This window comes from Entelurus aequoreus, linkage group LG16, assembly GCF_033978785.1.
Source record: "Entelurus aequoreus isolate RoL-2023_Sb linkage group LG16, RoL_Eaeq_v1.1, whole genome shotgun sequence".
In the NCBI taxonomy this organism is placed as follows: Eukaryota; Metazoa; Chordata; class Actinopteri; order Syngnathiformes; family Syngnathidae; genus Entelurus; species Entelurus aequoreus.
Genome location: NC_084746.1, coordinates 2,364,537 through 2,436,625, shown reverse-complemented (window position 1 = coordinate 2,436,625; position 72,089 = coordinate 2,364,537).

Sequence of the window (72,089 nt, the reverse complement as noted above, 5' to 3'; positions counted from 1 at the left end):
TATCAAACATTACAGGGAGACAGAACAGGATCAAACATTACAGGGAGACAGAACAGGATCAAACATTGCAGGGAGACAGAACAGGATCAAACATTACAGGGAGACAGAACAGTATCAAACATTACAGGGAGACAGAACAGGATCAAACATTACAGGGAGACAGAACAGGATGAAACATTACAGGGAGACAGAACAGGATCAAACATTGCAGGTAGACAGAACAGGATCAAACATTACAGGGAGACAGAACAGTATCACACATAACAGGGAGACAGAACAGGATCAAACATTACAGGGAGACAGAACAGTATCAAACATTACAGGGAGACAGAACAGGATCAAACATTACATGGAGACAGAACAGTATCAAACATTACAGGGAGACAGAACAGTATCAAACATTACAGAGAGACAAAACAGTATCAAACATTACAGGGAGACAGAACAGGATCAAACATTACAGGGAGACAGAACAGGATCAACAATTACAGGGAGACAGAATAGTATCAAACATTACAGGGAGACAGAACAGGATGAAACATTACAGGGAGACAGAACAGGATCAAACATTGCAGGTAGACAGAACAGGATCAAACATTACAGGGAGACAGAACAGTATCACACATTACAGGGAGACAGAACAGGATCAAACATTACAGGGAGACAGAACAGTATCAAACATTACAGGGAGACAGAACAGGATCAAACATTACATGGAGACAGAACAGTATCAAACATTACAGGGAGACAGAACACTATCAAACATTACAGAGAGACAAAACAGTATCAAACATTACAGGGAGACAGAACAGGATCAAACATTACAGGGAGACAGAACAGGATCAACAATTACAGGGAGACAGAATAGTATCAAACATTACAGGGAGACAGAACAGTATCAAACATTACAGGGAGACAGAACAGGATCAAACATTACAGGGAGACAGAACAGTATCAAACATTACAGGGAGACAGAACAGGATAAACAATTACAGGGAGAAAGAACAGTATCAAACATTACATGGAGACAGAACAGGATTAAACATTACAGGGAGACAGAACAGGATCAAACATTACAGGGAGACAGAACAGTATCAAACATTACAGGGAGAGAGAACAGTATCAACTATTACAGGGAGACAGAACAGGATCAAACATTACATGGAGACAGAACAGGATCAACAATTACAGGGAGACAGAACAGTATCAAACATTACAGGGAGACAGAACAGGATCAAACATTACAGGGAGACAGAACACGATCAAACATTACAGGGAGACAGAACAGGATCAAACATTACAGAGAGACAGAACAGGATCATACATTACAGGGAGACAGAACAGTATCAAACATTACAGAGAGACAAAACAGTATCAAACATTACATGGAGACAGAACAGGATCAAACATTACAGGGAGACAGAACAGGATCAAACATTACAGGGAGACAGAACACGATCAAACATTACAGGGAGACAGAACAGTATCAAACATTACAGGGAGACAGAACAGTATCAAACATTACAGAGAGACAAAACAGTATCAAACATTACATGGAGACAGAACAGGATCAAACATTACAGGGAGACAGAACAGGATCAAACATTACAGGGAGACAGACCAGTATCAAAGATTACAGGGAGACAGAATAGGATAAACAATTACAGGGAGACAGAACAGGATCAAACATTACATGGAGACAGAACAGGATCAAACATTACAGGGAGACATAACAGTATCAAACATTACAGGGAGACAGAACAGTATCAAACATTACAGAGAGACAAAACAGTATCAAACATTACATGGAGACAGAACAGGATCAAACATTACAGGGAGACAGAACAGGATCAATCATTACAGGAAGACAGAACAGTATCAAACATTACAGGGAGACAGAACAGGATCAAACATTACAGGGAGACATAACAGTATCAAACATTACATGGAGACAGAACAGGATCAACAATTACAGGGAGACAGAACAGTATCGAACATTACATGGAGACAGAACAGGATCAAACATTACAGGGAGACAGAACAGGATCGCTGACACGTCTGCCAACTTGATGGGTATGTGAGAAAAAAAAAAATCAGTCTATGCCTGGGCCCCTGGAGAGGGGGTCCAGACAGAGGCCAAGGGAAAAAAGCCTCATAGCCATAGCACACATAAATAGAATAGAATACAATAGCATGGACTTTATTGTCATTATATTTGCATATAATGACATTAAGGACTCCAATTTAAGGTGCGGTAGTGGAAACAAATATGGGGTAAAAATAAATTACACAAGAAGTAATAAAGATAAAAAATAACAATTGAAATAAACAGACTACTATCCAATAAAAATAATAAGCAATCCTGTACAATATACAAAATACTGGATATTGTATAGGGGTGAATTATTTATTATGTGTGTATAAGAGGGAAACATCAAAGAACACAAAGGACATTAAATACATCAAAAGAAGAGTACACTGTGGTGGCCTCTGCGGTGTTCCACGCCATCGTCTGCCGGGGTGGGCGGAGCACGGCCAGAGACAGGAGCAGACCCAACAAAGCAACCGAGAGAGCCGACTACCAGCAACCCTCGGCCAGTCTGCATGGATGAGCGAGGACGCGTCAGAGGAGACCGAGGTGTCCGATACCCGCTTATTCAGCCAAGACACCGTGAAGCTTGTCCGTCCCAGCTCCGCAGTCCTGTCTCTTCATCCGCATCTCCTCCGGTCTCTCCAGAAGTTACGTTTCAGAAGTCGCGAAAGTGCCACCCCTCGGCGCACAATCCCAAAGGGTCCCCAACCAAAACGCGGAAAAAACCACATGAAAACAAGAGAGAAACTTGAGGAAGACAAAAGGATGACACAAGCCAGCACCACCCGTATCATTTTCAATCTTCATATTCAATTTAGCCTCTAGTGGCCACATGCGTGGACAGCACCTTTTAGCTCTTATTTCCAAAATTGTGTACACTACTGAATTGGGGTCTTATGGCCACTTATGTGGACACTTATACTGCCATCTGGTGGTGTCAGAAGAGTATAACATACAATGGAATTTGGAAAAAAAAAAAGTGTTAAAATAAGAATTAGCATGTCACTAAACATGAAGTACACGTTTGTGTACTTATGGACTAAGTACATCATATCAAAAGATGATTATTAGTTGTCAGTCTAATTAGGGTCCAATAAGCCCAAATAGTAAAGAGAAATAAAAAAAAGCATGTAAACAAACAGCTTGGGCCTTAAGGTTAACATATTTGGCACTACTAATGCATCATATGTAAATATTATGTTGTTGCAGTGAATAATTACAAACTAAATGTGGGATATAAATAATAATAAAAGTGTTTGTAAATAGTATATAATTGGTACAAAGGTTTAACAAGGATATTTCACATGTCTTTACTGTGTATATAATTGAACAGTGTTTATGTTGTGTACAAAGTGTATTTATGATATGTTGTGCAAAGGAAATGTCATATTTTTAGGGAGCTCATCTTGTATTTGACATTGTTTATAGCAGTCTTTTTCAACCACTGTGCCGCGGCACACCAGTGTGCCGTGGGAGATGATCTAATTTCACCTATGTGGGTTAAAAATATTTTTTGCAAAGCAGTAATTATAGTCTGCAAATGATGTGTTGTTGTTGAGTGTCGGTGCTGTCTCGAGCTCGGCAGAGTAACCGTGTAATACTCTTCCATATCAGTAGGCGGCGTAATGTTGTGACAAATAATGTTTCTATTAAATAGGCTTTACTTTGCATTTTAATTAACGTGGGATTATTTTTTGTATTTAGACATAATAGTACCAACTTTTTTTTTTTTTTTTTTTTCTTCTTCAACATTTGTGGAACTGGCGTGGCGCCCCCTGATGGACGGCGCCCTTAGCATTTGCCTATACGGCCTATGCCACGGGCCGGCCCTGTACAAGATACACTTACAATTAGTGCACCAAGCCAAAAAACCTCCCTCCCCCCATTTCTTTCTGTTATTAATATTCTGCTTCCTACATTATATATCAATATATATCAATACAGTCTGCAAGGGATACAGTCCGTAAGCACACATGATTGTGCGTGCTGCTGCTCCACTAATAGTACTAACCTTTAACACTTCATTTGACTCATTTTCATTCATTACTAGTTCCTATCTAACTGTTTTTATATTGTTTTACTTTCTTTTTTATTCAAGAAAATGTTTTTAATTTATTTATCTTATTTCATTAATTTAACAAAAAAAAGGACCTTATCTTCACCATACCTGGTTGTCCAAATTAGGCATAATAATGTGTTAATTCCACGACTGTATATATTGGTATCGGTTGATATCGGTATCTGTAATTAAAGAGTTGGACAATATCGGCATATCAGATATCGGCAAAAAGCCATTATCGGACATCCCTACTTGTGATCATATGTGATATTAACTTATGCTGCTTTAAATGGAATTTAGATATTGACTTTTACAAAAGAATAAATCCACAAATCATATGGAATATTAACTTGTGATTAGAGATGTCCGATAATATCGGTCTGCCGATATTATCGGCCGATAAATGCGTTAAAATGTAATATCGGAAATTATCGGTATCGTTTTTTTTATTATCAGTATGGTTTTTTTTATTTTTATTTTTATTTTTATTTTTTTTTTATTCTTATTTTTTTATTAAATCCACATAAAAAACACAAGATACACTTACAATTAGTGCACCAACCCAAAAAAACCTCCCTCCCCCATTTACACTCATTCACACAAAAGGGTTGTTTCTTTCTGTTATTAATATTCTGCTTCCTACATTATATATCAATATATATCAATACAGTCTGCAAGGGATACAGTCCGTAAGCACACATGATTGTGCGTGCTGCTGCTCCACTAATAGTACTAACCTTTAACACTTCATTTTACTCATTTTCATTCATTACTAGTTTCTATGTAACTGTTTTTATATTGTTTTACTTTCCTTTTTATTCAAGAAAATGTTTTTAAATTTAGTTATCTTATTTTATTTAAAAAGTACCTTATCTTCACCATACATGGTTGTCCAAATTAGGCATAATAATGTGTTAATTCCACGACTGTATATATCGGTTGATATCGGTATCGGTAATTAAAGAGTTGGACAACATCGGCATATCGGATATCGGCAAAAAGCTATTATCGGACATCCCTACTTGTGATCATATGTGATATTAACTTGTGATCATATGTGATATTACTGACAAGAAGATCCGAGTTGACATAACTCTTATCTCAACTTGTAAATCTTAGTTAAGTCAACAATAGTAGTCAAAAGTTGAAAAAAGGCAAACATCTTGTTGTTGCATCATGTTGCCTTGAAAATTTGCGTTTTCTCAACTTTTTTTTTTTTTACAGTGTGGTGAGGATGACTACTTGTTTTACACCCTGCTAGTTTTAAAAAAAAAATCCCTTTAAAAAGAGACGCTTATGTCTGAAAAAAAAAAATCTGTCTTGCTTAAAATGTCAGGTGTTACATGAACAACAAGGTCTTTATGACTTTCCAGGACAAAAAAAAGACATCTTGGAACATTTTCCCTTCTGCTGCCGTATATTTCCTCCATGAATGAGTGGGCAAACACTGAATAATGCATTGTTGGTGCAGGCAGTGAGAGAGGAGGCATGGACTGGGACTATGACATTTTTAGGCCTCACGATCCGCATTCTTCACTTTGCAAGGCACAAACACATTTTCTCGTCAGCATGAGTGTTGATGAAGAATGAAAATAGGAAAAGAGATCATTTGAATACTCGGAATAATAAGATTACGGATAGCAACCATCACCCATTCACTGCTGCTTCTCAGCATGTCAATAGGCTTAATAGTAATTAGAAGAAGAAGAAAAATAATGGGAATAATATAGAGATGTCCGATAATATCGGCCGATAAATGCTTTAAAATGTAATATCGGAAATTATCGGTATCGTTTTTTTAATTATCGGTATCGTTTTTTTTTTTTTTTTTTTTTTTTTTTTACTAAATCCACATAAAAAACACAAGATACACTTACAATTAGTGCACCAACCCAAAAAACCTCCCTCCTCATTCACACAAAAGGGTTGTTTCTTTCTGTTATTAATATTCTGCTTCCTACATTATATATCAATATATATCAATACAGTCTGCAAGGGATACAGTCCGTAAGCACACATGATTGTGCGTGCTGCTGCTCCACTAATAGTACTAACCTTTAACAGTTAATTTTACTCATTTTCATTCATTACTAGTTTCTATGTAACTGATTTAATATTGTTTTACATTCTTTTTATTCAAGAAAATGTTTTTAATTTAGTTATCTTATTTTATTTTATTAATTAAAAAAAAAAAGGACCTTATCTTCACCATACCTGGTTGTCCAAATTAGGCATAATAATGTGTTAATTCCACGACTGTATATATCGGTTGATATCGGTATCGGTTGATATCGGTATCAGTAATTAAAGAGTTGGACAATATCGGAATATCAGATATCGGCAAAAAGCCATTATCGGACATCCCTAGAATAATAATACGAATATTAATAATAAGAATATTAGTTATAGTAATAGTAATAATAATAACTAGGGATGTTCAATAATGGCTTTTTGCCAATATCCGATATTGTCCAACTCTTTAATTACCGATACCGATATCAACCGATACCGATATATACAGTCGTGGAATTAACACATTATTATGCCTAATTTGGACAACCATTTATGGTGGAGATAAGGTCCTTTTTTTAAAAAATGAAATAAAATAAAATAAGATAAATAAATTTAAAACATTTTCTTGAATAAAAAAGAAGGTACAACAATATAAAAACAGTTACATAGAAACTAGTAATTAATGAAAATTTGTAAAATGAAGTGTTAAAGGTTAGTACTATTAGTGGAGCAGCAGCACGCACAATCATGTGTGCTTACGGACTGTATCCCTTGCAGACTGTATTGATATATATTGATATATAATGTAGGAAGCAGAATATTAATAACAGAAAGAAACAACCCTTTTGTGTGAATGAGTGTAAATGGGGGAGGGAGGTTTTTTGGCTTGGTGCACTAATTGTAAGTGTATCTTGTGTTTTTTATGTGGATTTAATTAAAAAACAAACAAAAAAAACTAAACAAAAAAACCCCGATACCGATAATAAAAAAAGCGATACCGATAATTTCCGATATTACATTTTAAAGCATTTATCGTCCGATATTATCAGACATCTCTAATAATAACAATAATAATAATAGGAATATAAATAATAATAATTACAAGGAAAACAGGAATAATAATAAGAAGAAAAAGAAGAAGAGCAAGAATAAGAAGAATATGAAGAAGAAGGAGAAGAATAAATAAAAAGAAAAAGAAAAAGGAGAAGACTAATAAGGATAAGACTAATTAGAATAATAATAAGAAGAAGACTAATAAGAATAAGAAGACTAAAAGGAATAATAAGATTTAGCACGGTGGAAGAGGGGTTAGTGCGTCTGCCTCACAATACGAAGGTCCCGAGTAGTCCTGGGTTCAATCCCGGGCTCGGGATCTTTCTGTGTGGAGTTTGCATGTTCTCCCCCGTGACTGCGTGGGTTCTACTCCGGCTTCCTCCCACCTCCAAAGACATGCACCTGGGGATAGGCCCCTCCCACCTCCAAAGACATGCACCTGGGAATAGGCCCCTCCCACCTCCAAAGACATGCACCTGGGGATAGGCCCCTCCCACCTCCAAAGACATGCACCTGGGGATAGGCCCCTCCCACCTCCAAAGACATGCACCTGGGGATAGGCCCCTCCCACCTCCAAAGACATGCACCTGGGGATAGGTTGATTGGCAACACTAAATGGTCCCTAGTGTGTGAATGTTGTCTGTCTATCTGTGTTGGCCCTGTGATGAGGTGGCGACTTGTCCAGGGTGTACCCCGCCTTCCGCCCGATTGTAGCTGAGATAGGCTCCAGCACCCCCCCGCCACCCCGAAGGGAATAAGCGGTAGAAAATGGATGGATGGATGGATGGAAGAATAATATCAATAATAAAAAGAAGACTAATAGGAATACTAAGAAGAAGAAAACAAAGAAAAAGAAAAAACATAATAAGAAGACTAATTGGATGACAAAAAGAAGAAAAAAAGAACACTAATAATAAAGACATTTAATGGTATTTATAATAAACAAATACAAAGATAATAAATAAATGCATTAAAAATTATAAATACTAATACAAAAAATACATACAAACAAATTAAAGTTAAAGTAGCAATGATTGTCACACACACACTAGGTGTGGTGAAATTATCCTCTGCATTTGACCCATCACCCTTGATCACCCCCCTGGGAGGTGAGGGGAGCAGTGAGCAGCAGCGGTGGCCGGGCCCGGGAATAATTTTTGGTGATTTAACCCCCAATTCCAACCCTTGATGCTGAGTGCCAAGCAGGGAGGTAATGGCTCACATTTTTATAGTCTTTGGTATGACTCGGCCGGGGTTTGAACTCACGACCTCCCCATCTCAGGGCGGACACTCTAACCACTAGGCCGCTGAGTAGGTGTGCTAAATACGTACAAATAAACAATACAATCCAAGTAAATTGATTAAGCCTGCTGTCCTGTTTACTTGATCAATTATATGTTTACACTCATTCATGACTTTTATGATATATCACTTTTCACCTTCCCTCCCCCACCCCACGCCTTCACCACCGCTTGTTTCCCCTCGGGGTGATGGTCGGATGGCAGCGCTTCATAGCAGCAGTCGACCTCCAGGGTCCCAACTCCCCGCCCCTCTGTTGCGAGTTTGTCGTGATTAAATGTAACGTGTTTATGTGTGCATTGCATGGAGGTTTTTCCCCAGTCCAGACTAGGCCCCCTTAGGAGCCCAGTCTAGATTGTATTTTTTTACTCATCTTTTTCCCTGGCGGTCCGCTCCCTGTATGATCAGTGCCAGAGTTTGGTCCGCATTGCCGGCAGTAAGTCGGACACGTTTCCAGTGAGAGTTGGACTCCGCCAAGGCTGCCCTTTGTCACCCATTCTGTTCATAACTTTTATGGACAGAATTTCTAGGCGCAGTCAAGGCGTTGAGGGGATCTGGTTTGGTGGCTGCAGGATTAGGTCTCTGCTTTTTGCAGATGATGTGGTCCTGATGGCTTCATCTGGCCAGGATCTTCAGCTCTCGCTGGATCGGTTCGCAGCTGAGTGTGAAGCGACTGGGATGAGAATCAGCACCTCCAAGTCCGAATCCATGGTTCTCGCCCGGAAAAGGGTGGAGTGCCATCTCCGGGTTGCGGAGGAGACCCTGCCCCAAGTGGAGGAGTTCAAGTACCTCGGAGTCTTGTTCACGAGTGAGGGAAGAGTGGATCGTGAGATCGACAGACGGATCGGTGCGGCGTCTTCAGTAATGCGGACGCTGTATCGATCCGTTGTGGTGAAGAAGGAGCTGAGCCGGAAGGCAAAGCTCTCAATTTACCGGTCGATCTACGTTCCCATCCTCACCTATGGTCATGAGCTTTGGGTTATGACCGAAAGGACAAGATCACGGGTACGAGCGGCCGAAATGAGTTTCCTCCGCCGGGTGGCGGGTCTCTCCCTTAGAGATAGGGTGAGAAGCTCTGCCATAAGGGGGGAGCTCAAAGTAAAGCCGCTGCTCCTCCACATGGAGAGGAGCCAGATGAGGTGGTTCGGGCATCTGGTCAGGATGCCACCCGAGGTGTTTAGGGCACGTCCGACCGGTAGGAGGCCACGGGGAAGACCCAGGACACGTTGGGAAGACTATGTCTCCCGGCTGGCCTGGGAATGCCTCGGGATCCCCCGGGAGGAGCTGGACGAAGTGGCTGGGGAGAGGGAAGTCTGGGCTTCCCTGCTTAAGCTGCTGCCCCGCGACCCGACCTCGGATAAGCGGAAGAAGATGGATGGATCTTTTTCCCCATCTTTTACGGGGCGCCTTATGGCGACCCATCAGCGTTCCTGTTCTGTAACCCTGTACACTGTTTGTTTGTCTCATCTTGAAGGGGTTTGTGCTGAAAACAAAGTTTCGTTGTACTTGTTGCAATGACAATAAAGACCTATCTGATATGATCTATCTGATCTTATAGTTTTACAGAAAACCCAGTATTTTTGCACTGATCAGCTTTCCGCAGCAGTTCCGAAACTGCTCTTTTTTCCCCATCATTTCGAGCCGGGTATCTTTCCAGCGAATGCTGTGTTTGTTCTGGAGATGTCTTTCGACATTTGATTTGTTTTGTTGTTGTTTGCCATTGTCTCCCCACACATGAAGACCACACCTTGTCAACAGTGACAGCAAATGAGTCTCTCCATGGAGCATTCAATGTTCTATTGGCATCAGAAAAAAAGGAATGCTCACAACTCAGCATGCATGCCCACAGCGTCAGTTTTGCAATTCATTATTTTTTCTTCACCCGCAAATCCGCCCTGCCACGAAGGGTCTATTATTCCCTGATCAGAGTCTGCGCACCAAGTGGAGAGGCAGCTGTCACTCAAACCTGTCGGGGAGCTTTTTAGCCCAGCCGTGGACGCACAATATTCAGTCAGTCTGTGTGTGTGTGTGTGTGTGTGTGTGTGTGTGTGTGTGTGTGTCAGAGGCATCCGGTGGTGAGTGGCAGCAGCTTTCCAGACATGTTTGCCGCCATATGGAGAAAGATTTGACTGACGCATGCTGGTAAGCCGGCCAAGAATTAAGTGTGTTTAACTGTGAGAGCTGCACAATGTCTACCTTTTGACGACTTCATTCATACGCCCGCAACAGTTGCTGTGTAGTCACGTCCTACTTTAAAGAACATTATTCACATTTCACCACGGTACAAGGAGAGAGTACTATAGATATTGATTAGAAACTTTAGAGTGGCCAGTGTTCAGCTTGTAGTATACAATGAAAATGAGTCAACACACAGACATCCATCCATCCATCCATCCATCCATCCATCCATCCATCCATCCATCTTCTTCCGCTTATCCGTGGTCAGGTCGCGGGGGCAGCAGCCTAAGCAGGGAAGCCCAGACTTCCCTCTCCCCAGCCACTTCGTCCAGCTCCTCCCGGGGGATCCCGAGGCGTTCCCAGGCCAGCCAGGAGACATAGTCTTCCCAACGTGTCCTGGGTCTTCCCCGTGGACGTGCCCTAAACACCGTTCGGGTGGCATCCTGACCAGATGCCCGAACCACCTCATCTGGCTCCTCTCCATGTGGAGGATCAGCGGTTTTACTTTGAGCTCCTCCCAGATGACAGAGCTTCTCACCCTATCTCTAAGGGAGAGACCCGCCACCCGGCGGAGGAAACACATTTGGGCCGCTTGTACCCGTGATCTTGTCCTTTCGGTCATAACCCAAAGCTCATGACCATAGGTGAGGATGGGAACATAGATTGACCGGTAAATTGAGAGCTTTGCCTTCCGGCTCAGCTCCTTCTTCCCCGCAACGGATCGATACAGCGTCCGCATTACTGAAGACGCCGCACCGATCCGCCTGTCGATCTCACCATCCACTCTTCCCTCACTCGTTAACAAGACTCTGAGGTACTTGAACTCCTCCACTTAGGGCAGGATCTCCTCCACAACCCGGGGATGGCACTCCACCCTTTTCTGGGCGAGAACCTTGGAGGTGCTGATTCTCATCCCAGTCGCTTCACACTCGGCTGCAAACCGATCCAGTGAGAGCTGAAGATCCTGGCCAGGTGAAGCCATCAGGACCACATCATCTGCAAAAAGCAGAGACCTAATCTTGCAGCCACCAAACCGGATCCCCTCAACGCCCTGACTGCGCCTAGAAATTCTGTCCATAAAAGTTATGAACAGAATGGGTGACAAAGGGCAGCCTTGGCGGAGTCCAACCCTCACTGGAAACGTGTCCGACTTACTGCCGGCAATGCGGACCAAGCTCTGACACTGATCGTACAGACATTATTGTGTATAAGTGTCCTGGGTATGACTCAAAACTGCATCCGGTGATGAGGCTTCAGTTCGGGAGTTTTGGAGTTTTGGGGAAGGTGGAGTTACCCCTCAGTCATCATTGCTCCCAGGTCCACTCTGACCCGGGGTGGTAGGACTTGTCAGGGTCCCAGCTATGGGTTGAATAGCATTTCAAAGACCTCAACGGTGGAAGTGGCGGAGGATGACACTGCATGTCACAACGGCACTGAAGGCGGATGAAGGCTGCAACAGAGGGTGGTCTCCAGTCGTCATGGATCCATGCCACTGGATCAAGGCCCCTCTCTGCCAAGGACCGTGTGGTGGCTGCGTCCTCCCGAATGGGAATCCATCCATTCTGAGGACAGTCATACTCGACTACGAGTGACTGCCGATGATGATGATTATGTATAAACAGCCGGTAGTACAAGTGTGCTGCAAGATAATTGACCAACTATCAAGCATGGTGGTTTTAGCAGGGCTACACAAGCGCTATCAGCATTGGTAAGCTGAGGTTTCACTGAGGGGCAACATTAATTCCAACACAAGTGTGCATCAAGATAATTGTGTCTTGTCTACAGTCACTTATAGTGGTGGTGGTGGCATTACGGTCCGGGGCCGCCTGAGTGCTTGCAGCAGTAGGACCCTGCCGCTCATTGAAGGGTGTCACTGGGACATTGTGAAGCAGATTGTTTGGCCTGGCCCGTGCTCTTCTTCATTTATTTAGTTTAGAAGACCGTTTAGAGCAGGCGTCCCCAACCTTTTTTTGCACCGCGGACCAGTTTAATGTCGGCATTATTTTCAGGGAGCTGCTTTCCACTCGTCGCAGATAAGTACAGCAAAAATAAGTGCATGGAAAATACAACTCACGATAACGCTGAGTTAGTGGGAGCTTGTTTCTGTCACGACGAGGGGGTCGCAGCTTACTGCGGGTTTTGTTCTCCCGGGATGCAGACGGGCCACTCCGGACAAGGCGTGCAGGTAGGAACAGGATTTAATCATCAAAAAATAACGTGTTGTACCAAAAACAGAAAACAAGCAAAAGGGAAGCTAAGGGAACGGGAAGCTAAGGAAAAAACTTAGAGCAGGAATCATGAGCTAGGAAACACGAAGACCAAACGTAACAGGTTGCATATAGCAAACAATGACGTCAGCCCGAATGACCGGCAAAGGCAGGATTAAATAGTAAATAAACTTTGATTGGTTGATTGATTGATTGATTGAGAGCAAAAAACAAACAAAACAAGCAAACAATCATTTTATTTATTTATAATTATTAGTACCAAAGACGTAAATTGTTTTGGCTTTTTAGAGAGCCGTCTTCCAGCGGGCACTGTCAAATGTCTCTGTTACACCAATCCTACATAAGTAGCAGACGAGTGTACCAGACGAGTGCACCAGATGAGTGCACCAGACGAGTGTACCAGACGAGTGTACCAGACGAGTGCACCAGACGAGTGTACCAGACGAGTGCACCAGACGAGTGTACCAGACGAGTGCACCAGACGAGTGTATCAGACGAGTGTATCAGACGAGTGTACCAGACGAGTGCACCAGACGAGTGCACCAGACGAGTGCACCAGACGAGTGCACCAGACGAGTGTATCAGACGAGTGCACCAGACGAGTGCACCAGACGAGTGCATCAGACGAGTGTACCAGATGAGTGTACCAGACGAGTGCACCAGACGAGTGTATCAGACGAGTGCACCAGACGAGTGTATCAGACGAGTGCACCAGACGAGTGCACCAGACGAGTGTACCGGACGAGTGCACCAGGCGAGTTTACCAGATGAGTGCACCAGACGAGTGCACCAGATGAGTGCACCAGACGAGTGCACCAGACGAGTGCACCAGACGAGTGCACCAGACGAGTGTACCAGACGAGTGTACCAGACGAGTGTACCAGACGATTGCACCAGACGACTGCACCAGATGAGTGCACCAGACGAGTTTACTAGACGAGTGCACCAGACGAGTGTACCAGACGAGTGTACCAGACAAGTGCACCAGACGAGTGCACCAGACGAGTGTACCAGACGAGTGTACCGGACGAGTGCACCAGACGAGTGCACCAGACGAGTTTACCAGACGAGTGTACCAGACGATTGCACCAGACGACTGCACCAGATGAGTGCACCAGACGAGTTTACTAGACGAGTGTACCAGACGAGTGCACCAGACGAGTGTACCAGACGAGCGTACCAGACAAGTGCACCAGACGAGTGCACCAGACGAGTGCACCAGACGAGTTTACCAGACGAGTGTACCAGACGAGTGTACCAGGCGATTGCACCAGACGACTGCACCAGATGAGTGCACCAGACGAGTTTACTAGACGAGTGCACCAGACGAGTGCACCAGACGAGTGTACCAGATAAGTGTACCAGACAAGTGCACCAGACGAGTGCACCAGACGAGTGTACCGGACGAGTGCACCAGACGAGTGCACCAGATGAGTGCACCAGACGAGTGCACCAGACGAGTGTACCAGATGAGTGCACCAGACGAGTGCACCAGACGAGTGCACCAGACGGGTTTACCAGACGAGTGTACCAGACGAGTGTACCAGACGATTGCACCAGACGACTGCACCAGATGAGTGTACCAGACGAGTGCACCAGACGAGTGTACCAGACGATTGCACCAGACGACTGCACCAGATGAGTGTACCAGATGAGTGCACCAGACGAGTGCACCAGATGAGTGCACCAGACGAGTATACCAGACGAGTGCACCAGACAAGTGCACCAGACGAGTGTACCAGATGAGTGCACCAGACGAGTGCATCAGACGAGTGCACCAGACGAGTGTACCAGACGAGTGTACCAGACGATTGCACCAGACGACTGCACCAGATGAGTGTACCAGACGAGTGTACCAGACGAGTGCACCAGACGAGTGCACCAGACGATTGCACCAGACGACTGCACCAGATGAGTGTACCAGACGAGTGCACCAGACGAGTGTACCAGACGATTGCACCAGACGACTGCACCAGATGAGTGTACCAGATGAGTGCACCAGACGAGTGCACCAGATGAGTGCACCAGATGAGTGCACCAGACGAGTGCACCAGACGAGTGCACCAGACGAGTATACCAGACGAGTGCACCAGACGAGTGCACAGGACTGCAAACGTTGGAGGTTGAGTGGGAGGGAATCGATCCTCCGCCAGCAACATCTTCTTCCTCCGTCAGCACAGTTCTATTTCTGCAATGGTCTCAGGAAGCCAAGCAGACCTGATTTGTGCTGAGTGACATTACATGAGCTTCTTCTTTTCCTGGTGCTCCTCCTCTATTTCTAGCTCTCCTTCCCTCTCTCAAAATTCAAGTTGAATTGAGGGGAGGCAAAGCAGCCGAGAAGAGGACTTTGTGGCTCTGAGACGGCTCTTCATCGGTCTCGTTAATTGGCCTCACTCCTGGAGTGAGACTCGATTTTTACCTAGAAGACGTAAAGGGAAGTTGGGTTTCCCTGACGTCAGTGAACACACCGTGGAGATGGACGTGGCGGAGATATGCGTCAGAACGCAGACGGCCTTCTCTTGGCGTTACTTTGATCTTATCTACGATTGTTAGTGTCTTAAATTTGTGATAACCAGAATGTACGGTAGAAGACACTCGAGGACGGTGTTTTTCAACCACTGTAAACATTGATTGATTGATTGATTGATTGATTGATTGATTGAGATATTAACATGTCTTGTTGGTGAAAAAAAACAACTACCACAATATGCATTTTCTTGCTTCCGGACCATACCCCGCCCGGGCAGGCTCGCAGTTAGTGCCAGCATCTTCCGTAAGCACACCTTCGGCACGCTAAAAAAGTGGGTGGTTTTGTACAAACCCTGTTTCCATATGAGTTGGGAAATGGTGTTAGATGTAAATATAAACAGAATACAATGATTTGCATATCATTTTCAAGCCATATTCAGTTGAATATGCTACAAAGACAACATATTTGATGTTCAAACCCATAAACATTTTTTTTTTTGCAAATAATCATTAACTTTAGAATTTGATGGCAGCAACACGTGACAAAGAAGTTGGGAAAGGTGGCAATAAATACTGATAAAGTTGAGGAATGCTCATCAAACACTTATTTGGAACATCCCACAGGTGAGCAGGCTAATTGGGAACAGGTGGGTGCCATGATTGGGTATAAAAGTAGATTCCATGAAATGCTCAGTCATTCACAAACAAGGATGGGGCGAGGGTCACCACTTTGTCAACAAATGCCTGAGCAAATTGTTGAACGGTTTAAGAACAACCTTTCTCAAGCAGCTATTGCAAGGAATTTAGGGATTTCACCATCTACACTCTGTAATATCATCAAAGGGTTCAGAGAATCTGGAGAAATCACTGCACGTAAGCAGCTAAGCCCGTGACCTTCCATCCCTCAGGCTGTACTGCATCAACAAGCCACATCAGTGTGTAAAGGATATCACCACATGGGCTCAGGAACACTTCAGAAACCCACTGTCAGTAACTACAGTTGGTCGCTACATCTGTACGTGCAAGTTAAAACTCTCCTATGCAAACCGTTTATCAACAACACCCAGAAACGCTGTCGGCTTCGCTGGGCCTGAGCTCATCTAAGACGGACTGATACAAAGTGGGAAAGTGTTCTGTGGTCTGACGAGTCCACATTTCAAACTGTTTTTGGAAACTGTGGACGTCGTGTCCTCCGGACCAAAGAGGAAAAGAACCATCCGGATTGTTCTAGGCGCAAAGTGTAAAAGGCAGCATGTGTGATGGTATGGGGGTGTATTAGTGCCCAAGACATGGGTAACTTACACATCTGTGAAGGCGCCATTAATGCTGAAAGGTACATACAGCTTTTGGAGCAACATATGTTGCCATCCAAGCAACGTTACCATGGACGCCCCTGCTTATTTCAGCAAGACAATGCCAAGCCACGTGTTACATCAACGTGGCTTCATAGTAAAAGAGTGCGGGTAAAATAGCACAAGGGAGACCCCCGGACTGTTGAACAACTTAAGCTGTACATCAAGCAAGAATGGGAAAGAATTCCGCCTGAGAAGCTTCAAAAATGTGTCTCCTCAGTTCCCAAACCTTTACTGAGTGTTGTTAAAAGGAAAGGCCATGTAACACAGTGGTGAACATGCCCTTTCCCAACTACTTTGGCACGTGTTGCAGCCATGAAATTCTAAGTTAATTATTATTTGCATAAAAAAAAGAAAAAGTTTATGAGTTTGAACATCAAATATGTTGTCTTTTTAGTGCATTCAATTGAATATGGCTTGAAAAGGATTTGCAAATCATTGTATTCCGTTTATATTTACATCTAACACAATTTCCCAACTCATATGGAAACGGGGTTTGTAGAAGTCCTGCAGGACTGCTCCTAAAACTGTTAAGGAAAAAAAACACCGCAGGTCGGAGCATGATAACATGAATGTGCAGTAAATGAGTGTCTCCATGGTGGAAGCCACATAGTACACAGTCCTAGTCGCTCACACCCAACACTCCCACTCATAGCACACGCTATTTTACAGTTTGCACCCGCTGTTGAACAAGGTGTTTAGTTCATTAGCGCATGTTCGGCGGAGCTTGCTCGTCTCAGAAGCGTCGCTCAATTGATGCAGTCCGATAAAACAGCGTGAAAAACAAGGCGGCCCCCGGACAGTCCGCCACACCCATCAGTCAAGATTGGCAAAAGCTCGGGGTCGAGCGTGTAATAAATAAAGATGTCACACACCTTCAAACAGTCACACCCGAGCGGACGATTCATGTCGTGGGCGGACAACTAGTGGCCCCCACGCCCGCACCTGACACCCTCCAATTAGACGTGACAGATGCTCGGCGCGTGCACATGCACGTTAATGAAATCCCCCCCAACACTTCCATCTACCTTTTGTTCTGCGGGCGACCAGATGCGCCCCGCACGACAAATTTAATAACGATGCAAAGACGTCACTTTTTTTTGGTGTGTTTGCCGTGCGTGCACAAACTGCAAGAGTGTGTCCACGCTGTGCTAAAGTTACAAGAACTAAGACGTGGATGGAGATCTTCCAGCGTCTTCCTAGTGGGCTCCATGTGTCATTAGTCCGTCCCTGGCTCTCCAAGAGACCCTCCCCACCCCTACTCCCCTCATCAGCACCTCCACAGATGGGTCACTTTATTTCCCCATAGAATACAATTAATGCCCATTGAGGGACTCCGAAGGGGGGACCACACCCCCCCCCCCTTTGGCAGCCGCTCAATGGTGTAATGGTATAAGCAAGAGGCGGGCGGGGGGGATAAAAAGGGGGGAGGAGTAGCACAGCTAATGCAAACAACCACTTTCTCAGCGGATGCTTATATGCTATTGGCATCATGTGCCTGACATGTTATTAAATATTCATTACGGTGCATTTAAATTCAATTAATGTACAAAACCCAAAAGCAGTGAAGTTGGCACATTGTGTAAATGGTAAATAAAACGAGAATACAACAAATCCTTTTCCACTTATATTCAATTGAGTATCAATCAATCAATCAATCAATCAATGTTTATTTATATAGCCCTAAATCACAAGTGTCTCAACGGGCTGTACAAGCCACAACGACATCCTCGGTACAGAGCCCACATACGGGCAAGGAAAAACTCACCCCAGTGGGACGTCGGTGAATGACTATGAGAAACCTTGGAGAGGACCGCATATGTGGGTAACCCCCCCCCCTCTAGGGGAGACCGAAAGCAACGGATGTCGAGTGGGTCTGACATAACATTGTGAAAGTCCAGTCCACAGTGGATCCAACACATCAGCGGGAGTCCAGTCCACAGCGGGGCCAACAGGAAACCATCCCGAGCGGAGACGGGTCAGCAGCGCAGAGATGTCCCCAACCGATGCACAGGCTAGTGGTCCACCCGGGGTCCCGACTCTGGACAGCCAGCACTTCATCCATGGCCACCGGACCTATGCAACTCCCCCTCGCAAGGGACAGGGGAGAAGAGGAGAGAAGAAAAGAAACGGCAGATCAACTGGTCTAAAAAAAAGGGGGGTCTATTTAAAGGCTAGAGTATACAAATGAGTTTTAAGATGAGACTTAAATGCTTCTACTGAGGTAGCATCTCTAACTGTTACCGGGAGGGCATTCCAGAGTACTGGAGCCCGAATAGAAAACGCTCTATAGCCCGCAGACTTTTTTTTGGCTCTGGGAATCACTAATAAGCCGGAGTTCTTTGAACGCAGATTTCTTGCCGGGACATATGGTACAATACAATCGGCGAGATAGGCTGGAGCTAAACCGTGTAGTATTTTATACGTAAGTAGTAAAACCTTAAAGTCGCATCTTAAGTGCACAGGAAGCCAGTGCAGGTGAGCCAGTATAGGTATATATATATATATATATATATATATATGTATATATGTATATAAAGGTATATACAGTATAGGCGTAATATGATCAAACTTTCTTGTTTTTGTCAAAAGCCTTGCAGCCGCATTTTGTACCAACTGTAATCTTTTAATGCTAGACATAGGGAGGCCCGAAAATAATACGTTACAGTAATCGAGACGAGACGTAACGAACGCATGAATAATGATCTCAGCGTCGCTAGTGGACAAGATGGAACGAATTTTAGCGATATTACGGAGATGAAAGAAGGCCGTTTTAGTAACACTCTTAATGTGTGACTCAAACGAGAGAGTTGGGTGGAAGATAATACCCAGATTCTTTACTGAGTCTCCTTGTTTAATTGTTTGGTTGTCAAATGTTAAGGTGGTATTATTAAATAGATGTTGGTGTCTAGCAGGACCGATAATCAGCATTTCCGTTTTCTTAGCGTTGAGTTGCAAAAAGTTAGCGGACATCCATTGTTTAATTTCATTAAGACACGCCTCCAGCTGACTACAGTCCGGCGTGTTGGTCAGCTTTAGGGGCATGTAGAGTTGAGTGTCATCAGCATAACAGTGAAAGCTAACACCGTATTTGCGTATGATGTCACCCAGCGGCAGCATGTAAATACTAAAGAGTGCAGGGCCAAGAACCGAACCCTGGGGAACTCCGCACGTTACCTTGACATAGTCCGAGGTCACATTGTTATGGGAGACGCACTGCATCCTGTCAGTAAGATAAGAGTTAAACCAAGACAAGGCTAAGTCTGAGTAGACTGCAAAGACAAGATATTTCATGTTCACACTGAGAAACGTCACTTTCTTTTGCAAATAATCATGAACTCATAATTTAATGGCAGCAACACGTTGCAAAAAAGTTGTCACAGGGGCATTTTTACCACTGTGTTACATGGCCTTTCCTTTTAACAACACTCAGTAAAGGTTTGGGAACTGAGGAGACACATTTTTGAAGCTTCCCAGGTGGAATCATTCTTGCTTGATGTACAGCTTTAAAGGCCTACTGAAAGCCACTACTAGCGACCACGCAGTCTGATAGTTTATATATCAATGATGAAATCTTAACATTGCAACACATGCCAATACGGCCGGGTTAACTTATAAAGTGACATTTTAAATTTCCCGCCACACTTCCGGTTGAAAAAGCCTTCGAAGGATGACGTATGCGCGTGACGTAGCCCGGGGAACAGAGGTATGCCTTCTCCATTGAATACAATACAAAAAAGCTCTGTTTTCATTTCATAATTCCACAGTATTCTGGACATCTGTGTTGGTGAATCTTTTGCAATTTGTTTAATGAACAATGGAGGCTGCAAAGAAGAACGTTGTAGGTGGCTGTAGCAACACAAGGACCACTTACTCGGATAGCAGACGCCTAGCCGATGCTAGCAGACGCCTAGCCGATGCTAGCAGATGCCTAGCCGATGCTAGCAGACGCCTAGCCGATGCTAGCAGACTCACCGCACGGATGATCTGGTGAAGTCCTTCGTCGCTGGAACGCAGGTGAGCACGGGTGTTGCTGAGCAAAGCAGATGAGGGCTGGCTGGCGTAGGTGGAGCGCTAATGTTTTGATCATAGCTCTGTGAGCTCCGGTTGCTAAGTTAGCCTTAGCGTCGTTAGCAACAGCATTGTTAAGCTTTGCCAGGCTGAGATGTATTAACCGTGTAGTTACATGTACATGGTTTAATAGTATTGTTGATCTTCTGTCTATCCTTCCAGTCAGGGATTCATTTATTTTGTTTCTATCTGCATTTGAGACAGATGCTATCACGTTAGCTCATGCTAAAGATGCTAAAGATGCTAAAGAGCTTCGTCGATGTATTGTCGTGGAGATAAAAGTCATTGTAATGTCCATTTCGCGTTCTCGACTCTCATTTTCAAGAGGATATAGTATCTGAGGTGGTTTAAAATACAAATCCGTGATACACAATAGAAAAAGGAGAAAGTGTGGAATCCAATGAGTCAGCTTGTACCTAAGTTACGGTCAGAGCGAAAAAAAATATGTATTTCACGGCATTCTAGTCCGTCACTCTAACGTTCCTCATCCACGAATCTTTCATCCTTGCTCAAATTAATGGGGTAATCGTCACTTTCACGGTCCGAATAGCTCTAGCTGCGTTGAAAACAATAGGAAAATATGAGGGAGTGAATAACTGACCACGTCACGCTACTTCCGGTAGGGGCAAGGTCTTTTTTTATCAGAGACCAAAAGTTGCGAACTTTATCGACGTTGTTCTATACTAAATCCTTTCAGCAAAAATATGGCAATATCGCAAAATGATCAAGTATGACACATAGAATGGATCTGCTATCCCCGTTTAAATAAAAAAAAATCATTTCAGTAGGCCTTCAAGTTGTTCAACAGTCCGGGGCACCACACATTTGAAATGGGAGACAGGTCTGGACTAAAATGAATACAGTCATGTGAAAGTCGCATATAGGAAGTCAAGACAAAAGAATTGATGATGTTTGTCACTCCTCTGGGAGGACAGTCTACAAGGTTAAAGAACTCCCATCTAATCTTGAAGTGAATTATATAGCGATTTTCTCTAGTGACTCAAAGCGCTTTTACATAGTGAAACCCAATATCTGAGTTACATTTAAAGCAGTGTGGGTGGCACTGGGAAGTGTCTTGCCCAAGGACACAACGGCAGTGACTAGGATGGCTGGAGCGGGGATCGAACCTGGAACCCTCAAGTCGCTGGCACGGCCACTCTACCAACCGAGCTATACCGCCGAGCGGTAAGTGGTGTGTTGTCAGGGCCGGCAATCAATCAATCAATCAATCATTCAAAGTTTACTCATATAGCCCTTAACCACGAATGTCTCAAAGGGCTGCACAAGCCACAACGACATCCTGGGCTCAGATCTCAGATCCCACATCAGGGCAAGGAAAAACTCACAACCCAGTTGTGGAAATGAAAGCAGCTCGAAGATGGTCTGTGACTGTAAAATATAATATATGCAAAATATTGACCAAAGAACCATCATTAAAAGAAATATAGGAAAACCTTAAAGGTGTGGAGGTCAGGGTTCTGGCTTTATAGACGATGCTTTGCAAAAAGGGGAAAAAAAAATAAAAAAATAACCTTCCTCAAACAGTTCCCACAAGGGGGCAACTAAGGCGCCAAAGTCCGAACCCCGGATTGTTATACTTTCTAAGAGGTGTGTGTGTTTGATCCACGTGGTGTTGCTCATTAATTAGTGCCATCAAAGGACTAACTCAGCCGAGGGTTAAAAATAACACGGCTGCTAATAATAGCAAAACCAACGAGAAAATGAACGCCGGGTTTGACAAATAGCAGCTTGCCTTTAAACGACAACCAGAAACACCACCTTATAACAACAAATATAATGGCTACACAAATACACAACATTGATACACTCACTCACACGTGCAAAGTACAGAATGTGTCATATTGTGATGACATGTGAGCGTTCCTCTCGCTGGTTATTAGTCATAACCACGTCCTTACATGACAATAAATACAATGACGCTTAATAGTTGAAGTACTTCCAATCAATCAATCAATCAATGTTTATTTATATAGCCCTAAATCACGAGTGTTTCAAAGGGCTGCACAAGCCACAACGACATCCTCGGGCTCAGATCCCACATCAGGGCAAGGAAAAACTCACAACCCAGTGGGATGTCAATATGTATGACTATGAGAAACCTTGGAGAGGACCGCAGATGTGGGTGACCCCCCCTCCTCTAGGGGAGACCGGATGCAATGGACGTTGAGTGGGTCTAGCATAATATTGTGAGAGTCCAGTCCATAGTGGATCTAACATAATATTGTGAGAGTCCAGTCCATAGTGGATCTAACATAATAGTGTGAGAGTCCAGTCCATAGTGGATCTAACATAATAGTGAGAGTCCAGTCCATAGTGGATCTAACATAATAGTGTGAGAGTCCAGTCCATAGTGGATCTAACATAATAGTGAGAGTCCAGTCCATAGTGGATCTAGCATAATATTGTGAGAGTCCAGTCCATAGTGGATCTAGCATAATATTGTGAGAGTCCAGTCCATAGTGGATCTAACATAATAGTGTGAGAGTCCAGTCCATAGTGGATCTAACATAATAGTGAGAGTCCAGTCCATAGTGGATCTAACATAATAGTGTGAGAGTCCAGTCCATAGTGGATCTAACATAATAGTGTGAGAGTCCAGTCCATAGTGGATCTAACATAATAGTGTGAGAGTCCAGTCCATAGTGGATCTAACATAATAGTGTGAGTCCAGTCCATAGTGGATCTAACATAATAGTGTGAGAGTCCAGTCCATAGTGGATCTAACATAATAGTGTGAGAGTCCAGTCCATAGTGGATATAACATAATAGTGAGAGTCCAGTCCATAGTGGATCTAACATAATAGTGTGAGAGTCCAGTCCATAGTGGATCTAACATAATAGTGTGAGTCCAGTCCATAGTGGATCTAACATAATAGTGTGAGAGTCCAGTCCATAGTGGATCTAACATAATAGTGTGAGTTCAGTCCATAGTGGATCTAACATAATAGTGTGAGAGTCCAGTCCATAGTGGATCTAACATAATAGTGTGAGAGTCCAGTCCATAGTGGATCTAACATAATAGTGTGAGAGTCCAGTCCATAGTGGGGGCCAGCAGGAGACCATCCCGAGCTGAGACAGGTCAACAGCACAGAGATGTCCCCAACCGACGCACAGGCGAGTGGTCCACCCGGGGTCCCGACTCTGGAAAGCCAGCACTTCATCCATGGCCACCGAACCTGTGCCCAGTCTATTCAATTGAATTGAATTTCTATCTTCCTTCCGCAAAATAGAAATAGGGATACCTCAGGGTAGTGTCTTGGGACCTATACTATTCAGTCTATACATCAATGACCTACCAGATGTATGCACAGATATAGATTTACAGATGTATGCGGATGACACAGTGGTATATACATCAGGTAAGACCTGTACTCTAGTTGCTGAGAAGTTAAATGCTCAATTAGACAAAATAGCATCTTGGCTGGAGTCATCCTGTTTAACCCTAAACACTAAAAAGACTAACTCTGTCTGCTTCTCCATAAAAAAGCTACCTCAAACAAACCTGAATATAAAAATTAATGAGGAGGTCATTGAACAAGTACCTGAAGTCAAATATTTGGGCATAATCATAGACTATCAGCTGAATTTTAAAAGTCACATTAAGAAAATGTGTAAAACCCTGAAGGCAAACCTAGGCTGTTTTAAGATTATAAGACACTGCTTAACTCTTAGCTGTGCTTTTACTTTTATGAATGCAATGATTCTGTCACACATATCTTATGGCTTAACCACATGGTCCCAGGCACACCAGTCATCAATCAAGACCATTGAGTGTCTTTATAACCGCACCTTGAAAGTTCTAGACAAGAAGAGTATACCATATCATCATTGCCAAATTTTAACCAAATACAATATTTTAAGTTTTACCAATTTTATTTTGTTACACACAGTCAAACTGGTTTTTAAATGCTTGCATAACTCTGCTCCCCAATTGCTCTGCAAGGCAATTCCAAGACTGCAAAGTGGTAGCAGATCTACCACCCGAGCAGTGTCAAAAGGCAACTGTTGTGTTCCATTCCGTAGAACATCTTTTGCCCAGACTGCCTTTTCAATAAAAGGACCACAACTATGGAACTCTTTACCGGACACTTTGAAAAGTATACCTGCACTTGTCACTTTCAAAAAACAAACAAAATTATGGCTAGTTGAGCAACAATCGTGTTCCCATGTTTAGTTTTTACTCATTTTTACTAATTGGTTTTTATCTAGTCTGCACTTTGTCTGTGTTATTATTATTATTATTGGCTTTTATCTAGTTTGCACTTTGTCTGTGTTATTACTATTATCATTATTATCAACTCACTCTATTTTTTATTTCCTATTTTAATGATGTTGGATCTGTGTTGTTGTTGTTGTTGTTGTTGTTGGGGACAAGTGTTGTAAATTAGCTTTGGCTACAAACACTATGATGCATGCATCGGATAACTGTTTCAGATGTCTATGTTTTTGTATCTGTCCCTATTTCAAATAAACCTCTATATTAATAATAATAATAGACCGCAAAGACAAAATATTTTATGTTCCCACTGGTAAACTTTGTTATTATTTTTGCAAATATCAGTTCATTTGGAATTTGATGCCTGCAACATGTTTTAAAAAAAAGCTGGCACAAGTGGCAAAAAAAGAGTGAGAAAGTTGAGGAATGCTCATCAAAGACTTATTTGGAACATCCCACAGGTGAACAGGCTAATTGGGAACAGGTGGGTGCCATGATTGGGTATAAAAGCAGCTTCCATGAAATGCTCAGTCGTTCACAAACAAGGACGGGGCGAGGGTCACCACTTTGTCAACAAATGCGTGAGCAAATGGTTTAAGAACAACATTTCTCAACCAGCCGTCGCAAGGAATTTAGGGATTTCACCATCTACGCTCCGTAATATCATCAAAGAGAATGTGGAGAAATCACTGCACGTAAGCGGCGATGCCCGGGACCTACGATACCTCAGGCTGTACTGCATCAAAAAGTGACATCAGTGTATAAAGGATATCACCACATGGGCCCCTTAGGAGCCCAGTCTAGATTGTATTTTTTTTTACTCATCCTTCCCCAGCGTTTACCTTTTTCCCATCTTTTACGGGGCGCCTTGTGGCGACCCATCAGCGTTCCTGTTCTGTAACCCTGTACACTGTTTGTTTGTCTCATCTTGAACGGGTTTGTGCTGAAAACAAAGTTTTGTTGTACTTGTGCAATGACAATAAAGACCTATCCTGTCCTATCCTATCCTCGTACCTGGGCAGGTGTAGTATGCTGGGCTCTCAGGGAGGAAAACCCGGTGACGAGGCGACGGAAGAGCCGGAGCTTCCAGCTGCAGGTTGGCTTGCCTCGGATAATGCGTTCGGGGGAGAGACAGGCATGTGTTTGTGCATTTCCTGCACAAGCGTCAAGTTCAACAATATCTGTTCAGGATGGCTTAATTGCTGGCTACGAGCCCTAAAAGCCGGCTGAAGAGGGTTGCCATCTGCGGATTCCATGGATGACTCGGCGATTGTGTCACAGTGCTGTGCAAAACCGTTGAGAGGAATCCAAGGATGCAGACAGATGGTGAGTAAAGCAGTTCTTTACTTAACAAGTGCACTCACCAACGCACTCCTCACGGGAGGTAACAAAAGGGGACGGTGCAAAAAAGGAGATATCAAATGGGCACCGTGGAAAAACAAACGCTGCTCGATACAAAATAAACTAAACTCAGGTAGAAGTTGTGGTGTACCCCAGAGATCAATACTGGGACCAAGATTGTTTAATCTTTATACAAACGGCATTCGTAAAGTTACAAATGACTTAAAGTTAGTTTTATTTGCAGACGACACAACTGCTTTCTGTTCAGGAGAGAACACACAAAAGATAATACAAATAGTAACAGAAGAAATGAACAAATTAAAAAGATGGTTTGACCAAAACCGACTATCTTTGAATCTCAGTAAAACTAAAATAATGCTATTTGGCAACAGTAGAAAAGAGCATCATACACGAATACAAATAGACGGAGTAGACATTGAAAGGGTAAAAGAAACCAGATTCCTGGGAGTATTAATAGATGATAAAATGAACTGGAAATCTCACATACAAAATATACAACATAAGGTGGCAAGAAACGTGTGTAAACGACTCGTGCCGTCGTCCGGGTTGTCAGGACCACCAAGGAAGGACATTGTCGAGCAGGTTTGACTTTCTTTTATTTTTGCAAATAAAACCTCAGTCTCTCGGCGGGTCGCTTTTCAGCTCCTCCTCCACTGCTCGCTCTCCGGTAGCTTTTCAGGACGCCCACGTCGTCTGCGTCTTGCTCTCTGTCGCTTCCGCTCTTCATGTGCTGCTGCTTCTCCCACTCTTTCCTCCCCGTCGTTCTCGGCTTACACACTGAGAGGGGACTACTTAATTTTGCCCAGCTGCGCAATCCACGCACCTGCAGTCCATTTCCTCGCCGCCATCTTGGAGCGGGCTCCGGTGTGCCCTGCCTCGCTGACGGACTGCCGGCCCCACCTCCTCGCCGCCATCTCGGAGTCGGCCCCGGCGGGGCACGCCTCGCTGTCGGTCTGCCGGCCCCGCCTCTCCACAACGTGCTTTTTTTTTTTAAAACAAAATCCTTGACTATTAGTCACTGTAGACTGAATTAGAGCCAACTAACCTTGTAACACAGCACTTACTGTACAATGTCTGCTGTCCTTAGAATGCAGATTGATGTAATGTCATTGTCCCGTTTAGATGAAGAATGACACATATTCCTCGCAAAGAAAAAAAGGGTCCAACCAAGCGCCTTTTTGTGTCGGCCTCGCCATTCCATTCTTAATTGGCCATCGAAGTGGGACAACTAGTCGGAATACGTCTTTGCCGACCTGTTTTCTGGAGTGCAGTGGTGTTGCTTTTCCAGGTCATGTTGCTTGAGATGTTCACGCCCAGGAACTTGCACTCTGAGACCCTTCCCACCTCCTCTCCCATGATGTAGATGGGCTGGATGAGCTCAGTGTTTTTTTTTTTCCTGAAATCAACAATCAGCTCCTTGGTCTTTGTGGGATTGAGAATGATGTTGTTTTTGGCATAGTGGTCTGACAGTGCCTTCACCTCTTCTCTATAGGCAGTCTCGTCCCCTTCTGTGACATACTGTATATCTGTGTATCAGGCATTCTATCACACATATCTTTACATTCTTACATTCTGGTTTTTTGGTCTTGGTTTTTATCACGCCATTTGTATTTAATTGTGTTTTACAATGCGCCTGCACTTTGGTTGTAGCAGCACAAACAGAAGAACAAGTCCCAACGGTCATAAAGTGAAGTTGTACAGCGGTAACACGTGTTTGTTATGCATTCACTACATACCTCATGAATACATTTTCTATTCACTCGTGTACGTGAGCGTCTTTGCAGCACAATTGGCTAGAAGGTCAAGGTTGATGCTGTTATACGCTTTTGTTTGCATGCTTTTCCTCCAAGGCTCTGCGGGTCCTATTGCTTTTATTTGCAACAGCTCTTAACAGAACATCTATTTTCCACTGGCAAAACAGGACATGCACTATTAATAAGTGTATCAGTGTCCATGTGCAGGTGTAGCCACCGTACCGGCGAGCACTGATACTCGGACCGAGTCTCCCGTACCGATGGTCTCTCTGAGGGCCCACTGGAACAGAGTTGGACATTTGTCAGTGTGAATATTACATTTCTTCCTTCAGTTCAAATAGTGAATTATTCAAACCACAAAGCACTCTGGAAAACAGTTTTTAGCCGTTCGCTCGGTGGACACACATTCCATAGATCTTTTGCCTCCTGGTGAATAGAAAGAAAGACATCTTAAAAAGCATGGTGAAATTCTTCCCTGCTGGCGACGGCGCTGGCGGTTCGCCTGTCTGCCGAAGCAACAGATGGCGGTGGTCTTCAGTTGCTAGGAAACTAGGTAATCAAACACTTCCATTCAGATTGATTTGGGAATCCGAGGTTTATTAAAAGCGCCGTATTTTTTTAATTATCTCCATGGCAAGATGTCCGATTTGTTGCGTTTGATCGGTGTTGATAAATATTAGATTGTCCTCGGGAATTGTGTGTGAAACTTGGCGTTGACTTGGCGGCTTGGCTGTGAACGCGAAAAGAATCTCCAGGAATTATTAACTGAACGCAGACTTTTTCTTGTCTTGTAACACCGCTTTGGACCACAAGAAGCAGCAATCAATCGCTTCAAATCGTAGGTCAGCTGGAATGAGACACGCACACGGCGTACTTCTACGCAAGTAGCTGTCGATCCAAGAGTAGACTGTCGGCTATGAAGCATTCCAAGGCACAGCAACAAGGTAAGCTTACGTTAGCTTGTGTGTTTATGTCTGTTATTCACCAATTTCGGTCCCTCAGGTACAAAATGTAACTAATAAGTTCAAATTACTGATGACTATATGTTTTATACTGTATATATCATGAGTTGCGCTACATTTACTCTGTTACATTACGTAAGTAACCTTTTGGATAAATTGTACTTTTGGACAACTCAAGGTACATACTTTTTACTTTTACATTTTTGTTAGGAAGAAACTACTTTAATAAACCTATCATTACTGCCTGCAAAGACGGAAGTAAGTAAGTAAGTAAGTAAGTAAGTACATTTGATTTATGAAGCTCTTTTCACAGATAAAATCACAAAGCGCTGTACAAAACATAGGTGAAGTAAAACAACAATTTGTTATGCTTGGAGGAGGGAGTAGTGACGGCACAGAGCCACAAGGGGGAAAAATCACTCTATGTATGTCATGTCTGTGAGATCATGTTTTGTTTTGGTTATGTTCGGTTTGGTTTTTGGACTCTTTGTGCACTCTTGTTTGTTTTGTTTCCATGACAACCCATTAGTTTTCACCTGTCCTCATGTCACGCACCTGTCTCACGTTTTGCACTCGCACACCTGTCACTAATCATGTCGGTATTATTTAAGCTTTCAGTTGCCAGGCAGTCTGTCTGGCGACATTAACTCTGTTTGACTTCTGCTACCCGTGTTACCCATGCTACCATAGTTCCATGCCACGTGAGTTTTGTGTATTCTTGTCACAGTAAGTGTTTATTTGTTTCATGTTCATAGTTTTTTGCCCAAGTGCTAGTTTTTGTTTCATTAGTCAAGTTTGTGCGGGCCTTTTGTTTGCACCTTTTTTTGTAGTTTACAGTGTTAAAATAAATATGTACTTACCTTCACGCCATGTCCAGTCCAACTTTACTTGCATCTCGGGAAAACAAACACCCCATAGTCCACGTCTTGACATTGTATTTGTTATATATATATATATATATATATATATATATATATATATATATATATATATATATATATATATATATATATATATATATTTATATATATATATATATATATATATATATATATATATATATATATATATATATATATATATATATATATATATATATATATATATACTGTATATATAAACAATATAATATAATAAATAATGAAAAATATAATTAATTAAACAACAAAGGAATGGCGTGTGACAAAACCCAAAGGGTGTATGTTGTAAGACTATGTGTAGGAATCAATTGCAGAGTGTTTACCAGAAGTGATGAGTGAGAGGCGGAAGATCAGGGGCCGTACTTATCAAGCTTCTTAGAATTACTCCTAAGAAGTCTGTTAAGAGTTGACTTAAGAGTAAATAAATTCTTGGCTGAAAGCTGCACTTAAAAGTTAGTTATCAAGCGTCTTACTCACACTTTCAGCGAAGTGTAGGACTGAATCTTAAGTGTCACACTCAGAGCTGAATTACGACATTACTATGTGCCGTAAACGGAATTTTAGGTGACGTCATTTCTGTGTCCATAGAAATGACCAATCACGGAAGGGAATCCGTTGTCTAAGAATAAAGAAATATCTTGGAAATATTTAAGTGGACAATGGGAGTGTATATTTTGACAATAAACTACAAAATAATACAAAACAAACTAGTCCCCGCCCGCACTCCCTCTCTTCTCTCGCCCACACACTCACTGACGTCACTCACCTCACGGCCACACACATACGCTACTGTCATAACATTTTCTTTCCAATTCATTAATTAGGCAACTAATTTGAAACTGGTGTGGGTGGCTCTATATATACTAGCCCACTGCAGACACATGCAGAAATCAACAAGGAATCGAAAAGTATTAAATCTGTGACAAAAATAATATCCGCTCTGTCTAAACGATACCGTTTGATCAGCTGCTCGTCATCAAAAAAAAAAAAACATTGTTCCGTTCCCTGAACGTTCGCGCACGTCTCTCTCGCCTCAGTGCCATCCCCTGCTGGCAACTCCTAACCACTTAAGACACCTCTGAAGGTCTCTTAAATATCGTGGAGAGTAGGAGTGATTCTTAGACTTAAGAACGTTGATAAAAAGCTTTTATTCTTAAGTTTGAGAGTAGGACTAAATTTCGCAAATTCTCAGGACTTAAGTGTAAAATGGCACTCTAAGAAGCTTGATAAGTACGGCCCCAGGAGGACAAGGCAGAGCTCGGAGGCTGTGAGATGAGCAAGAAGTCGGGGTTTAAGCGGGGCGTAGAAGGTCCAAGTCCAAGCAGGAGGTCGAGAATCCAAAAGGGGCAGTCCGGGAAGCAACTGAACAAGAAAATGACGAGACGCACAGCTCGCCAACACAGGAACAAGGGCAGACGCTGGATGGACCGGCGAGGGATGGCAGGTTGTGCAGGCTTTTGAAGGCAGGTCTGATCATCAGCTCCAGGTGTGCGGATTGCCGGCGATTGATTGCAGCTGTTCGCTGCCGCTGGTCTCGGAGCTGCACTCGGTGCAGCGCACAGTTGAATGTGCACTGACACGCACCTGGACCGTGACACAATACGATTAAAACAACAGGGGCAACATCGTAAAAAGAATACAAAGTGGATTAAAAATGATAGTTAAAAGGTGCATTAACTAAAAGCTTTACTAAAACGAGAAGTTTTCAACTGTTTCTTAAAAGTGTCAACACAGTCAAGATCACGGAGGGACTGGTGCAAGTTGTTCCACAGTCCATCGTCTAAAAATGCAATGCGGATGCGGCCCGCCAGCGTCCAAAATCCGGCCTGCGAGAAATCCCAAGTTAAATGTATATGTTTTTTAATTTAATTTAATTTTTATTTTTTTTATTTTTTTTAAAATCTGCCCTTTCTAATCCATTTTTCACCGTGTGTTACTCTCGGTGTCTCCTAGCCGCTCAGGCAAATCACATTGTCTAAAAATGCAATGCGGATGCGACCCGCCGGTGTCCAAAATCTGGCCGGCGGGAAACCCCAAGTTTAAAAAAAAAATACAAAAATTGTATTTTAATTTTTTTAATGATTATTATTTTTTTTAATCTGTCTTTTCTAATCCATTTTCCACCACTTGTTACTCTCGGTGTCTCCTAGCCGCTCAGGCAAATCATATTGTCTAAAAATGCAATGCGGATGTGGCCCGCCGGCGTCCAAAATCCGGCCTTTGCGAAATCCCAGATTACATTTTATTTTTTTAAATATTATTTTTATTTTTTTAATTATTATTTTTTTAAATCTGTCCTTTTTTAATCCATTTTCCACCACTTGTTACTCTCTGTGTCTCCTAGCTGCTCAGGCAAATCATATTGTCTAAAAATGCATTTTTTTATCGATAAAGTGACATCATTGCGCTTAGTGCGTGAGGAATATATATATATATATATATATATATATATATATATATATATATATATATATATATATATATATATATATATATGTATATACAGGGCCTGCCCGTGGCATAGGCCGTATAGGCAAATGCTAAGGGTGCCGTCCATCAGGGGGCGCCACGCCAGTGCCACAAATGTTGGAGGAAAAAAAAAAAAAAAAAGTTGGTACTATTATTTCTAAATACATAAAATAATCCCACGTTAATTAAAATGCAAAGTAAAGCCTATTTAATAGAAATATTATTTGTTACAACATTACGCCCCCCCCCCCCCTCCCCCGCACGGTGCGCCCCCTCCCTTCCCGTATCATGACTCTTACCACATCAAAAAATCAACACAAGATATCAAAACGGCCAAAACTGTCAGGTGCCCAGGGAAGAAAAAATAGAAAAGAAGAGGAGGAGAAACGAGAAAAAGACAGAGGTAGCAGGTAGGTAACGTTAGCCTACATGAAATGATTTGTCTGTTACAGAGTGTGATAGTAACCTGGCTTTTTAGCATTAAGCTAATGTTACATGATTCGGCAATTGCTAATCAATAAATAGCTACTTCTGTTTTAACGTCGGGTTAATATTGTGGAGGGGGCTAAATTGTTATGGAAAATAATAATGTAACGTTAGGTAATTACAGTACTCCCTGGTGTACAGTAATTTGTAAGTCATTCTAGTTAATGCAATATTAAAAAGCACAAATAGAGAACTCTGTAGGATCCCCTTTTTTTTGTAATATAGTTGTTAAAGTCATACTGGTTTGATATCTTGTTTTGTGCAGTGCCTTATTTATATTGTATTTTTAATGTATTTTATGCAACTTATTGACACGTTTTATTTTGTGTTTATGTATGTAAAAAATATTGTATTTCATATATTAATTTTTTATTTTTTGTATCCATATTTTTTTTTAATGTTGTTAACTATTCTGAATGTCAATTTGCTTTCTTTAAGGGGGGGGGGGGGGGGGTGTGCCACCTAGAATCTTGCCTAGGGCGCCAGATTGGTTAGGGCCGGGCCTGTGTATATATATATATATATATACTGTATATATATATATATATATACATACTGTATATATATGTATATATATATATATGTGTGTATATATATATATATATGTGTGTATATATATATATATATATAGCCCTGTGATGAGGTGGCGACTTGTCCAGGGTGTACCCCGCCTTCCGCCCGAATGCTTCTGAGATAGGCTCCAGCACCCCCCGCGACCCTGAATGGAACAAGCAGTGGAAAATGGATGGATGGATGGATATATATATATATATATATATATATATATATATATATATATATATATATATATATATATATATATATATATATATATATATATATATGCGGCCCCCGAGTCCAAACGTTTGGGGACCCCTGTATGCACAACAAGAAGCACCTTCTGGTCCACCTTTGCCGAGCGTGTCGCAGCCTCAGTGATGTCAGCTCCTCTACACGTGCTATCAGTTTATTGGAGTAATGGTACTTACACATGCAGACGTTATACACGCACGCTACTGAACTTTGGTGACAGAGGCGAGGGAAAGAACTCTGTTGCAAGATGTTAGCAGATGTTGACAGTTTATATCGCTGCAGTTGCCATCAAAGAGCACGTGTGTTGTTCTCGCCAGAGCAGTTAAGCCTCCCGCGAGGCCGCCGCCTCCATCAGTCGGCAGGACGGATCAGAGCGAACGTAGCCTTTCCCTGTTGACTTCACAAACAGACGGCAGCCAAACGCGGAACACAAATACAGCCACTGATTATTAGCTGCTGTGTCCCTCGGCCCGGCGTCTAAAAATACGCATCAGATGGTTCTCGCTCTCTCGGCGTGTTCTGAAAGTGAGTCAGACTGATGAATCACTTCGGGACAGGAAATACTTTGAACATTTCAACCTCCGTATCGCAGAAGTGAGCACGCGGCAAAGTGATGGGATTAGAGAAACGCCCAGTCTTTAGTCAGCAGGAGCTCACGGCCAGACAGGAAATGGCCGTAATGGCCCGTGCATGGGAGTGTTAGCGCTGACTGATGGAGGTGTAGCATCGATCTGATACGCGTAATAGATAACAGGATTTATTTCTGCACCGCTGCCCGCAGGAAGGAAGGTTGTCTTCGCCGTCCATCGCACATGTCACCGAGTACTTCTTTTTGCTATTTCACTAGCACTGCTAGCGTTAGCTATGGATCGATTTGCCAGCTCGAATATTTCGGTGTAACCGCTAACATTAGCTGCCCGTGCTAGCCCCAGCTTGACTGGACAAGACATTGTCGACTGTTAATTGAATATTTTACTGCCACAGCTAAGCTGTTCTGCTTGCGCTGGATATAGCTTGACTGGCTAACATGTATTTAGCTGGAACAAAGTGCTTACTGCTAGTGTTAGCTGCCCATAGTCCCAGGCATACTTGCCAACTTTGAGACCTCAGAATTAGGGAGATATTCAAAAGGCCCGCTGGGGGTCTTATATATATATATATATATATATATATATATATATATATATATATATATATATATATATATATATATATATATATATATATATATATATATATATATATATATATATATATATATATATATATATATATATATATTTACACAACAAGAACAACATTAAATTGAGCTACAGCTGCATGAACAACATGCGACAAATCATTTCAAACCACAATAAAGCAATTGAAAAGGAGCCGCCCACCACCAGGCAGAACGACTCCAAAACCGACAAAGGCTGTAACTGCCGCAAGAAACCTGATTGCCCTCTCAACGGGGGGTGCTTACAACCATCAGTCGTTTACCAAGCAAAGGTAACACGCAAGGACATTAACACATCCGACACATATGTAGGATTAACTGAGGGAGAATTCAAAACCAGATGGAACAATCACAAGGCTTCTTTCAGATGCAAAAGCCTGCGGAACACTACAGAACTCAGCAAACACATTTGGACTCTCAAAGACAATAATGTTAACATGGCAAATTCTTGCATCCAGCACACCTTACAACAGTGGTAATAAAAGATGCAACCTATGCTTAAAAGAGAAACTGTTTATTATATACCGTCCAGACTTGTCATCCCTCAACAAGCGCAGCAAAATTGTATCAGCATGCCGTCACAGAAGGAAACACATCCTAGGTAACACATGAGTCAATCACCACGCCCCCACGCCTGCCTGTACCCACCCGCTCTGTGCCCTATATAAACCATGGTATGTGAATGCTTCTATTAAAATCTCCTGAGGATTGAGGAAACCCTCATGAAACAGGCCTGTAGAGATGAAATAGTCTTGTGATTTTTTTTCCCACACATACATATTACCCTCTACCACGGTATCGAGCACTATTTTTTTGGATAATCTAATTAAGACATATATATATATATATATATATATATATATATATATATATATATATATATATATATATATATACACACACACATATATATATCAATCAATCACGAGTGTCTCAAACGGCTGCACAAGCCACAACGACATCCTCGGCTCACATCCCACATCAGGGCAAGGAAAAACTCAACCCAATGGGACAATGATAAACCTTGGAGAGGACCGCAGATGTGCAATGGACGTCGAGTGGATCTAGTGTAATATTTTGAGAGTCCAGTCCACTGTGGATCTAACATAATATATATTCAAACCCCGTTTCCATATGAGTTGGGAAATTGTGTTGGATGTAAATATAAACGGAATACAATGTTTTGCAAATCCTTTTCAAGCCATATTCAGTTGAATATGCTACAAAGACAACATATTTGATGTTCAAACTGATAAACATTTTTTTTTGTTGCAAATAATCATTAACTTTAGAATTTGATGGCAGCAACACGTGACAAAGAAGTTGGGAAAGGTGGCAATAAATACTGATAAAGTTGAGGAATGCTCATCAAACACTTATTTGGAACATCCCACAGGTGTGCAGGCTAATTGGGAACAGGTGGGTGCCATGATTGGGTATAAAAGTAGATTCCATGAAATGCTCAGTCATTCACAAACAAGGATGGGGCGAGGGTCACCACTTTGTCAACAAATGCCTGAGCAAATTGTTGAACAGTTTAAGAACAACCTTTCTCAAAGTGCAATTGCAAGAAATTTAGGGATTTCACCATCTACGCTCCGTAATATCATCAAAGGGTTCAGAGAATCTGGAGAAATCACTCCACGTAAGCGTCATGGCCGGAAACCAACATTGAATGACCGTCACCTTCCATCCCCCATATGGAAACGGGGTTTGTAATATATATTAAAATTACTCTAACATGAATTATTGCTCTAGTTTGATTATTAAATTAAGTGATGTAATTTGGATACTGGTATGGCCACATGTGCACATCACATCCATCCATCGGTATACTCAAGGAGCTCGTGGGTTTGCTTTGACACAAAACAATTGAGAGAACGTTGTGGCTTTTGCAGCCCTTTGAGACACTCGTGATTAAGGGCTATATAAATACACTTTGATTGATTGATTGATTGATTGATTGAACATAGGCTAAGACACACAATGTTTTTGTTGTTGTCTAGCGAACACATTTTGACAGCGCATGCAGGACGTAAATGTTTTTAAAAAAAAAAATCAATTACAAAGAAGTATTCAAAAATAGACACTGTTTTTCAGAGGTGTCATATTGTAAGAACCAACATCCAATGAAACAAATGTGGAAGTCAGGAACAGATTGTGAGCTTCTCCTTAGTAGTACCAAGTACAAAAATAATATATGGGCTATTTTTAGTCTTTGAACACAAAGGCATGATGCATAAGAAGGATACAAATACTAAAAGCCTGGCAGGCCACCAGAACGCAGTCCCCGGAATCCACGCCGGCCGACGAGGCAATGAGGGGTGCGCCGAACCCCAACCCCCCCACATGCATGTGTACAAGGCCCCCAGAGTGTCTACTGTGTAGTTAAAATTAGGAGCTCAGCCATTACAGCCGACCTCCAGTCCCTATTGATGCGTGCACTGTAGCATGAGTGAGATATGTATGCTTGTGGGAACTAATAATGCGATTAAAATTGGGGGACATCAAGGTCTTGGTGGGTCCCAACCAAGCCGAGCCCTCCAAATCCTAAGTGTCTAATTTGCAGCTAAGATTGAGGGATGGACGAGCAGGGGACAAGACAGGAGGACTGGAGCCCCATTGGAGGCATCCTCATCCCCCCGCCATGCCTCCCCGCAGGACAATCCCCCAAAGTCCTATATATGTGTGACTGTGTGTGCTATAAGTAGGAGGAGTAGAGGGCCCGGACATCCCCCCCAGTCCATGCGGCCGACAACCAGGAACTACAGCCAGGAAGCCGCCGCCCCCCCCCCACGGCCCGTGACCCACACCAGACCACTTATTATTATTATTATTTTATTTATTTTATTTTATTTTTTTTATTATTATTTTTTTTTAAAATAATTTTTATTATTTTGAAGGATACAAATACTCACCTGCATGAATATTAGCATATATCGACGTGATGCAAATGTGAGAGTTACTAAAAGATACATTTGTGTTGTGCAGCTTGTGTGCCGGCGACCACATCTCTACTTGGTGGCACCTAAAGTTACACAATTGGCGCACAAAGCCTGGAGACCAGGGGCCGTACTTATCAAGCTTCTTAGAGTGCCATTTTACACTTAAGTCCTGAGAATTTGCGAAATTTAGTCCTACTCTCAAACTTAAGAGTAAAAGCTTTTTATCAACGTTCTTAAGTCTAAGAATCACTCCAACTCTCCACGATATTTAAGAGACCTTCAGAGGTGTCTTAAGTGGTTAGGAGTTGCCAGCAGGGGATGGCACTGAGGCGAGAGAGACGTGCGCGAACGTTCAGGGAACGGAACAATGTTTTTTTTTTTTTGATGATGAGCAGCTGATCAAACGGTATCGTTTAGACAGAGCGGATATTATTTTTGTCACAGATTTAATACTTTTCGATTCCTTGTTGATTTCTGCATGTGTCTGCAGTGGGCTAGTATATATAGAGCCACCCACACCAGTTTCAAATTAGTTGCCTAATTAATGAATTGGAAAGAAAATGTTATGACAGTAGCGTATGTGTGTGGCCGTGAGGTGAGTGACGTCAGTGAGTGTGTGGGCGAGAGAAGAGAGGGAGCGGTAGCGTGAGTGCCGGCGGGGACTAGTTTGTTTTGTATTATTTTGCAGTTTATTGTCAAAATATACACTCCCATTGTCCACTTAAATATTTCCAAGATATTTCTTTATTCTTAGACAACGGATTCCCTTCCGTGATTGGTCATTTCTATGGACACAGAAATGACGTCACCTAAAATTGCGTTTACGGCACATAGTAATGTCGTAATTCAGCTCTGAGTGTGACACTTAAGATTCAGTCCTACACTTCGCTGAAAGTGGGAGTAAGACGCTTGATAACTAACTTTTAAGTGCAGCTTTCAGCGAAGAATTTATTTACTCTTAAGTCAACTCTTAGCAGACTTCTAGGAGTAATTCTAAGAAGCTTGATAAGTACGGCCCCAGTGTAGGACTGAATCTTAAGTGTCACACTCAGAGCTGAATTACGACATTACTATGTGCCGTAAACGGAATTATAGGTGACGTCATTTCTGTGTCCATAGAAATGACCAATCACGGAAGGGAATCCGTTGTCTAAGAATAAAGAAATATCTTGGAAATATTTAAGTGGACAATGGGAGTGTATATTTTGACAATAAACTACAAAATAATACAAAACAAACTAGTCCCAGCCGGCACTCACGCTACCACTCCCTCTCTTCTATCGCCCACACACTCACTGACGTCACTCACCTCACGGCCACACACATACGCTACTCTCATAACATTTTCTTTCCAATTCATTAATTAGGCAACTAATTTAAAACTGGTGTGGGTGGCTCTATATATACTAGCCCACTGCAGACACATGCAGAAATCAACAAGGAATCGAAAAGTATTAAATCTGTGACAAAAATAATATCTGCTCTGTCTAAACGATACCGTTTGATCAAAAAAAACAAAAACATTGTTCCGTTCCCTGAACGTTGGCGCACGTCTCTCTCGCCTCAGTGCCATCCCCTGCTGGCAACTCCTAACCACTTAAGACACCTCTGAAGGTCTCTTAAATATCGTGGAGAGTAGGAGTGATTCTTAGACTTAAGAACGTTGATAAAAAGCTTTTATTCTTAAGTTTGAGAGTAGGACTAAATTTCGCAAATTCTCAGGACTTAAGTGTAAAATGGCACTCTAAGAAGCTTGATAAGTACGGCCCCAGGAATTTGTGTGTGACTGCAGTACTTTTAATAAAAGTATTTGTGAGGGTAAAATACGCTTCACAACAAGTAGGATAAAAGTAACCAAGCCAATTTGCCAGAGAAAAACACACCACGTCGGACCTTGTTGCATTCCTTCTGTACTGTTAGTCCCTGGCATCTGATCAAAAATAACAAGTTGCTGTTCAAATCCAGCAAAAAAATATTATTGTACTTTTTCTTTTCCCTATCCTGCTCTTTATTGACACGACTTTCTGCATCGGGTTGTTTTTTGGTTTATTATTCGCAGAGAAAAGCCTGAGCCTGACCTTTGATTCGGTTGCTTTGCCAGTGTAATAACAAAAAGAAATCATCCTTTTGAACTATGTAGAGTTTGGTGGATTTCAATGTGACAATAAGAGCAAATATAACCTTAACCTTAGAGTAAAACAACTTGCACTGAGCCTAGTCTATAAAATCCGCTACACCTCCCTGATACCGAAGTACATGTCAAACTACTTCCTTAAAGGCCTACTGAAAGCCACTACTAGCGACCACGCTAGTAGTGGCTTAACATTGCAACACATGCCAATTAACTTATAAAGTGCAATTTTAAATTTCCCGGGAAACTTCCGGTTGAAAGCGTCTATGTATGATGACGTATGCGCGTGACGTCAATAGTTAAACGGAAGTATTCGGACACCATTGAATACAATACAAAAAAGCTCTGTTTTCATCGCAAAATTCCACAGTATTCTGGACATCTGTGTTGGTGAATCTTTTGCAATTTGTTTAATGAACAATGAAGACTGCAAAGAAGAAAGCTGTAGGTGGGATCGGTGTATTAGCGGCTGGCTGTAGCAACACAACCAGGAGGACTTTGACTTGGATGGCAGACGCGCTATCCGACGCTAGCCGCCGACCGCACGGATGATCGGGTGAAGTCCTTCGTCCTTCCGTCGATCGCTGGAACGCAGGTGAGCACGGGTGTTGATGAGCAGATGAGGGCTGGCTGGCGTAGGTGGAGCGCTAATGTTAGCTCAGTGAGGTCCCATTGCTAAGTTAGCTTCAATGGTGTCGTTAGCAACAGCATTGTTAAGCTTCGCCAAGCTGGAAAGCATTAACCGTGTAGTTACATGTCCATGGTTTAATAGTATTGTTGATTTTCTGTCTATCCTTCCAGTCAGGGGTTTATTTCTTTTGTTTCTATCTGCATTTAAGCATGATGCTATCACGTTAGCTCCGTAGCTAAAGAGCTTCTCCAATGTATTGTCGTGGAGATAAAAGTCACTGTGAATGTCCATTTTGCGTTCTCGACTCTCATTTTCAAGAGGATATAGTATCCCAGGTGGTTTAAAATACAAATCCGTGATCCACAATAGAAAAAGGAGAGAGTGTGGAATCCAATGAGCCAGCTTGTACCTAAGTTACGGTCAGAGCGAAAAAAGATACGTCCTGCACTGCACTCTAGTCCTTCACTCTCACGTTCCTCATCCACGAATCTTTCACCCTGGCTCAAATTAACGGGGTAATCGTCGCTTTCTCGGTCCGAATCGCTCTCGCTGCTGGTGTAAACAATGTGGAAATGTGAGGAGCCTTTCAACCTGTGACGTCACGCTACTTCCGGTACAGGCAAGGCTTTTTTTTTATCAGCGATCAAAAGTTGCAAACTTTATCGTCGATGTTCTCTACTAAATCCTTTCAGCAAAAATATGGCAATATCGCGAAATAATCAAGTATGACACATAGAATGGATCTGCTATCCCAGTTTAAATAAAACAAATTCATTTCAGTAGGCCTTTAATCTTCGAAAACCAAATACGTACCAAAATCCGAAAACAAGCAGAAGGAAAACGTGCCGATCGCACGGGAAGCTAAGGTTACCTCTTAGCACAGGAAGCATAAACTCGGAGACAATAAATACTAACGTAACTGTTGCATGAAGCAAACAATGAAGCCAGACTGAGCGTGGCGAGACAGGTGAATAAATAGCTCTCTGATTAGTGGTCGACAGCAGGTGAGCGTGCCGACCACTAACCAGAGGCAGGTGAACCCAATTAATCCCCATGGAAACTAAAACAAACCCAGAGGTGCACAAACAGGAACTAGGGGAGTCCAAAACTAACAGAAAACAACAAAACATGATCCGGGCCACGGATCATGACGGAAGGCTTACTGTACAATACAGATGGCTACGTTCTGGCACTGGAACGCAGGACGCGCTGGGCTAAATAGTGTGCGGCGTCCTCATCAGCGTCAGGTGCGTTGGAGCGTTAACAGTATTTATCGGATTTTACGGGCGGGATAATGGAGCTCCCATTGGCGGACTTTTATTTATGTTTATTTAATATTTAGAATGCAATTTTTTAAATCACTCCGTCGTCATGTCTTCCATGATGATCGTGAACGATAGGCAAAACCCCGAAAAATATGTAGTTCCCCTTTAAATATCAAGTTTTACAACTATTGAGTTGTTCAAGTTGTTTGTCCTGCAATTGTAATGTTTGACTAAAATAAGAATAAACATTCGCAGTCAGGAATACAAAATTAGACATTCGTGTCTTTAGAGACAGCAAGGTTTTCAGGTTGGTGATCCCATGATGTCCCACATGCACCCCTCTCTCAACCTCCCTAAAAGTAACAGCCAGTAACCAAAACAAGATACAAATCTATCGTATTTCTCCAGGGAACATCAATAGAGCACAAAGTCAACTTTCAGGGATAAAGAACCTCCCACGATTGTTCAAGTACAATCTTTGTTCAGGTCCCCGAAATTGCTTCGCCCTCTCTGGCTGTAAAACAAAGAGGAAGCTGATGAATAACTAAGAGGGTAACGCAGCGGAGGTCACTACGGGTGGTGACGTTGCTGCAGGCGCTCGCTACGACACTCCAGAAAAGCAGTAAATAGAAGTCGAGGCGAGGATGTCAGCAGGTGGGCTGCGAGTGTGGGCCATCGCTTTCAACCAAAGTTGAACACAAAGTTGCCTTAATGTCGACAATAAAGTGTTGACAATGATACAAATTAGCGCATTGCCTACGGAAATGTGATACAGTGTTAGAAAACTCATGACTTATGTTTTGGCAGTACATGCATCCGGCCAACTTGGGGTCCAAGCAGAATTGTATTTGTATCAGTGCACAATAGCAGTAAAATTATCAATGTTGTGATAGCAGTAAAAAGCGCTAATGAGTTGATGTAAATCAGGGGTCACCAACCTTTTTGAAACGAAGAGCTACTTCTTGAGTAGTGATTAATGCGAAGGGCTACCAGTTTGATACACACTTAAATAAATTGCCAGAAATAGCCAATTTCCTCAATTTACCTTTAACTCTATGTTATTATTAATAATTAATGATATTTACACTTAATTTACCGGTTTAAAAGAGGAGAAAACATGAAAAAAAATGACAATTAAATTTTGAAACATAGTTTATCTTCAATGTCGACTCTTTAAAATTCAAAATTCAACCGAAAAAAAGAAGAGAAAAACTTAAAAAAATTATTTATGGAACATCATTAGTAATTTTTCCTGATCAAGATTAATTTTAGAATTTTGATGACATGTTTTAAATAGGTTAAAATCCAATCTGCACTTTGTTAGAATATATAACAAATTGGACCAAGCTATATTTCTAACAAAGACAAATCATTATTTCTTCTATATTTTCCAGAACAAAAATTGTAAAAGAAATTCAAAAGACTTTGAAATAAGATTCAAATTTGATTCTACAGATTTTCTAGATTTGCCAGAATAATTTGTTTGAATTTTAATCATAATAGGTTTGAAGAAATAGTTCACAAATATTCTTCGTCGAAAAAACAGAAGCTAAATTGAAGAATTAAATTAAAATGTGTTTATTATTCTTTACAATAAAAAAAATAAATTTACTTGAACATTGATTTAAATTGTCAGGAAAGAAGAGGAAGGTAAAAAGGTATACCGGTATGTGTTTAAAAATACTAAAATCATTTTTAAGGTTGTATTTTTTCTCTAAAATTGTCTTTCTGAAAGTTATAAGAAGCAAAGTAAAAAAAATAATGAATTTATTTAAACAAGTGAAGACCAAGTCTTTAAAATATTTTCTTGGATTTTCAAATTCTATTTGAGTTTTGTCTCTCTTAGAATTAAAAATGTCGGGCAAAGCGAAACCAGCTTGCTAGTAAATAAATAACATTTAAAAAATAGAGGCAGCTCACTGGTAAGTGCTGCTATTTGAGCTATTTTTAGAACAGGCCAGCGGGCGACTCATCTGGTCCTTACGGGCTACCTGGTGCCCGCGGGCACCGCGTTGGTGACCCCTGATGTAAACAAAAGGAAATCAAAAACTGGTTCCAGGTGTATCAATTAATAATAATAATAATAGATTTTATTTGTAAAATCACTTTACATTGAACAAACAATCTCAATGTGCTACAGTGCATTTAAAAAACAAAACAAAAAGAACAAATAGCTTCCCCCCAACGAGTAAAATAAATAGTTGTCACGTTTGGGTCGCATCTTTATGTGGGGTCGTTCTCCCAGGAATGCGGACGGACCACTCCGGACAAAGCATTCAGGTAAAAACATGATTTATTCACAAAAATAACGCGAAGTACCAAAAAACAGAAAACAAGCAAAAGGAAAAAAGTGCCTGATCGCACTGGATGCTAAACTAACACTTAGCATAAACTATGGACGAGAAAAACTTACTAACTGTAGCATGAACATACAAGACTTACGTAGCAAGGCATGAAGCAAACAACTAGAGACAAGGCAAAACTCACGTAAAAGGTGCTTGTAGCAAATAATGACGCCAGGCCGACTGACCGGCAAAGGCAGGCTTAAATAATAATTGTTCTCACTTTCAAAGCCATCCATAACCTCTCTCCATCATATCTCTCTGACCTGATCCATGTCGCCACACCATCACGTTCCCTAAGATCCTCTTCATCCATCCATCTCACTGTCCCTTTATTTAAAAGTACGGCCCGCGGGCAGAATGCGGCCCGCCGGTGTCTTCAAATTGGCCCGCGACACGTCATGAGTTTTAATAAGGAATATTCATTTTAAAGGTATAATACTTTAAATGCTGCTGTTTTGACACAATCTAGTGGACAACATGAGTTTTTCCTGGTCAAAGACTTTTTATGTTTGGAATGTGCAGCGTCTATTTATATGACCGAATGCAAACAACCTTCCCTAATCATGGTGCAAAAAAAAAAAAAATCGAAAAAATCCAACCAACACAAAATGTAAACAGACATGGTCACTGAACTTTGTGGATATTATAAAAAACGTCCAATCACCATAACATTTTTTTAAAATTACAAAGCGTGATGGGAAAATGCTTAAAAGACTCTCCATACTTATCCATGTTTGGTGCATTTTAGCTGCTTGATCATTTCTGATTGATTACAAAACTGTAAGGAGGTTGTCACAGAAGTAAACAAGGTAGAAGTCAAACTTTTGCATACTCTTAATAACCGATTATATTACAATTAATATAATAAGTGTGTGTGTATGTATGTATGTATACACACACATATATATATATATATATATACATATATATTTATACATGTATATATTTATATATATATATGTATGCATGTATGTGTGTGTGTGTGTGTGTATATTTATATATATATATATATATATATATATATATATATATATATATATATATATATATATATATATATATATATATATATATATATATATATATATATATATATATACATTAGGGCTGCAACTAACGATTAATTTGATAATCGATTAATCTGTCGATTATTACTTCGATTAATCGATTAATAATCGGATAAAAGAGACAAACTACATTTCTATCCAATCCAGTATTTTATTGAAAAAAAACAGCATACTGGCACCATACTTATTTTTTGATTATTGTTTCTCAGCTGTTTGTACATGTTGCAGTTTATAAATAAAGGTTTAGTAAAAAAAAAAAAAAAAAAAAAAATATATATATATATATATATATATTAAAAAAAAAAAAAAAACCTCTGCGCATGCGCATAGCATGGATCCAACGAATCGATGACTAAATTAATCGGCAACTATTTTAATAATCAATTTTAATCGATTTAATCGATTAGTTGTTGCAGCCCTAATATATATATATATACTGTCATCATCATCATCAATCTTTATTGCAGACCTTAAGATCCATTTAAACATATAAAAACAGAATACAATACATTAAAAAAGAACACAATAAAACATACATTAAATATTAACTGTATAATATATATATATATATATATATATATATATATATATATATATATATATATATATATATATAGAGAGATAGATAGATAGATAGATAGATAGATAGATAGATAGATAGATAGATAGATAGATAGATAGATAGATAGATAGATAGATAGATAGATATATATGTATGTGTGTGAACATATGTATATGTATGTGTGTGAATATATGTATGTATATATATATGTATATATGTATGTATATAGTTACTTTACGTGCAGTTGGCTTTCGGCCCTCAACCACAATTTTTTAGCCCGATGCGGCCCCCAAGTCAAAAAGTTTGGACACGCCTGATTTAAAGTGTCCACCATGGGTGCCCGAGCTTTCAGCCGCTCTGCCCCACATCTTTGGAACTCTTTACCACCAGACCTTCGTAACTTAGATTCAATACCCCTCTTCAAATCAAGACTCCAAACACACCTATTCCTGACTGCTTAGTCATTGTAATCATCTTTTCTTCTCTATCTTTGTTCTTGTGGTTGTTGTTTTTTATCCAATTTGATTTTGTACGGTGTCTTAGAGTGCCCAGAAAGGCGCCTTATAAATAAAATGTATTATTATTATTATTATTAAATAATGCCTCTAATTAGTGCTCGGGTAAGTAACACTAATCAGAGACAAGTGAACATAATGAGCAACCATGGCAACCAAAACAAAGTCAGGAGGTGCACAAACAGGAACTACAGGAGTCCAAAACTAACAGAAAACACAAAAACATGATCCGGACCAAGGATCATGACAATAGTCAAATAAAATAACAACTAGAACAGCCTAATAGCTGTGCGATTCCTTGGAATCGCTTGCCAATTTTTCAGCGAACGACATCATCACGCAACGAGCAAAGTGACGTCGGAACAAGCGCTCTAAAGTTTGGCTACGATTTACAAGAAAAGATTGCACCAGTAACAATTAAAGTACCACTGATTGTCACACCCACACTAAGTGTGGTGAGATTACCCTCTGCATTTGACCCATCACCCTTCTTCCACCCCCCTGGAACATGGTGGCATATTCAATCCGATTTTATCCATCAATCCATCCATTTTCTACCGCTTGTCCCTTTTGGGGTAGTGGGGGGTCGCTGGAGCCTATCTCAGCTGCATTCGGGCGGAAGGCGGGATACACCCTGGACAAGTCGCCACCTCATCGCAGGGCCAACACAGATAGACAGACAACATTCACACACTAGGGACCATTTAGTGTTGCCAATCAACCTATCCCCAGGTGCATGTCTTTGGAGGTGGGAGGAGCCTATCCCCAGGTGCATGTCTTTGGAGGTGGGAGGGGCCTATCCCCAGGTGCATGTCTTTGGAGGTGGGAGGGGCCTATCCCCAGGTGCATGTCTTTGGAGGTGGGAGGGGCCTATCCCCAGGTGCATGTCTTTGGAGGTGGGAGGAAGCCGGAGTAGAACCCACGCAGTCACGGGGAGAACATGCAAACTCCACACAGAAAGATCCAGAGTCCGGGATTAAACCCAGAACTGCTCAGGGCCTTCGTATTGTGAGGCAGATGCACTAACCCCTCTACCACCGTGCTGCCCAATCCGATTTTATATATTCTATAAATAAATATTGGAAATGTACCAAATCATGATCAGTAATATTCCGTTTGTACCTTTCAATGACTTTTAATGAATGAATTGCCCAACCAGTCTACAAGTGCTTTGTGGACTTGGAGAAGGCATTCGACCGTGTCCTGTGGGGAGTGCTCAGAGAGTATGGGGTATGGGACTGTCTGATTGTGGCGGTCCGCTCCCTGTATGATCAGTGTCAGAGCTTGGTCCGCATTGCCGGCGGTAAGTCGGACACGTTTCCAGTGAGGGTTGGACTCCGCCAAGGCTGCCCTTTGTCACCCATTCTGTTCAGAACTTTTATGGACAGAATTTCTAGGCGCAGTCAAGGCGTTGAGGGGATCTGGTTTGGTGGCTGCAGGATTAGGTCTCTGCATTTTGCAGATGATGTGGTCCTGATGGCTTCATCTGGCCAGGATCTTCAGCTCTCACTGGATCGGTTCGCAGCCGAGTGTGAAGCGACTGGGAACTGCAAACACATACTTGGTTTTTGTTTTGCTGGTATCCAATTGTTATCCCATATCACTATCAGATCATTACACCGTTAATCTTAGTGAATCAATTGATTGATTGATTGAAACTTTTATTAGCAGATTGCACAGTACAGTACCTATTGCGTACAATTGACCACTAAATGGTAACACCCGAATACGTTTTTCAACTTGTTTAAGTCCTGTGGAGAGTGCTCAGAGAGTATGGGGTATGGGACTGTCTGATTGTGGCGGTCCGCTCCCTGTATGATCAGTGTCAGAGCTTGGTCCGCATTGCCGGCGGTAAGTCGGACACGTTTCCAGTGAGGGTTGGACTCCGCCAAGGCTGCCCTTTGTCACCCATTCTGCTCATAACTTTTATGGACAGAATTTCTAGGCGCAGTCAGTGCGTTGAGGGGATCTGGTTTGGTGGCTGCAGGATTAGGTCTCTGCTTTCTGCAGATGATGTGGTCCTGGTGGCTTCATCTGGCCAGGATCTTCAGCTCTCACTGGATCGGTTCGCAGCCGAGTGTGAAGCGACTGGGATGAGAATCAGCACCTCCAAGTCCGAGTCCATGGTTCTCGCCCGGAGAAGGGTGGAGTGCCATCTCCGGGTTGGGGAGAAGATCCTGCCCCAAGTGGAGGAGTTCAAGTACCTCAGAGTCTTGTTCACGAGTGAGATGGTGAGATGGACAGGCGGATCGGTGCGGCGTCTTCAGTAATGCGGACGCTGTATCGATCCGTTGTGGTGAAGAAGGAGCTGAGCCGGAAGGCAAAGCTCTCAATTTACCGGTCGATCTACGTTCCCATCCTCACCTATGGTCATGAGCTTTGGGTTATGACCAAAAGGACAAGATCACGGGTACAAGCGGCCCAAATGAGTTTCCTCCGCCGGGTGGCGGGTCTCTCCCTTAGAGATAGGGTGAGAAGCTCTGTCATCTGGGAGGAGCTCAAAGTAAAGCCGCTGATCCTCCACATGGAGAGGAGCCAGATGAGGTCAGGATGCCACCCGAACGCCTCCCTAGGGAGGTGTTTGGGGCACGCCCGACCGGGAAGGAGGCCACGGGGAAGACCCAGGACACGTTGGGAAGACTATGTCTCCCGGCTGGCCTGGGAACGCCTCGGGATCCCCCGGGAGGAGCTGGACGAAGTGGCTGGGGAGAGGGAAGTCTGGGCTTCCCTGCTTAGGCTGCTGCCCCCGCGACCCGACCTCAGATAAACGGAAGAAGATGTATGGATGGATGGATGGATGTATGGATGGACAAATATGAATTTAAAACTGAATTACTCCGGAAACTCTAAATAAACTTAGCATGATTGAAGAAGGAATGTAGTGATGTAATGCCGAGTAGTCATCAGGGCGTGTTTTGCAAGCTGAAACGATGGCGTCTAATGGAAAAGAGACGTAACACTGAGATGTCAGCTCGTTATGTTGGATGAACAATTGATGAAGACTCACTCCTGCTGTATTAGACGAGAGGATCCACGTCCATATTGATTTCTAAGTGTTACCTCTCAGCTTCTCTGAACTCTGCTTGCTTTCTTCTCGTCACGGTTGCGGACGCTCCTTTTGTCACTTGGGTCACTTCTTCACGCCAAGCTTGGTTCTATTACCCAAACCAACGTGACTCCAATCCAATGAGAGCAGGCGGGTGGCTGGTACTGCAGAGCACCAGTGGGAACAACAAGTCAGCCCTGATCCACTCCCACATCCATCATCACATCAGCCAGCTGGAGGACGACAAGTGGGAGCTAACGAGGAGGACGGCCACTCACCTGAAGCAGCTTTCTTTCGTGCGTTGGTCAAGCTCATTGATGAATGTGTTGTGTTACTCCCCTCAGTGTCCCTTCAGAGGACACTGCTATAGAAAGGGGTCTGTTTTAGAGTAGTCCGTGTGCAGCTTGTGTTGAAGTGTAGATGTACTATCACACACACAGCAAATATTGTCGAAACAGCTGGCAACACAAGTTGGTAAACAGGTAATTGTCTCTTGTCTGGCAGTGGAGCATCATTGTCAGGGATGCACGAGTGCTGCGGTTGTTAGGGAGCAACGGTTCGTTGAGGGAAACATTCAAATATTGTTTAACTAGCAGGTGACACAAGTTGGTAGCATTATAATTGTGCCTTTTTTTTTTTTTAACAGTCAAGCATGGTGGGGGTGTCAGGGTCCAGTGATGCTCGAGTGCTGCCGGCGCTGGGGAGCTACGGTTCATTGAGGGAAACATTCAACTATTGTTTACTTAGCTGGCAACACAAATTGGTAGCAGGATAATTGTGTCTTTTTTTAATTTATTTTTTTACAGTCGAGCATGGTGATGGTGATGCTCGAGTGCTGCAGTTCATTCGGAGAAACATTGTATTGTCTAAACAGTTGGATACACAAGTTGGTAAACAGATAATTGTCTCTTGTCTACCGTCAAGCTTGGCACTGGTGGTGTAGCAATCATTGTCAGGGACGCACGAGTGCTGCGGTTGTTAGGGAGCAACGGTTCGTTGAGGGAAACATTCAAATATTGTTTAACTAGCTGGTGACACAAGTTGGTAGCATTATAATTGTGCCTTTTTTTTTTTTTTTTTACAGTCAAGCATGGTGGGGGTGTCAGGGTCCGGTGATGCTCGAGTGCTGCCGGTGCTGGGGAGCTACGGTTCATTGAGGGAAACATTCAAATATTGTTTACTTAGCTGGCAACACAAATTGGTAGCAGGATAAATGTGTCTTTTTTTTTTTTTTTTTACAGTCGAGCATGGTGATGGTGATGCTCGAGTGCTGCCAGGCGCTGGGGAGCTGCGGTTCATTCGGAGAAACATTGTATTGTCTAAACAGTTGGATACACAAGTTGGTAAACAGATAATTGTCTCTTGTCTACCGTCAAGCTTGGCACTGGTGGTGTAGCAATCATTGTCAGGGACGCACGAGTGCTGCGGTTGTTAGGGAGCAACGGTTCATTGAGGTAAACATTCAAATATTGTTTAACTAGCTGGTGACACAAGTTGGTAGCATTATAATTTTGCCTTTTTTTTTTTTTTTACAGTTGCGCACGGTGGGGGTGTCATGGTCCGGTGATGCTCGAGTGCTGCCGGCGCTGGGGAGCTACAGTTCATTGAGGGAATTATTCAAATATTGTTTACTTAGCTGGCAACACAAATTGGTAGCAGGATAATTGTGTCTTTTTTTTTTTTTTTTTTTTACAGTCGAGCATGGTGATGGTGATGCTCGAGTGCTGCCAGGCGCTGGGGAGCTGCGGTTCATCCGGAGAAACATTGTATTGTGTAAACAGTTGGCAACACAAGTTGGTAAACAGATAATTGTCTCTTGTCCACTGTCAAGCATGGCGCTGGTGGTGTAGCATCATTGTCAGCGATGCACGAGTGCTACCAGTGTTAGGGAGCTACAGTTCATTGAGGGAAACATTAACATATTGTTTAACTAGCTGGCAACACAAGTTGGTAGCAGGATAATTGTGCCTTTTTTTTTTTTTTTTTTACAGTTGAGCATGGCGGTGTAGCATCATTGTCAGGGATGCACGAGTGCTGCCGGTGTTAGGGAGCTACGGTTCATTGAGGGAAACATTCAAATATTGTTTAACTAGCAGACAACCAAGTTGGTAGCAGGATAATTGTGCCTTTTTTTTTTTTTTTTTACAGCCGAGCATGGCGGTGTAGCATCATTGTCAGGGATGCACGAGTGCTCCCGGTGTTAGGGAGCTACGGTTCATTGAGGGAAACATTCAAATATTGTTTAACTAGCAGACAACCAAGTTGGTAGCAGGATAATTGTGCCTTTTTTTTTTTTTTTACAGCCGAGCATGGCGGTGTAGCATCATTGTCAGGGATGCACGAGTGCTCCCGGTGTTAGGGAGCTACGGTTCATTGAGGGAAACATTCAAATATTGTTTAACTAGCAGACAACCAAGTTGGTAGCAGGATAATTGTGCCTTTTTTTTTTTTTTTACAGCCGAGCATGGCGGTGTAGCATCATTGTCAGGGATGCACGAGTGCTCCCGGTGTTAGGGAGCTACGGTTCATTGAGGGAAACATTAACATATCGTAGAAATAGCTGGCAACACAAGAGACGAAGGGCATAAGTTGTTGAAATGACGAGCAGAATAATTGAATGGGATTCTTTTCCTCATTTCACCCGCTGTGATGTAATCAGGTTGGCGTATCGCTCTAATTGGGCTGTGATGTTATTTACTTGTTTTTTTTGTTCTCATTATGATTGCATTTTGTTTTTTTCTGGTCCCGTGTGGGCGTGTGAATATTACTAACAAGTGGACGTCCAGTATAAAGAGTACACGGTAAATAGTGTCCGGGCCCTGCCCTGGTGCCCACAAGGTCAACTCCCACCTCTTGTGGTCGTGCTCAATAAGAAGCGGGATCATGGATCGGCTTTAATCGCGGCGGAGGCGGAGGCGGATGTGGAAAGCCGGCGAGGCAGTCGGTGAACCACTGACCTTAACAAACTTTCTTTTATTTCTTTTTTTCATCTATAAGCCACTTTTTTTTTTTTTTTTTCAAAATTCACACCCAACAAAATAGACCGTTAAAGAAACGTATACAGAAGTCAAAACATCTTGAGGACGCTAACTTTTTAATGAGAGCTTGTTTTTTACTAGTTTCACAATATTCTTTCTGTCAGCAACATATGTCCTGTTTAGCTCTACAAAACAAGTCGAGCTTTATACGCCAAACTGTTTTTTTTGCATGCAACAGTTGTGGACTGCTTCATTAGTACCACACGTCCTTGACATTTGCAGCTGAAATCCTGTGCGGCCATGAAGGACGGCCATGCAGGGAAGTTAATCCCGCCCAAGATTAACCAGGAAGAAAGCCAGATTCTCTATCAGATGAAATAACACTTTTTGTCGTGTTCAGTTCAGGCAGAGAAAAAGGCAAAAACTCTGCTGACAGGTCTTCAACATACTTGGAGTAACTAGAACACATACAAAAGTGGCAAATAGTATCCGAGATGAGACTGAGGGCAGCAGAAAAGTATCTGCTTAGCTCCACCTGACTATGTTCTTGCTTACGATTTCCAAATAGTTGCAAGGAAAAGCTTTTAAATAGTTTCAAAACCCAAGAAAAAGGGGCAAGTAGAACATTACATCCAACAGGAGACTAAGGGCTGCGAAAAGGTATCAGTCCGAAGCAACTTGCCTTAGTTTTGGCTTTTTAAAATTTAAAATAGTTGCAAGTAAATTGGCAAAAAAGAGTGGAATTTGGCAAATGTTATCCAAGAGGAGACTGAGGGCTACAGAAAATGATCAGATCAGCGCCACTTGCCTTGGTTTTGGATTTTTACTTTTAAATAGTTTCAAAACCCAAGAAAAAGGGGCAAGTAGAACATTACATCCAACAGGAGACTAAGGGCTGAGAAAAAGTATTAGTCCGAATCCACTTGCCTTAGTTTTGGCTTGTTTTCCTTTAAAATAGTTGCAAGTAAATTGGCAAAAAAGAGTGGAAAGTGGCAACTTTTATCCAAGAGGAGACTGAGGGCTACAGAAAATGATCAGATAAGCGTCACTTGCCTTGGTTATGGATTTTTACTTTTATATAGTTTCAAAAGCAAAACCCAAGAAAAAGGGGCAAGTAGAACATTACATCCAACAAGAGACTAAGGGCTGCGAAAAGGTATCAGTCCGAATCCACTTGCCTTAGTTTTGGCTTTTTTGAATTTAAAATAGTTGCAAGTAAATTGGCAAAAAAGAGTGGAAAGTGGCAAATGTTATCCAAGAGGAGACTGAGGGCTACAGAAAATGATCAGATCAGCGCCACTTGCCTTGGTTTTGGATTTTTGCTTTTAAATAGTTTCAAAACCCAAGAAAAAGGGGCAAGTAGAACATTACATCCAACAGGAGACTAAGGGCTGCAAAAAAGTATTAGTCCGAATCCACTTGCCTTAGTTTTGTCTTGTTTTCATTTAAAATAGTTGGCAAAAAAGAGTGGAATGTGGCAAATGTTATCCAAAAGGCGACTGAGGGCAGCAAAATGCTATCAGCTAAGCTCCACTTGACTATGTTTTGGCTTTCAATTTCAAAACAATTGCAAGGAAAACCATGTAGCAAATTGTGTCCAAGAGGAGAATGAGGGCAGTGAAAAAGTATCAGCCAAGTGCCATTTGCCTCAGTTTTGCTTTCTACTTCAAGATAGTTGCAAGAAAAAAAACGCAGGAAAAAGTGATATGTGGCAAATTTTATCCGAAAGGAGACTAAGGGCAACGGAAAATATCAGCAAATCTCCACTTGACTACGTCTTGGTTTTTCTTGTAAATATTTTTAAATCCAGGAAATAGTGGCGTGTGGCAAATGTTATCCGAGAGGAGACTGAGGGCTACAGAAAATGATCAGATCAGCGCCATTTGCTTTGATTTTGGATTTTTACTTTTAAATAGTTTCAAAAGCAAAACCCAAGAAAAAGTGGCATGTAGAACATTACATCCAACAGGAGACTAAGGGCTGCGAAAAGGTATTAGTCTGAGTCCACTTGCCTTAGTTTTGGCTTGTTTTCCTTTAAAATAGTTGCAAGTAAATTGGCAAAAAAGAGTGGAATTTGGCAAATGTTATCCAAGAGGAGACTGAGGGCTACAGAAAATGATCAGATAAGCGCCACTTGCCTTGGTTTTGGATTTTTGCTTTTAAATAGTTTCAAAACCCAAGAAAAAGGGGCAAGTAGAACATCCAACAGGAGACTAAGGGCTGCGAAAAAGTATTAGACCGAATCCACTTGCCTTAGTTTTGGCTTGTTTTCCTTTAAAATAGTTGCAAGTAAATTGGCAAAAAAGAGTGGAATGTGGCAAATGTTATCCAAGAGGAGACTGAGGGCTACAGAAAATGATCAGATCAGCGCCATTTGCTCTGATTTTGGATTTTTACTTTTAAATAGTTTCAAAAGCAAAACCCAAGAAAAAGTGGCATGTAGAACATTACATCCAACAGGAGACTAAGGGCTGCGAAAAGGTATTAGTCTGAGTCCACTTGCCTTAGTTTTGGCTTGTTTTCCTTTAAAATAGTTGCAAGTAAATTGGCAAAAAAGAGTGGAATTTGGCAAATGTTATCCAAGAGGAGACTGAGGGCTACAGAAAATGATCAGATAAGCGCCACTTGCCTTGGTTTTGGATTTTTGCTTTTAAATAGTTTCAAAACCCAAGAAAAAGGGGCAAGTAGAACATCCAACAGGAGACTAAGGGCTGCGAAAAAGTATTAGACCGAATCCACTTGCCTTAGTTTTGGCTTGTTTTCCTTTAAAATAGTTGCAAGTAAATTGGCAAAAAAGAGTGGAATGTGGCAAATGTTATCCAAGAGGAGACTGAGGGCTACAGAAAATGATCAGATAAGCGCCACTTGCCTTTGTTTTGGATTTTTAATTTTAAATAGTTTCAAAACCAAAACCCCCAAAAAAGGGGCAAGTAGAACATTACATCCAACAGGAGACTAAGGGCTGTGAAAAATTATTAGTCCGAGTCCACTTGCCTTAGTTTTGCCTTTTTTTCATTTAAAATAGTTGGCAAAAAAGAGTGGAATGTGGCAAATGTTATCCAAAAGGCGACTGAGGGCAGCAAAATGCTATCAGCTAAGCTCCACTTGACTATGTTTTGGCTTTCAATTTCAAAACAATTGCAAGGAAAACTATTTAGCAAATTGTGTCCAAGAGGAGAATGAGGGCAGTGAAAAAGTATCAGCCAAGTGCCATTTGCCTCAGTTTTGCTTTCTACTTCAAGATAGTTGCAAGAAAAAAAACGCAGGAAAAAGTGATATGTGGCAAATTTTATCCGAAAGGAGACTAAGGGCAACAGAAAATATCAGCAAATCTCCACTTGACTACGTCTTGGTTTTTCTTGTAAATATTTTTAAATCAAGGAAATAGTGGCGTGTGGCAAATTTTATCCGAGAGGAGACTGAGGGCTACAGAAAATGATCAGATAAGCGCCATTTGCTTTGATTTTGGATTTTTACTTTTAAATAGTTTCAAAAGCAAAACCCAAGAAAAAGTGGCATGTAGAACATTACCTCCAACAGGAGACTAAGGGCTGCGAAAAGGTATTAGTCCGAGTCCACTTGCCTTAGTTTTGGTTTGTTTTCATTTAAAATAGTTGCAAGTAAATTGGCAAAAAAGAGTGGAAAGTGGCAAATGTTATCCAAGAGGAGACTGAGGGCTACAGAAAATGATCAGATCAGCGCCACTTGCCTTGGTTTTGGATTTTTGCTTTTAAATAGTTTCAAAACCCCCCAAAAAGGGGCAAGTAGAACATTACATCCAACAGGAGACTAAGGGCTGTGAAAAAGTATTAGTCCGAATCCACTTGCCTTAGTTTTGGCTTGTTTTCCTTTAAAATAGTTGCAAGTAAATTGGCAAAAAAGAGTGGAATGTGGCAAATGTTATCCAAGAGGAGACTGAGGGCTACAGAAAATGATCAGATCAGCGCCACTTGCCTTGGTTTTGGATTTTTACTTTAAAATAGTTTCAAAAGCAAAACCCAAGAAAAAGGGGCAAGTAGAACATTACATCCAACAGGAGACTAAGGGCTGCGAAAAACTATTAGTCCGAATCCACTTGCCTTAGTTTTGGCTTGTTTTCCTTTAAAATAGTTGCAAGTAAATTGGCAAAAAAGAACTGTAGTTACTGACAGTGGTGTTCCTGAGCCCATGTGGTGATATCCTTTACTCACTGATGTCGTTTTTTGATAGAGTACCGCCTGAGGGATCAAAGGTCCGTAATATTATCGCTTATTTCCAGTGATATCTCCAGATTCTCTGAACCTTTTCATGATATTACGGAGCATAGATGGTGAAATCCCTAAATTCCTTGCAGTAGCTGGTTGAGAAATGTTGTTCTGAAACTGTTCGACAATTTGCTCTCACATTTGTTCACAAATGCTCTCGCATTTGTTGACAAAGTGGTGACCATCCTTGTTTGTGAATGACTGAGCATTTCATGGAAGCTGCTTTTATACCCAATCATGGCACCCACCTGTTCCCAATTAGCCTGTTCACCTGTGGGATGTTCCAAATAAGTGTTTGATGAGCATTCCTCTACTTTCTCACACTTTTTTGCCACTTGTGCCAGCTTTTTTGAAACAGGCATCAAATTCAAAATGAGCTAATATTTGCAAAAAAACCCACAAAGTTTTCCAGTTCGAACATTAAATATCTGGTCTTTGCAGTCTATTCAATTGCATATAGGTTGAAAAATTTTTGTAACGTGCCAACTTCACTGGTTTTTGGTTGTTAGAATAATTATGTATATATTATCACACAACTCTTATGCTTAAGGGCCGTTGCTACAGTTATTATCAATTGTGCTGAAGTTGTATTTTTCTCTCTGTGCAAAGCTGGCAATCCAAAAGATTGCAAGTCGTCTCGTATCAGTGTTGTGTCCAGACTCGGCCTGCTGACTGCCAAGGCCGAACATCGAGTACCTTGACGCAGACAGAGCAGAGACAAGGTGATATCACCAGTGTCAATACATTTGCATTTCTTGAATAGTCATATATTGTGTCTAACTGTAGCTGCTGAGATTAACCCTTTCCTTCAGCGGCAGCTTTAGTGATGTAACCAGGGACCTCGCAAATAAATAGAGGAATCACGCGGGCTGGACTTTAGAGCGTAATTTGGACCTGTAACTAGAGTACAGCCCAAAAAACGTCTCTCCTCAATTGAGCAAAATTGAACTCTGTCTCTGCATGATTCCTTGCTTCTCGCCTGTTTAATAAATGTCATCAGTGTTTGAACCTGACATTGGTTTGTAACTTTTTGATGTTTTTTTTTTTTTACCACATTTACCTGTTCAACTGTTGAAAAGTTCCACTTGAATTCATCAAATGCGTGGATTAAGGCGGGATCAATGTTTGCCCGAGTCAGCAAAGTAAGACTAAAGCTAGCCACAGTTAGGAACTAATGACACACCATAAGATCAATTAGGGTCGAACAAGCTAGCTGATCGTCGCCTTGCACGCGCCATGAAGAATGTCTCATGAAATGTGACGACCATGCAAATGTATGCGGCTTTCATGCGTCGCTTTTAGTTGTCCGAGTCAAGATTGTGCCGTTTCATGCTTTCCCCCGCTCAGAGCTTATCAAAGTTCTTATGAACACTTATTTTTAAACGCCTATCACAGCTGTATCAGTCGACTAACTAAACACAACTCGACGCGAGTATGTCCGATACATTTCAGAGGCTTGTTAGTGTGCTGCTAACTTCCTTCGATAATGCCTCAGAAGGCGCTTTAATGGACTTTCGTGGTCGCCATATTGGTGCCTCTGAGGTTCAATCAAAGAAGTCACCGTGCACAAAGGTGAGAGTTGTACCAATAAAGACGTGGAAGCTCCTGATGTATGCAAAACACCCAGATAGAAGATAATGAAAGATTAATGAGTAAATCCCTTTGTCATGAATATTTGAGGAACGGTGGGGGTTGGAAGTCTGTTTAATACGTGATCATCCCACAAAAGGCTTCCTGTACATGCCAACGCCTCGTACGCACAGGAAGCTTATTAGATTTTCAGGAGGATGGCATTTTCATTGCCCTGCTCTCCTGTGAGCCACTTTCATAAATCATTTCATATCGCATTACAGTCGCTTCCCATTCCTAGACAGGCGGCGTAAGTAACAATTGTGTGCCTGTAGTTTGGTCCTTGATCAAAGGAGGATGTCTGGGCATCGAAAGAAAGAAACTACCAGATTTGCGTTGACATTTCCATCTCAAATGTTCCACTTCAAAAAGCAAAAACTGTAAAAAACAACAACAAACATGACCAAACAGAAAAATGTTATCCAAGAGGAGACTCAGGGCAGCAGAATACGTTACAATTGTGTCTAACCAATGAGTGGGACTAGAAATACTATCTATTTTTACAAGTAGAGCCAAGGTGATACCACAAAACACCTTTTCTCAGGGCATACAATCGAAATACATTTGGCCTTTCATCCATCAATTCATGTTCATAGCTTTGGATTGGTCGGATCTAGTCTAAGATCTTTGACCAGATTAAATCACCAGGCTAGATCTGACTAACCTAATCTAAGACAAACTGGACAGTCCAGTTTCGATCGATCGCCCTTAAAAGACAATGACCTAATACATGAGAACATTCATCGACTCCAGACATGTTTTATCCAAGAGGAGACTCAGGGCAGCACAAAACGTTACAATGAAGTCCAATCAATGAGTAACGAGCAGTGGTACTAGAAATACTATCTATTTTTACAAGTAGAGCCAAGCTGATACCACAAAACACGTTTTGTCAGGGCATACAATCGGTGCCAAACATTTTAAAAGACGTTTGGCCTTTCATCTATCAATTCATGTCTATAGCTTTAGATTGGTCGGATCTAGTCTGAGAGCTTAGACCAGACTAGATCACCAGGCTAGATCTGACTAACCTAATCTTGTAAGACAAACTGAAGAGTCCAGTTTCGATCAATCGCCCTTAGAAGACGATGACCTAATAAATGAGAACATTCATCGACTCCAGACATGTTTTATCTAAGAGGAGACTCAGGGCAGCACAAAACGTTACAATGAAGTCCAACCAATGAGCAACGAGTAGTGGTACTAGAAATAGTATCTATTTTTACTAGTAGAGCCAAGGTGATACCACAAAACACTTTTTCTCAGGGCATACAATCAGTGCCAACTATATAGTTTGTCTTAAAAGACGTTTGGCCTTTCATCCATCAATTCATGTTCATAGCTTTAGATTGGTCGGATCAAGTCTAAGTGCTTAGACCAGACTAGATCACCAGGTTAGATCTGACTAACCTAATCTTCTAAGACAAACTGGACAGTCCAGTTTCGATCGATCGCCCTTAGAAGACGATGACCTAATAAATGAGAACATTCATCGACTCCAGACATGTTTTATCCAAGAGGAGACTCAGGGCAGCACAAAACGTTACAATGAAGTTCAACCAATGAGCAACGAGCAGTGGTACTAGAAATACTATCTATTTTTACAAGTAGAGCCAAGGTGATACCACAAAACACGTTTTCTCAGGGCATACAATCAGTGCCAACTATTTAGTTTGTCTTAAAAGACGTTTGGCCTTTCATCCATCAATTCATGTTCATAGATTTAGATTGGTCGGATCAAGTCTAAGTGCTTAAACCAGACTAGATCACCAGGTTAGATCTGACTAACCTAATCTTCTAAGACAAACTGGACAGTCCAGTTTCGATCGATCGCCCTTAGAAGACAATGACCTAATAAATGAGAACATTCATCGACTCCAGACATGTTTTATCCAAGAGGAGACTCAGGGCAGCACAAAACGTTACAATGAAGTCCAACCAATGAGTAACGAGCAGTGGTACTAGAAATACTATCTATTTTTACAAGTAGAGCCAAGCTGATACCACAAAACACGTTTTGTCAGGGCATACAATCAGTGCCAAACATTTTAAAAGACGTTTGGCCTTTCATCCATCAATTCATGTCTATAGCTTTAGATTGGTCGGATCTAGTCTGAGAGCTTAGACCAGACTAGATCACCAGGCTAGATCTGACTAACCTAATCTTGTAAGACAAACTGAAGAGTCCAGTTTCGATCGATCACCCTTAGAAGACGATGACCTAATAAATGAGAACATTCATCGACTCCAGACATGTTTTATCTAAGAGGAGACTCAGGGCAGCACAAAACGTTACAATGAAGTCCAACCAATGAGCAACGAGTAGTGGTACTAGAAATAGTATCTATTTTTACTAGTAGAGCCAAGGTGATACCACAAAACACCTTTTGTCAGGGCATACAATCAGTGCCAACTATTTAGTTTGTCTTAAAAGACGTTTGGTCTTTCATCCATCAATTCATGTTCATAGCTTTAGATTGGTCGGATCAAGTCTAAGTGCTTAGACCAGACTAGATCACCAGGTTAGATCTGACTAACCTAATCTTCTAAGACAAACTGGACAGTCCGGTTTCGATCGATCGCCCTTAGAAGACAATGACCTAATAAATGAGAACATTTATCGACTCGAGACATGTTTTATCCAAGAAGAGACAGAGGGCAGCAAGAAGAGAGTGTTGGAGCAAAGCAGAGACTGTGCAGGTTAATATTGCAGCCTCCAGACATAGGCTAGAGCTCCTTCATTATTTTCTGTTTCGCACTCTCCAAGACTCTTTGCGTTACTATAAATACTATCAAACAACAGAAGAATACGTGATTATTACATTTTAACAGAAGTGTAGATAGAACATGTTAAAAGAGAAAGTAAGCAGATATTAACAGTAAATGAACAAGTGGATTAATAATTAATTTTCTACCACTTGTCCTTAATAATTTTGACAAAATAATAGAAAGGAAAATGACACAATATGTTACTGCATACGTCAGCAGCTAAATTAGGAGCCTTTGTTTGTTTACTTACTACTAAAAGACAAGTTGTCTAGTATGTTCACTATTTTATTTAAGGACAAACTTGCAATAAGAAACATATGTTTCATGTACACTAAGATTTTTTGTTAAAATAAAGCCAATAATGATATTTTTTGTGGTACCCTTTATTTAGAAACGTATACAAAAATATCGAAAAGTACTGAAAAGTATCAAAATACATTTTGGTACTGGTACTTGTACCAAAATATATTGATATCGGGACAAGACTAATCCAAAAGGAGACAGCAGTGGATGCTCGACTGTGTTTGAGAGTAGTACTTTCTGTTTAAGTAGACAAAGTCGACAGAAAGCCACAAGAAAACGGGCGACTGTGGAAAGTATACTTTAATAAATTTGATGTTTTATGTTTTTGTCATTTCAGTGGTATGTGCCCAAATGTAGGATTTATTCATATTGACTGCGCATCTTAATATTGCTGTTTTTTTATGTTTATGTTTAATTTGGCCCTATAATGCGAATGTGAATGTCTGTCTGTGTTGGCCCTGTCTTTCGTCTGACTGCAGCTGGGATAGGCTCCAGCCCCATTGCAACCCCGAAAGGGACAAGCGATAGAAAATGGATGGATGGGTGGATGTTTTAATGTTTGAGTATGTATGCGACTACCTTGTAATTTCCTTGGGGATTAATAACGTACTGCCTTAGCTGACCAACATTAAAATGCAACAACAAATCGGACGAGGTACGTTATTGGAACTATTCATCTGGTACTTCATAAAAGCATGTTTTGCCACTGGAGAATAAACCTGAAACATGACAAAGGTGATTCTGATCACCTACTCAGTGGCCGAGTGGTTAGAGATCGGTCGGTTGTGAGTTCAAACCCCGGCCGAGTCATACCAAAGACTATAAAAATGGGAGCCATTACCTCCCTGCTTGGCACTCAGCATCAAGGGTTGGAATTGGGGGTTAAATCACCAAAAATGATTCCCGGGCGCGGAATCGCTCCTGCCCACTGCTCCCCTCACCTCCCAGGGGGTGAACAAGGGGATGGGTCAAATGCAGAGGACACATTTCACCACATCTAGTGTGTGTGTGACAATCATTGGTACTTTAACTTGAACTTTACTCAACCCAAGGATCCTGGCGGGAACTTAGTTTCTCTATGGTGTACTGTAAGCCCACAAGCTTTATGCTCTCTACGTGTTTCTTCCCCGTGCTTGATTTGTCCCCTGTCTTCTCCCTTGTGCCCGCAGTGTTTTCCTTCCGTCACCTTGATTTCGAGCTGTTTGTTTCGCTCCCTTGGACTTCCCCCCCTTGGATCTCGACTGCCTTCCCGGATCTCGACCCCCTCGCAGGGACACAGACTCTGACGCCCCTCTCTCTCGCCCTGGATCTTTTGTCTGTCTTACGAACTCCCCAGACAAGCCTCGCCCTCGTGGACTTCCAGTTAGGAACAACACCTCCCGGTAACACTCAACAGATAACTGCTTCACATAGTCTCACACCATACACACTCTTGAATTTAGCCACACTCCATTTCCTTAGTTATTAGTTAGTATTGTTTATTATATATATATATATATATATATATATATATATATATATATATATATATATATATATATATATATATATATATATATATATATATATATATATATATATATATATATATATATATATATATATTTGGCTATATATATAATAATTCATAGAACTTTACTGCCCCCTTGTGTCTGTGTCGTCAACTCCATTCTAGAAACATAACAATTTCCACATTCACCCATTCACACACACATTCACACACACATTGCGTTCAAAGAACTCCGGCTTATTAGTGATTCCCAGAGCCCAAAAAAAGTCTGCGGGCTATAGAGCGTTTTCTATTCGGGCTCCAGTACTCTGGAATGCCCTCCCGGTAACAGTTAGAGATGCTACCTCAGTAGAAGCATTTAAGTCCCATCTTAAAACTCATTTGTATACCCTAGTCTTTAAATAGACCCCCTTTTTAGACCAGTTGATCTGCAGTTTCTTTTCTTCTCTCCTCTGCTCCCCTCTCCCTTGGGGAGGGGGAGTTGCACAGGGCCGGTGGCCATGGATGAAGTGCTGGCTGTCCAGAGTCGGCACCCCGGGTGGACCGCTAACCTGTGCATCGGTTGGGGACATCTCTGCGCTGCTGACCCGTCTCCGCTCGGGACGGTTTCCTGCTGGCCCCACTATGGACTGGACTCTCGCTGATGTGTTGGATCCACTGTGGACTGGACTTTCACAATATTATGTCAGACCCACTCGACATCCATTGCTTTCGGTCTCCCCTAGAGGGGGGAGGGGGGGGGGGGTGTTTACCCACATATGCGGTCCTCTCCAAGGTTTCTCATAGTCATTCACATCGACGTCCCACTGGGGTGAGTTTTTCCTTGCCCGTATGTGGGCTCTGTACCGAGGATGTCGTTGTGGCTTGTGCAGCCCTTTGAGACACTTGTGATTTAGGGCTATATAAATAAACATTGATTGATTGATTGATTGACATTCACACACTGATGGCGGGAGCTGCCATGCAAGGCCCTAACCACCACCCATCAGGAGCAAGGGTGAAGTGTCTCGCTCAAGGACACAACGGACGTGACGAGGTTGGTAGAAGGTGGGGACGGCGTGGCGCTGTGGAGAGAGTGGCCGTGCCAGCAACCTGAGGGTCCCTGGTTCAATCCCCACCTTCTACCAACCTAGTCACGTCGTTGTGTCCTTGAGCAAGACACTTCACCCTTGCTCCTGATGGGTGGTGGTTAGCGCCTTGCATGGCATCTCCCGCCATCAGTGTGTGAATGTGTGTGTGAATGGGTGAATGTGGAAATAGTGTTAAGCGCTTTGAGTACCTTGAAGGTAGAAAAGCGCTATACAAGTATAACTAGGGTTGGGTATCGTTTGAATTCGAACAATTCCGATTCTTTGTTTGGATTCCAATTCCTGACGATTCTCGATTCCGATTCTTCTTGTACCATGCCGGGATCAATGTGTTTGACAGGTAGTCCCTGGAAGGTGGTATGTATTTTGGGTTGAGAGTTTTCACCATATCCCTGCAAACATAAACAAACATGTAATGTTGCTGTTACTGTTTAGCCCAGTATCAATTAGCTTAGCTCTAACGTTATTGCTTAACTAACCTAAATGTTGGAGATTCCACCTCTGAAAAGGGATGCAGTCTTTTGACTATGTGTGCAGTGACCTTTCTGTGGCACCGACATCTTCCCCATTGCCGCTACGGTGAACAGAGTACGCTGAGCACATCGCGGAGCCTGGCTACCAGGTTGTAAATTGTCTATGAAAAAATATGCGGGCTAATCTGTTAGCTGCCTCAACGTTGGCGCAAAACACATTATTTATTGCATATATATTGTTTTACTTACCGGATTCGGACTGCAGTGCAGTCACCGAGGTGCCAGGCTGGGCGTCGCATTTATTTGTACTCCATGAACTCGGAGGTGCTTCATCATGTTCGACGTGCACCCTCCTAAGCACGAAACAGTCCTGTCGCACGTGTTACATTTCGCAGATATTCCTTTTTTTTTAGTAAAATAAAGCCACACTTTCGACCGCCGACGCCCGCTATCCATGCTTGACTGACTCGCTCGGCTACATAGGCTCGGCTATGCTAACACTTCCGGCGGTGGGCGCTTCTTCGTTGGTGTTCAGCGGCTTCTTCTTCCGGTCGGCAGACTTATTCTTTTTTTCCGGTCGGCGGACTGGGTATCGAAACTAGGAATGGAAATTTAAACTTTTGATCGATTCCGGGAGAATCGGAAAGTTAGTCCCGGTTCCAATCGATACTCGATACTCGATACCCAACCCTAAGTATAACCCATTGTGGCAGTCCCCACTGCCGTGCGGGTTCTCAGGACCATTTCAGGGAAGACATTTGCGTGAGACGGGTTAGACTGCTTTATTTTTACACCAACAGAGTCTTTGGCTGCTTTCCTGCAGCTGCCTCTTACGTGAGCGCCCGGTTGGTTTCCCTCCGTCCGCCGTCTGCTTTCCAGCAGCACGTCACCTTCGGTTGCCGTCTACTTTTCAGCAGCACGACTCCGTCGTGCCCGTGGTAGCCGAGGATGGTTTCCTCCCGTCTGCGTCTGCTTTTCAGCAGCACGTCGCCTTTGGCGTGGTCTTTTAGCAGCTGCCTTTTCTCCGTCTCCTTCCTCCCTCGTCGCTGTCGGCCGCGCCTTTTAACCGCCTCGAGGGGATTAGCTGATCGTGACCAGGTGCGCGATTCCCGCGGCGTCGCTCTCGGCGCGCACAGTCTCGCCGTCCACGCCGCTATCTTGGAGCGGGCACCGTCGGTCCGCCGGCCCCGCCTCCCCACACCCATTTACCATTTACCATTGAACCAGGAACCCTCAGGTTCTCCCAACTGCGCCACGTAGAAAAAAACCAACCCTTTCAAGCAAAACAGTAGGTATTATTGGTAAAGGGGTGACTCACAGAGACACACATGGCCCAGTTGAAGCAGTAGACCAGGGGTCACCAACCTTTTTGAAACCAAGAGCTACTTCTTGGGTAGTGATTCATGCGAAGGGCTACCAGTTTGATACACACTTCAATAAATTGCCAGAAATAGCCAATTTGCTCAATTTACCTTTAACTCTATGTTATTATTAATAATTAATGATATGTACACTTAATTGAACGGTTTAAAAGAGGAGAAAACACGAACAAAATGACAATCAAATTTTGAAACATAGTTTATCTTCAATTTCGACTCTTTAAAATTCAAAATTCATCCGAAAAAAAGAAGAGAAAAACTTAAAAAAATAATTTATGGAACATCATTAGTAATTTTTCCTGATTAAGACAATTTTAGAATTTTGATTAAATAGGTTAAAATCCAATCTACACTTTGTTAGAATATATAACAAATTGGACCAAGCTATATTTCTAACAAAGACAAATCAATATTTCTTCTAGATTTTCCAGAACAAAAATTTTAAAAGAAATTCAAAAGACTTTTAAATAAGATTCAAATTTGATTCTACAGATTTTCTAGATTTGCCAGAATAATTTTTTTGAATTTTAATCATAATAAGTTTGAAGAAATATTTCACAAATATTCTTCGTCGAAAAAACAGAAGCTAAAATGAAGAATTAAATTAAAATTTATTTATTATTCTTTACAATAAAAAAAATACATTTACTTGAACGTTGATTTAAATTGTCAGGAAAGAAGAGGAAGGAATTTAAAAGGTAAAAAGGTATATGTGTTTAAAAATCCTAAAATCATTTTTAAGGTTGTATTTTTTTCTCTAAAATTGTCTTTCTATAAGTTATAAGAAGCAAAGTAAAAAAAATTAATGAATTTATTGAAACAACTGAAGACCAAGTCTTTAAAATATTTTCTTGGATTTTCAAATTCTATTTGAGTTTTGTCTCTCTTAGAATTAAAAATGTTGGGCAAAGCGAGATCAGCTTGCTAGTAAATAAATACAATTTAAAAAATAGAGGCAGCTCACTGGTAAGTGCTACTATTTGAGCTATTTTTAGAACAGGCCGGCGGGCTACTCATCTGGTCCTTACGGGCTACCTGGTGCCCGCGGGCACCGCGTTGGTGACCCCTGCAGTAGAAGATACATGAGTAACAACGTGTTACTCAAACGGTCAGTTGAAAAATATGCAATGGTGCAACATGTTTTGGTAAAATGACGAATGAAGATTGATGAAGTGTGTGTGAATGTTGTGTACACACACACAGTGTAGTGTTGCGAATGATGTCTGGCGATGGAGTCGAGGTGAAAATGACACGTGCGTGTTCTACACAACAGGTCAGAGGCTCAGCATGCCAACACAGAGCCTCCGTTTGACCATTTGTGCCCCGCATCACTTTGCACACGATCGATTCCGTGAGCTGGGATGGCCGCACTTGACGCGGCGCAGGCATTGTCGTTGCTGCCAACTCTAACCGCCACGGCGAAAGGATCAATGGGAATTGTTTTCATGAGATGGACGAGCTCGGCGAGTCGCGGGCGTGCTCGCACATGCTACGAGTGGGATTAGCGCGCGCCGCGGGACGGGCAGCTCCAACGGTCAGCCGTCGGCCAATCTCGCGACAAACGTTACGTAGAAACTGCCTGCGGCGGAACGTGCTCACCACACACCTCCGACTCAGTCACACTGAGTAAACATGGAGGGGAGAGGGGGACCTTCCGTGGAATCGCACCAACATTACCTCTCATTCTGTTCAGAGATGGATTGTTAAAACTTCTCAGAGGGTGAGATAACTCCTGGAAATGACTGCCTTTTAATAACCAAAGGTATAAATGTGTGTGTCCATGTTAAAGGAAAGGGCAGGCTGTCTTCTTCCAATGGATTTATTACAATTTTGGCAAACTGGGTAACGTTTGCTGTGGTCTGGAACAGCATGGCACACAAACAACTATCAGAAATGCAGGCAATATTACATACAGATAATGTGTCATGAGACATGCAAATATAAATGAAATACACTAAGGCAGGGGTGTCCAAACTTTTTCCACCGAGGGCCGCACTCTGAAAAATCAAAGCAAGCGGGGGCCATTTTGATATTTTTTTATCTTCAAAACCAATACGATGTTTGTATAAAAAATATACATTTAGGCCTCCACTCAGGCTTGATCCCGGGGACCCCAAAGGGTTTTGGTCAAAAAAATATTAAAAATGTGTCATTATTCAGTATTATTATTTTTTATTATTATTCAAGTTTTAAATATCTAGATCAGTGTTTTTCAACCTTTTTTGAGGCAAGGCACATTTTTGTCATGAAAAAAATCCGGAGGCACACCACCAGCAGAAAACTTGAAAAAATGTAACTCCACCAAGTCGTCGTGTCTTATTTTGAGTGTTTTGGTGTCTTCCTGTGTGTAGTGCTTTAGTTCTTGTCTTGCTTATTTTGGTGGCCCTTCCTGTATTGCCAGTGTTTTCCTGTAGTGGCTTCATGTCTTCCTTTGAGCGGTATTCCGCGCACCTGCTTTGTGTTAGCAGGCAAGGCTATTTACGTTGTTGCTATCCTTCTTTGTGTGGCCATTGTTGATTGTCATGTCACGTACGGATGTACTTTGTCGACACCGTAAGTTTTTGCTGTCGTCCAGCATTCTGTCTCTGTTTACTTTGTAGCCAGTTCAGTTTGACTTTTGTTTTGCATAGCCTTTTCCTTTCGTTCATTTTGGGTTTAAGCATTACATACCATTTTTACCTGCACCCTGCCTCCCACTGTGGTCTGCATATCAGGATCACAACAAACCATCCTCGTCTCACCCGACACATTCCGACTTTTACAAAGCAATGCTGCCACCTACTGAAATGGAGTATTACGTGGTTACCCTGCCGAGTTTTACGCAGCACAGACACTAAGCAACGGCACATTATTGGCAGATTCTAATTATTGATTTGCCAAAAATATTTTTGGGATAAATTAGGTGAAGTTGCATAATTTCCCACGGCACACCAGACAATATCTCACGGCACACTAGTGTGCCGCGGCACAGTGGTTGAAAAACACTGATCTAGATCAACATTAGGTCTATCTGTCAATATAACCTTTTTAAAGATTTAAGTTGTATGCTCTTTTTGTCAAATAAAACCCTTTTTTTTTAATGGAAAAAATACAAAATATGCAATATTTTCACACAATAACATTTTTAAGTGGAATATTTGAGATTATATAATAATTGGAGCCTAAAAAAGGTCAACAACTCATAATGACATTGATTTTAATTCATTATTATTTTTTTGAGCAATGACACTTTAAAACAAATCACACTAAAATTATTGAGAATCCAAATAATTATAGTGTTAAAAAATAAATTCTATTTTTTTTTTTACTGTTTACTTTTAACACAATAATCTCGAGATCAACTTCAGATCTATCCGTCAATTATACGTTTTATTGTTGTTTATGTTTTTCGTTTGTTCGTTTTAGGCCCTTCTTTAAAAAAGAACAGCTCAGTTTTTTATATGGCAAACACAAAATATGCAACATTTTCCCAAAAAATATCTCAAATGTGACATAATTGGAGCCTTGAATAGGTCAATAATTCATAATGACATTGATTTTGATTCATTATTATTTTTTAAAGAAAGAAACAGCCTGCATGGCAGCTTTGTGTTATTAGAGTAAACATTGCGACATTTTCTTGTTACATTTCACCTGTTTGTTTTTTTATACCACTTATGTTTTTAATTTTTTTCAATCGTATTTTTAAAATGTGCCGTGGGGCCGTTACAAAATGACCTGCGGGCCGCAAATGGCCCCCAGGCCGCACTTTGGACACCCCTGCACTAAGGACATAAGTCAAGGAAATTAAATGAGCTCAAGTATACCTACAAACGAGGCATAATGATGCAATATGTACATACAGCTAGCCTAAATAGCATGTTAGCATGGATTATCTTGCAGTCATGCGGTGACCAAATATGTCTGATTAGCACTCCAACAAGTCCGTAACATCGACAAAAGCTCACCTTTGTGGGTTCACGCACAGCATAAAACGTTTGGCGGACAAAATGGGACAAAGAAGGAGTGGCATTAAACACGTCTTTCTGTGGCAGCGTCTGAGAGAGTTGTACATGTAAACAGAACGGTGAGTTCAAGGACCCACGCCAAATACTCTCACCAGTGAAGCATGTTTGATATAAACGGTGAGGTTTCGAACAATTTCAAAGGTTTGTGTCATGTTTGTCCTCCTAATGAAACCATATTAGAACAAAAACATATATTTTTTTCCGTTTTCATACATTTTTGAAAAAGCTCCAGGGAGCCAGTCGGGCGGCACTAAAGAGCCGCGGGTTGCCGAACCATGACCTAGGTGAACCATAAATTACTTAATTATTTATCAGAACTTTAATCATTGTGCATAATATTTATTTATGTATTTACCATTTGTTTACTTATTTATTGTATTTTCATTTATTTACTCCTTTATTTATTCACTGTTTTGTTGCAAACAGAGAACACAAAAATTGGATGAAATTGCTATGATACGAAAAGGGGTGGGGTTAAATAAGCTCTGCTTCTTCCTACTCCTTTTCAGACACGCTGCAATGAAACCACATATTTTAACATTGGAATTGTACGCATGCTCGAAATGAACTCGGACTGAACTGAACTGTGTTTCTTGTTCAGTATTCAGCAAAACTGCTACGTGATGTTTAGTGTTTCAGTAGAGCTTATCACTCAAAACTTGGAGCTCATCCTCAGTATATTCAGGCTCAAAAATATAAGGTTCTGGATCACCATTAATCCCAAAGCAGTCATTTTTGGCTGTCATGAAGTCTGCCATGATTAGTAGTAGTTGTTGTTGAGGGAATTAGCAAACTTTCTGTGGAATCAATGTGCCGTTGTAATGCTTGAAATGACCAAATAATGTAACTGTTACATGTTATTATAAATGTGCCTGTTACTGTTTTTATTTTTTCAAGTTGTCGTGGCTGCTGGTGGAAGGAGCTCTGTGCTCTTTTGTCATCCTTTTGTGTTCCTGGTGTTTCCCTTCTTTGTTTTTTTTTTGCCTTTTGGTTCAGGGCCCTTTGGGACTGTGCGACAAGGGGTGGCACTTTTGTAACTTCTGCTGTGATTTTTTTGTGGGCTTCTGGATCCGTCTCCCGGGAGCTTTTTGGCCGTGGGGACCAGCTGCTGGGTCTCTGCCACACCGGAGTCCGTTTGGAGAGACCGGAGGAGATGCGGATGAAGAGACAGGGCTGCGGACGGACGGGCTTCATGGTGTCTTGGCTGAATGAGCTGGTATCGGACGCCTCGGTCTCCTTAGATCAGGGGTGTCCAAAGTGCGGCCCGGGGGCCATTTGCGGCCCGCAGCTAATTGTTTACCGGCCCGCCACACATTCTGGAAATGCTATTGCAAAAAATAAAAATGAACATTAAAAAAAGTTGTATGAGGTGAAATCTAATGAGAAAAAGTTGCAATGTTGTTTTTTTCTTTTGTCTTTCTTTCTCTTTCTTTTTTTTTGCCACTGCTCAAAACAAAAAAATAATGACAAAAAAATCCATGTTATAATTAATTATTTTCAATGCTCCAGTTAGTTAAAATGTTTCACTTAAAAATGTTTTATGTGGTAAATATTGCATCTATTGTGTAGTTGCCATTTAAAAACAAAGTTTTCTTTGACAAAAGAGCATAAAGCAAACAAAATAATAGTTCAAACGTAAAATGGACAGACATATCTGAAGTTGATCTCGTAACTTAAGTGATGAAAGTAAAAAAAAAAATTAAAAAATAAAAATGTGTCACTTTATGAGTGGGGCACCTTTTGGATCTCAAATATATTTAGTGGTATTTTATTTATCTTTTCACTGTGATGACTCAAAAATATTAAATAATTAAAATCAATGGTGTCCTGCATTATTTATATTTTAGGGCTCTAATGACTAAATACTGCATATTTCAGTTTTACTATAAAAAACAAAGTTGTTTTTGACAGAAAAGCCATAAAACCTTTTTTTTTTTTTTTTTAAGTCGATATAGAGATTTACTGTAAGCGTTAAATAAAAAATAATAATACAAATTAGACTTATTTTTAACATTTTAATAACTGAGACCCTTTATGGTCCCCGGGACCCCTAAAGGTAAAATAAATACAAAAAAAATCCATATATTTTGTTATGGTTTGAAAATGAAAAATATCAAAATGGCCCCCACATGCTTTAATTTTTCCGTTTGCGGCCCTTAGTGGAAA